Genomic DNA, 69902 nt, shown 5'->3' on the forward strand with positions numbered 1-69902 from the left:
AGGAAACGGCCACGTGACAGGGAAACACTGACTTATGTTTACGGTTTCCTTGACGTTCACCCAATTGACACATTGGTGAACTGAGACCAAGAATAGTTGAATCGCTGCCCCGGATTAGTTAGCAAAGGGCGGAAGTGGGAGACCAACTCCGAACTCTCTATGCCCAGGCCCTTCGCTCCACACCAGGGGGTGGAAGCGCTGGCAGCAGGTAGCGGACCTGGGCAGGCTCCGGATCCTGTGATCCGCATTCCAGGCCTCCCGATAGCCCCTTCCCAGGAGTGGTTCAAAACGCGGAGCGGTGGAACCCGCGGAACGGGATGCTAAGCGCGGCCTCTGGCGCGAGCATGCGCAGTAGCCCGAGCCGGCCTCGCCGCGCTCGGCGCTGGGGGCGGGTCCTCCGAGGCTGACGTCCGCCACGCCGGCGTCAGCCACCCGGGAGGAGGAGGGCGAAGACTCCAGCCGCCATGTTGGATGCCGCAGATTCGCCATAACCTCGCCGGCTCTTTCCTTAAAAAAATAAAAATAAAAAGCGAAGCATCAGCGGGGCGCCCCGCTTGGTCGGTGGGCACGGGAGGGGGCCCGGAAGAGCCCCAGGCTTTTTTTTCCTCCGCGGTGGGGGCGTTGCCATGGAGACGCGAGCGGCAGGTGAGCGGGGCTGGGGTGGGGGTGGGGGTGGAGGGGAGGTGGGGGTGGGGCGCGGCGCGAGGCCGCCGGCAGCTGGGGGCCCGGAAGAAGCGCGGCGGCTGCGGGGCGGCGGAGGGATCCGCGTCCCGGGGCGGGGAGCGCACGCAGCGGCGTCCTTCGACGGCACGCTCCGCCGCTGGCAGTATCCCGCCGCCTCGGGATTTTTTACTTAAAAAAAAAAAAATGCAGCAAGGGTGCTGGCGGAAGCGGGGAGGCAGTGTTTGCGCGTGCGCGAGCCGTTTCCAGGGCAACGGGCGGGGCTGGGGCACGCGCCAGCGACGGATCGGGCGGTCTCCGGGGGCGGGAGGTTCGAATCCAGGCGCTGCCAACTCTTCGGCCTTGTGGTTGAGCCTCCGTCTTGCCTGGCTCAGTTTCCTCCTCTGTGAAATGAGCAGCACCTTTAGACCCGCGGACTCGGCCGGGATGCTTGGAAGGGACAGTTCAGATGAGCTGCTGGAGGAAAGGGCCTTTGGGTCCTACCGGTCACTAGAGGAGGCAGTAAACGCGAGGGACTGGCCTTGCAACCGGTGACCTTGTGACACGCACTGATAAATTGGAATTTACTCTCCACCTGCTGCCCAGGTCCGCTGGGGGCCCTTGCTCCGCTTCGTTAAGCCCACATGCCACCTCCTCCAGGCAGCCCTCTCTGGTTTCTGGCTTCCCAGCAGAAGCAGGTTCTCAGCCTTCTCGAGACATGAGGGGCACGGCAGGAATAGAGCTTGACCAGGAGGGATGGGAAGACATCCCTAGGCAGGGACGAGGTTGGGATGTGGTGCTTCCTGGCTCTTGTTTAGCGTCAGGGTCCAGGTGTTGCCGGTGGAAACAGGGCTCCTCCAAGGGGTCAGAAGACCCAGGCATGGGAGGATGGGGTGTAGTGGTAAGATTTATTGGGGGAGAGCCCTAGCCGGTTTGGCTCAGTGGATAGAAAGTTGGCCTGCGGAATGAGGGTCCTGGGTTCAGTTCTGGTCAAGGGCACATGCCCTGGTTGGACCAGAACTGCTGGACCCTGGCACGGATGAGATACAGCCTCCGGGCACCTGGGGGCAGTCTTTCATTTCTGCCCCAATAAATCTTTATACATATATATTTTATTGATTTCAGACAGGAAGAGAGAGGGTGAGAGAGAAACACCAATGATGAGAGAATCATTGATCGGCTGCCTCCTGCACCCCCCTACTGGGGAAGGACCAGCTCTTTGGAACTGACCAGTCTCTTTCCTAATCCTTTGTGGCTTGTGCTGGGCCCGCCCCCTAACCAGGCAGGTCTTTCCCCAGATTGGACACCTCCCCTTTGTGGCTGCCCTCTTGGCTCCTACTGCAGCTGTGCCTGGCAGAGCGATTTCCCCTTTATTGTTTTCTCTCTCCCTAGGTAATCCCAGCTGCCTCCTACACGCTCCCAACCTGGGCATGTGCCCTGACCAGGAATCGAACCCGTGACCTCTTGGTTCATGAGTCATCACTCAACCACTGAGCCACACCGGCCGGGCTAGAGCTTAATAGTTAATTATAACAGCTCCCTGCTTAGCCACAGTTTCCATTGTCATGGTTTCACTTACCTACCCATGGTCACCCGTGATCCAAAAATATTAAAGGGAAAATTCCAGAAATAAACAACTGGCGGATTTTAAATTGTGCACCGTTCTGAGTAGCATGATGAAATGCCCCGCTCGGTCCCGATCGGGATGTGAGTGACCCCGTGGTCCACCCACGCCTGCCCGCTGTAGACCCTCCCGCCTGCTACTCAATCAGCAGCACCTCGGTCACCAGATCGACTGTCGGGGTGTCCCAGTGGGTGTGTTCAGGTCACCCTGATGTTACTTTATAAGAACGGCCCCAAAGGGCAAGAGTAGTGATGCTGGCAACTCGGATGCACACAGAGAAGCTGCAAAGTGCTTCCTTTAGCAGTGGTCGGCAAACTCGTGAGTCAACAGAGCCAAATATCAACAGTACAACGATGGAAATTTCTTTTGAGAGCCAAATTTTTAAAACTTAAACTATCTAGGTAGGTACATTGTTATTAACTTAATTAGGGTACTCCTAAGGCTTAGGAAGAGCCACACTCAAGGGGCCAAAGAGCCGCATGTGGCTCGCGAGCCGCAGTTTGCCGACCACGGCTTTAAGGGAAAAGGTGGAAGTTCTCAGCTTCGAAGTAAGCACAGGGTGTTAATATAGTCAGTAATGTGGTATTAACTGCACGGTGCCAGGTGGGCACCACACTTACCGGGGAGAACGCTTCGTAAGTTAGATAAATGCCTAGCCATCTGCTGCGTGCCTGAAACTAAAATGGAATAATATTGATTGTCAACTGTAATTGAAAGATAAAAAAAATAAAAAAATTAAAGTCCTGTAGAAAACATATTTATTGGTGATACAATGAAAGCTTTCTCTTTGAAATTAAGAATAAGATAGGAATAATTTTTATTGTCACTTTTATTTCACCTTTAAAAAATTAACTTATTAAAAAATAAGTTTTTATTGATTTCAGAGAGAGGAAGGGAGAGGGATAGAAACATTAGTGATAAGAGAATCATCGATCAGCTGCCTCCTGCACGCCCCCTACTGGGGATTGAACCCACACCTCCAGGGGTCCTCAAACTTTTTAAACGGGGGCCAGTTCACTGTCCCTCAGACCGTTGAAGGGCCGCTCTATAGTTTAAAAAAAAACCATGAGCAAATTCCTATGCACACTGAACATAATCTTATTTTGAAGTAAAAAAACAAAACGGGAACAAATACAATATTTGTATTTGCATGTGGCCCACGGGCCGTAGTTTGAGGACCCCTGCCTCAGGCACATGCCCTGACCAGGAATCGAAGGTGACCTCCTAGGCCTGTGGTCGGCAAACTGCGGCTCTCGAGCCACATGCGGCTCTTTGGCCCCTTGAGTGTGGCTCTACCTAAGCCTTAGGAGCACCCTAATGAAGTTAATAACAATGTACCTACCTGTATAGTTTAAGTTTAAAAAATTTGGCTCTTAAAAGAAATTTCCATCGTTGTACTGTTGATATTTGGCTCTGTTGACTAATGAGTTTGCCGACCACTGGCCTAGTTCATGGGTTGACGCCCAGCCATTGAGCCACACTGGCCAGGCTCTATTTCATCTTTTATTGAAGATGTCAGCCAATAAGAAAAAGCAGATACAGTTTTAGTACTCACAGGGAATATGATTGTGTATGGGGAAAAGATCTGTAAGTAAAATAGTAGAACTCATAAAAAAGATCTCAACTCAATTAGGAAAAAACAGTTGTAAGTGGGGGTCGTGGGGAGGCCGCGGGGTTGAGGGCGCCGGCCCTGGCTGAGCCCCTGCTCACACCTGGGCCCCTTAACCTTAACCTGTGTGCCTGAGGCCGAGGCTGCTGCGAGCGCTCAGGAGGAACCGCCTGTGTGAGGAGGTGAAGGGGGCACACCTGTGCTCCGACTGCGGGCTTAGCTGGGGTGAAAGGGCGCTCCAGCTGTGGGTGGGAGGCGGGAAGGAACGCGTGTCCCGTGGATGGCAGGGCTCCTCTCTGGAGCCCTCCGCAAGGGGCCCCCCGAAAGGAGAGACACCGAGTCCTTGCCGGCTGGGAGGGACGTCTACACAGACCGGGATGGGTTGTCACTGCGTCGTCGCGCGTCATGGCCAGACGAAGGGCGAGGACAAGGCCCTTGCAGAACTCATTCCTGTCATTAGTTATTGTCGCCTCCGGCTGGGCCCGCTGTGTGGGTCACGCCGTGTCTGTGTGCGCGGGGAACAGTGCGTGCAGGGTTTGCATGCGGGGTTTCGGACTGTCCGGGTCTCAGGCCTCCGCGGGGGTCTAGGACCGTGTCCCCCGGCTCTGTGGTCTCTTCTCGCTCAGCCTGAGGCCTGCGGTGCAGACACCAGCTCCCTGGCTGCTGCGGCTCCCCCTCCCGTGGCCGTGCGGGGTGGGTGCTCATTCACACAGGCCTCCCTTCGTCTGTTCCTGTTGTATTTTATTTTAGGGTTTTCCCCAGACGTGTTTGTTTATTTTTTACTTTTTTAAGTATGTGAATTTCTAGAGTGAGTGTATGTCTTACATTGTAGCGAAAGGAATGAACTCTGCTTCTCATTTTGTGGGGAGAGGCATGTTGATAGGCACGGGTGGGAGCTTCCAGGGAGGCGCCGGGTCCTGGGGAGACACGGGAGTCCTGGGGAGGCCTGGGGCGTCCTGGGGAGATCAGGCTTCGATTCCTGGTCTGGGCACATGCTCTGATTGTGGGCTCAATCCCCAGTGTGGGGCGTGTAAGAGGCAGCTGGTCAGTGATTCCCTCTTAGCATTGGCTAATATGCTAAGTGTCTGACCGGTTGCTATGATGTGCATTGACCACCAAGCGACAGACACTCAACGCAGGAGCTGCCGAGCTGCAGTGACTTGGCAGGGCAGTTCTCGGGTGATGCACCCCAAAACCAGAGAGGAGGGAGCCCGATTCCTCCCGGGGCCGTGCGATTCCACCTTTGGCCGTGGGTTATGTTGTTGTGTTCCACACCCTGGATGACAGCAACTTCTTGCACTCTGGGACCCCTCGGGGGATGTTGCAGGCCAGGCCGAGGGACCCCACCTGCTGGAGGGACCCCGCTCACTCCGAAGACGCCCTTCGAGCCCCGGCGCCACTCCAGGTGCGGCTGGTTGGGCAGGGACCCCGGGAGGTTGGCCCCAGGGTGTGTCCAACCCGTCTCGCCCAGTCCCACCAGCCACCTTCTGATTAATTTCCTTTAAATGTGCACAAATGCGTGCAGCGGGGCACCGGTGTAAAAAACCCACAAAAACCCTGCAGTCACTTTAAATTATTCCCACGAACAAAATTATTTATGTTCCTGGAGGCGGGTCTGTGCCGTACTCGTTTCCGAACATGCCCAGCTGGCTCAGTGTGTGATTTATGTTGCACATTCATTAAGTGTGGAATTGTGAGATTAATACACACAAGTTAAAGTTACTTCTTTCCCTAATCAGAACAGAATAGCTCAGGTGTTTGGGAAGTACACCTAATGTCTGAGTCCCCAGGAAGCGGGGAGCGGGCTGGGGGCTGCGAGGGGGCGGAGGCGGCGGGAGAGTCTCCTTTCCCCGCGGCTCTTTCCGCTTGAATGGAAAGGTCTCTTCTGGGGAAGGACCTTCGACAGGTTTGAATATCAAAGGCAGTTCTTTCTCCTAGAATTAATTTTCAAGTTCAGAACACTGCATCACCGAGGCGGGGCTCAGCCTTTCACTAAGGTTTGCAGACGGATCTGCGTGTCTCTGACCTCGGCCTGCAGTTCCGCCCCGGCTGTTACTCCATCTCCCTCCAGGACGGCCCCGGGGGCCCGGAGCGCACAGCCGGCTTCCGGGCCGGACAGCGATGAGTGGAGATGTGTCCCTGGGCGGCCTCTGCCGAGCAGTGCGGGCAGGGACTCGGGTCGGCCAGGGCTAAGTGTCCCGGCCCTTCACCTTCAGCAGTGAGGGAAAGGTGGGTCAGCCGCACCAAGGGACCGAGAGAAACCCAGACAGCGAAACTGGAAACGCGGGGCCGGTGGCGCGGTGGCCGTGGGCACTGCTGTCCCCTCACACCCTGCACAGTGGGAGAGGACTCGGCACATAGAAATTAGTTATTTCTATTCATTTTTAAAAATGTGCTTTTTATTGTTGATAGTATTACAGGTGCCGCCCATTTCTGCCTCTTTACCGCCTTCCTCCCAGCCCCCCCCCCCCCCCCCCAGGTCTTCACAACCCTATGAGCACATTTAAAAATACATATATATATATTTAGTGATTTCCGAGAGGGAGAGTGAGAGAGACAGACACGTCAATGATGAGAGAGAATCACTGATAGGCTGCCTCTTGCACAGCCCCACTGGAGATCCAGCCCACAACCCGGGCACGTGCCCCAGCCGGGAATCGAACCGTGACCTCCTGGTTCATAGGTTAATGCTCAACCACTGAGCCATGCCGGTCGGGCAGTACATTTTGTGTGTAACATGGATGTGATCCCAGAGACGTGGTCACTCTAGAGGCAGCTGTGATGACAGAAGGCTACATGGGGGGTGAGGGGGGCTCCCGACATCCTCAGAGCTAACCACACATCTGCTGGGGTCCTGCTGGCACTTAGGGAATGGGGGCTGCTCCTACTTACATGAAGTGTTTGGGGTGTTTTCCCTTCGGCAGTGACAGTGTTAAATGTGCGCCTGCCCAGGGCTCTCACTGGGAGCGGGCTGAGAAATAACTTCAGGAGAATGACGCCAAGTTGCAGCACAGAAGACATGTGGATGCCTAACATTAAAGTGCCGCCGCGGGCCCAGCCTTAATTCTAGCCGAGCCCCAGCATTTCTCATGTTATTTTGTTAATCCAGTTTCAGCAAAGGAACACTCGCAGGATTTCTCTCTTGCTTTTAATAAAAATGTTAACTCGGTGAGCTGTGGAAGGTGGCGCGCTCGTCGGCATTTTATGAGAGTCATGATGATCATACCACAAATTAGGGCGTGCATTGATTGGGAATGCTGCCCCTGAGCCTCAGAGCTGGGGGGCCCATGGAGATTATTTGTGGGTTGGGGAGGGTGGGGTGTGGGGGGAGGACAGGTTCACAGGGGTCTCTCCAGGCTGTAGGGAGCTGGGTGCTGGGTGGGCTGTCCCACGTCCTTGTGTTGGTCCGGGTGACTCTGTCCATCTGTCTTCCCAGCCTCTGGATGAGGCCTGAAGACCAATTCCGCTTTAAAGCATCCGAAGGCCTCCTCTGTTAGGGCACCCCGTCTCTCAGGGGGAAAACGAAGGCCTGAGGATGTTCAGAGGCTCACACAGCGTCCCCTGCACTGGGGGCGAGCCAGTCGGGGGCTGGGGGCCCCGGGCCCTGCCTCAGGTAGGTGCCTGTCCAACTGCTTCTGGGAGGTCACTGAGCTGGACACGTGGCACTCACGGTGTCCCGCAGCCCCCCACAGCCCTGTGCAGATGTGGACATGGAAGCCCCACGGGCCAAACACCTGTGTCAGGGGCACGGGGCTGCTGGGGCTCAGGTGGTCTCTGGTCTGGGCCTCGGGGCCTTCTCTGACCCACCGTGTCGTTTTAAATAACATTCACCTGCACATCAGAATCTGTTCCCCCCAAATCTTCTACTTTACACTTCCCCCTGTACATTTTTAACAATTGATATGACTGCCCTGGCTGGTGTGGCCAAGTGGATAGAGCGTCGGCTTGGAGACTGGAGGGTCCTGGGTCTGATTCCGGTCAAGGGCACGGACCTCCGTTGCAGGCTCCTCCCCGCCCGGGCCCTGTTCCGGGCACGTGCAGGAGGCAACCAATCGAAATGTTTCTCTCACATCGATGTTTCTGTCTTGCCCTCTCTCTTCCACTCTCTCTAAAAGATCAATGGAAAGACATCCTTGGATGAAGAGTAACAAAAATAAAAATTAAAAAATTGATGAGTTGCATGTAGAGAAGTGTGTGCAGAATAGACGGACAGCTCCGTGCGGCTCCAGTGAGTGCAGGGTGTAGTGCCCCGGCCGGCCACCAGAGGGCGCCGCTAGCACGTGTATGGTGCCCGCCCATGAATGAATGAGGGTCCTGTGTTTGGTGTTGGTGTTTTTGCTCTGGGAGAGTGGATAGCGCCCCCATCCGGCAGGCGCGTTCTCCAGCTCCCTGCTGCCCTGCGATGGATTGCTGTAGTAAATCCTAACAGGCGGACAGCAAAGCCCCCTTTCGCAGTAGCCCTTCTTAGTTGTAATTAACTGTTCGAACTGTCTCTGTAACCATGATGCCAACTTCAGATTGGGGACCAAGGCTTGCGTTCCTCACAGGGACCAGCTCGCCTGTGACAGGAAATAGCGCATTTCCCCTGGCACGGTGCTGGCCGCTGGGTGGGTGGGCGGACGGGCGGGCAGGCAGAGATGCGGTCAGCGTGGAAGGTCAGCTGGGTCAAGTGTGGACTTTTTATCTGGCTGGGCTCCTGGGCAACTCATGAACTTCTCTGTGCCCAGCGTTCTCCCTGAAATGGGGCAGATGGGGGTGGTGCTGGGGGTGGGGGTGATGATGGCCGATCGCCTGCCGGGCACTTCCCAGGACAGCAGGAGTCAGGTGCAGTCACAGCAGCGACGCTCTGGGCCCACAGAGGAGGCAGTCCGAGGCCATCCTGCAGCCGGGGCGGCCGGGGAGGTTGGGTGCCACTCTGAGTCGTGAAACTTAAGCTTTTCCTTCTCACGGCTGACACGTGGGGATCCCAGAGCGTCCGGCTCGGGGAGCTCCTGGCCTTCCCTGCCCGGCCTCCCCGAACCACGGCCCTCTGGTACTGGGCACGGTGCTCCGCGGGCCCGTGCACCACATTCGGGTCTGATCTGGCTCTTCGTGGCGGGGTGGGTGAGCGAGGAGCTTGCCGTGCCCCTGGGCTCTCCCCGGACCAGGAGCTGCCGCCCCCTCCAGAGGCGCCTGGGTTGCCTGCCTAACCTGGAATTTGCCTTCCCCTCTCGACACACAAGGCTGAGGTGTGTGCTGCCCCCCAGGCCAGCCGTGCCCCTGCCGGCAGGCGTTCCCGCTCCTCACTGCCCTTGCCCTGCCTCTGCTGTGCTGCCTGCTCCTGGACTATTTCAACTCCCTTCCTTCCCCCAGAAGCCTTCCCCGGTGCCCCAGCCACAGGGAGGTCTGCGTCCGCCACATGCTCTCCTGCGGCAGGCATGTGGTTGGCATGTTCTCCTGTAGACACATGCACATCCACGCATGCACCCACAGCTGCTTTCCTGCCTGGAGTTCAGTGACCATGTAGCTTTGGTGCCACACAGGCCCGGAGCTGGTCTGTTGGGTCCCCGTTCCCTCCTCTGTCACGTGGGATAATACCTTCACAGCTGCCTTGCTAGCAGGGCCGTGGGACACCCACGGGGGCTCGTTTCATGTATAGATTCGTACGTTTGTCATGAGTTTTCAGCAAATGGTAGTTGAGTGTCCTGTTCCGACAAAATCAGTGTATTATGGCCACTACTGACAGGGGGCGCAAGTGTCTTAAGGAAGGGGTGCCTGTAGGGCCAGCCAGGGCCCTGCTGTCAGGGTCCCTGTGAGGAGGAGTGTGGACGTGCCCAGCACTCAGAAAAGGTTCTCCTCCTCCCCTCCCCGGAAGTCGGGGTGCAGGGTACTGCTGGGGTACTCCCAGAAGTGGGGCTCCCGCCGGACGGCGTGGTTGAGGGTGCCGAGTGGGGCGTGGGGCCTTATGAGGGGAGAGCAGGGGTGGGCGTCGGGCTCTCCCCAGTCCGCGGCCAGCCTCCCCGGCTCCAGGCCATGCGGTGGGTGCTGGGCCTGGAACCTGCAGCGCTGCTGAATTTCCTTGGTCCCGTGACTCACCTTCAGCATCTCTGCCACCGGAGGCGCCTCTCCCTGCTGTGATGATGAGCCTTCGTTTATCGGGTGGTGTTTCTCTCAGCTAGTGGTGTGTGCAGCGGGGCCTCGTGAGGGAGAGGTCTTGGGTTTGAGGAAATACAATAAAACCATCTCACGGGATTGTTGTGAGGGTTACCCAGGCGGGCGGGAGCCTTGCTGGGTGCCAGCGCCGGAGGGTTTACCTGGCGTGAGCTTCCTGCTCGTTACTCTTCCTCTGTGAATCCCGTTACTTGGTTACAGCAAGTCCCCAGTACGTGTGACGATGACGTGACACGGGGTGTATCCGTAGCTGGTTAAGAGTTTGTAGAGTAGCCCGGCCGGTGTGGCTCAGTGACTGAGTGTTGACCTGTGAGCCAGGAGGTCAGGGTTTGATTCTGGTCAAGGGCACATGCCTGGGTTGCAGGCTCCATCCCCAGTGGGGTGTGTGCAGGAGGCAGCCGATCAGTGATTCTCTCTTATTATTGATGTTTCTATCTCTCTCTCTCCCTCTCCCTTCCTCTCTGAAAGCAATAAAAAGATATTTAAAAAGAAGTTCTGTAAAATAAACGAAATGGAAGGAAAATGGTTGGTCCTATTCCCAGCCTTTCTCCCTGAAGATAAAGGAATAAGGTATTTTAAATTGTACTGAGCTGTGCAATGTGTGGCTGTGTTTGTGGACGTGAAGCAGAATGGCTCTACGTTGCTCAATATCCCCACTCCCCCTGGGAAGCTGCCAGCTGTGGAGAGCGGCTACAGCGTTTGGACAGGTTCAAGCCTCGGACTAATGAGAAGGCACGGTCCTCTCGTGGCAAAGCCACGTGCAAATCCCAGCACAATGACAGCCAAAGGCTATGGTTGTGAGCTTGACCTTATGGTCCGAACCTGTGGTCCCACGTGGCTGAGTGATATGGGCTTCGGGAGGTGCAGTAAGTGCTGCCAAAACAGAGCTTGACCAGGTGCATGTAATTGAGTGGATTTGAAACCCCCGAGAACATTGTAAACATCTTGACCTCGCCCTTACTTTGCCTCGTGGCATCTGCTATAAAATAAAGACTCGCCGTGCAGGCGGTGGCGCTGTCTCTCCATCCGAGAGCAGCGTCCCACCCAGCCCCAGCTTCCTTCTCTTGTCTGTCTTCTTTAATCCTTCACCTTCCCCCGGCCGCCCCCCCTCAGGTTCACCCCTGGCCACTGGCCCTGCTCTCTGGATTTAATAACCTCGGGGCAGGTGAGGAACAAGGAGCAGAAACGCAGCTCTGGGAGGACCAGCCTCCCTCCCCCCCGGGGGAGACGATGGAACGGACGGAGCTGTGGTGCCCAGCGCGCCTTCGAGCTAATCAATCCCACGGAGCAGAGAGGGTGATTTATACGGATCAGGGATGAAGGGAGAGACTTTTAAAAAAGCTATCGCTTCTGAGTAACGTCACTTAATAGTCTAATGATGTGGCACTCCATCATCTGTGGCTGCTGATAGATGCTTAGCTCGGCCACGGCCATCGTTGCTCTCACACCGCAGCGCCCTTGTTGCGGGAGGACGGCGGTGGGCGGGTGGGGCTCCCGCTACAGGTGGGGAAGGTGCTCACAGCGGTGTGGGGTGCACAGCCAGTGTCCCCGATCCCATCCCCTCCATCCTGAGAGCTGGGGAGGGGGCCTCAGGGCTGGGCACGCTCCAGAGGAAGCTTGCTGGGCCCAGAGGAAGGGGTGGGACCTGCCGGCTCCCAGTGACCCTGCCCAGAGGCCCCGGGGCCCAGCCCACCGCCTGGGACCTGGGAGCCCATCCCAGCTCATGACCTTCTCCAGGGAGGAGCGGGGTCGGAGGCCCCACGTGTTCCTGGGCCCCCAGACCGAGTGGTGTCAGAGGTCACAGGACCCGGCTGATTGCAAGTCGGAGTTCGGGAGCCAGGCCTTGTGGATGCGGCTGTTTTAAGGCTTTCCTTTTACTAGCACAGAGGAGCTAACACTGGTGGGCAGTTCACGGGCCCGAGTGGTCAAACCCGCACTCCGGGCTTCCCTTTTGCTCAGGAGGACTGCGCGCTACTTGGGCCTAAGAGGCGTCCACATGGTGCCTCCTCCTCACCGTGAGCTGGCAGCACGGTCACGCTTCAGGGGACGAGGCCCGTCTTTCTCACATTCGTCTGCTCTAACGCGGGAAATCGCCCCTTTGTTGGCATTTTGGCAGGTTATCATCCTTCATCCCTGGGAGTGCTCGGGCTTTTACCGTCTGCACGGGACTCTGCGGACGCCTCTGAGCCGTTCCCTCCGCACCAGGCCCAGCGCAGTCCCAGGCTGCGTGTGTGTGTGTGTGTGTGTGTGTGTGTGTGTGTGTGAGGGAGTGCTGTGCACGCTGCCAGCCCCGGGCTCCGGAACCCAGGCTGCCCGGCCGTGCAGGTGTCTGAAACTTGAACAAAGGTCGCATCGCTAGCCAAGCAGAGCCGGCTCCTTCCAGACTGGCACCCGGGGTTCCTTAGGAATGTTTCTCTCTCATCGAGGTTTCTCTCTCTCCCTCCCTTCCTCTCTCTAAAGCCAATAAGAAATACTTAAAACATTCTAGCTTTTCATGGTCATTGGATCCTAAGTTTAATGTTCTTACCTGTGCCTGTAATTTATCAGGCTCGGAAATCAGGGGCTTGTCCCCAGCCCGTCTTGCTGTCTAGCACAGTGGGTGAACATCACGGACTCTCGGTAGATAATTGTGGACGGTGATGACACCTGAAATAGGAAGTGAGTGGCTTAGAAAGGCGACAGATCCCGTCCTCCTTGTTCCTGGTGTCCGAGCCAGCCAGTGGGACGGTGTCTTGGCGCTTGAGAAATGCTCCTTTGATCGGTTCCTCCTCGCACCTCATTTAAGGGAGTGCAGCTGGAATACCTCATCGCCGCCAGGGCAGCGCATTCATTTGAAGTTGGGTATAATTCTTCACGTTCCCTGCTCGTTTTTACGCTGCCGTGTCCTTGCTGAAAGCTAGGCTGCGGAGCAGCTTTGGGTAGCAGGGAGTCCATAACGGACTTGATCCAGAAGGACCGAAGTTCTGAAAACGGAGGGAAGAACTCTCCGGCAGGTGCCACGGGAAGTTGGATGGGAGCTGCCTGGCCCTGCAGGTGTCCACGAGAGAGACGCCAGGTGGGAGGCGGGCGTCTGCTCCAAAGGGTAGCCTTCAGGATTTCTCTTAGGTGGACGGAGGGATCATTGTTTCTGTGAAGGTGAAATAACATGTATTTTTTCTCACAGAAAACCCGGCCATCTTCATGTGTAAATGCTGTAACCTTTTCTCACCAAGTCAGTCGGAGCTCCTCTCCCACGTGTCTGAGAAGCACGCAGAAGAAGGGGTTAATGTTGATGAGATCATCATCCCCCTGAGGCCTCTGAGTACACCCGAACCTGCCCACCCAAACAAAGCTGGAGATGGTAAGGGGGCCGCACCCACGGATGTGTGTCTGTGACGATAGTGCTGAGTTGCTCTCAAATCCTTTGATTCTAGGTTTCCGTCTGGTGTCTGGGTTTTGTCTGATGGGCATAGAAACGTGGAAAATCTAAATATCTAACCCAGAAGGCACAATAACTGTCTAATTGTGGATCTGCTCAAATAAGATTGTGTTTGAATTCCCTGTCCCTTTAGTTGCCTGGTCAGTAGATGGATGAACGATTGAATGAATGAATGAGTGAATGAATGAACAAGTGAATGAACGAATGAATGAGTGAGTGAATGAACGAGTGAATGAATGAGTGAATGAGTGAGCGAATGAATGAATTAGTGAATGGATGGAGGTGGCATCATCCAGCAGATTAAAAAGCACGCGCTGTTGTCAGATAGGCTGTGGCACCCACGAGCGGCAGTCCCTGAAGCTTCCCTCAGCGTCACTTTGCTCACCTGGAAGGTGAGGCAGATTGGCTGGCGCAGGCGGCTGGGAGGGTTACGTCAGAGAACATGGCTGCAGCTCCTGGATGCCGCTTGGCATCGAGAGGAACAGTAAAGGGAAGCTGTTCTTAGAACATACATGATGCCTAGCATGCACGATACATATTAAAAACAGCATTTCTGAACTGATCACACACACTTGGAACAAGGATTCAAATCGCCAGAAGCTTTGATCCGCACAGACTCCTTCGTGGGCAGGGTCAGTGTGCGCGGTGAGGTATACCATGTGCCTGCCCAGGCGTCCCTGCGGCCTGGCCTCCGATGCAGCCGGTGGGTGGGCAGAGAAATCGTGCAGGCCAGGTAACCAGGTTCCCACAGACAGAGCCGAGCGGCACAGGAGGAGCAGCTGCAAACAGGAGTTGGCAGAGGCCCCCACAAAACTGTTTTTATTTGGGGAGACAGTGAGCACCAGTCTCCTCTGCAGAAGCCCGGCGGTGGCCGTGAGCCCCCCCAGGGTTCATGGCCACACTAATGAGCCAGTTGCTCTTTCCTGGGAATTATCAGACGCGTTTCTAATAAGCAGGCTGGCTTATTGATCACCTGTCTGGCTCAGTGGCCGAGGAGAAACTCAGACAGGAAGTGCTGTGGTTATTGAGTCCCCCGGACGTTCCCAGGGCTCAGAGCCCCGCACCCGGTAGAGCGGTAAGTCGCCGAGACAATAGGAGGAGCTGTTCTGGCCGCTGTCAGCGCGTCAGGGGAGCACGAAGACCCAGCACTGAGCAGTCATGGTGCACGAGGAGGACAAGCAGCATTTCTCTCCTGGTCGAGTTCCTCAGCCCAGCCTGGCCTGTGAGACCGCCCTCTCCCCCCAAGAATGCAGCTGGGCAGTCACACATGCTCACGTCTCGCCTGGTGTTCACATGTGATGCTCTCTGCTTTGGGGAGAGGGAAGGTGACAGAGGTCTATGTTGGGCACCAAAACTCTACAAAATAATCCAGTTAGAAATAAAGGCCAAGACCTGAAAGACATTTTCCCAAAGATGATGTCCAGATGGCGACAGGTACATAAAAGGTGCCCATGACCAATCATGAGGGCAGTGAGAACCGGCGCTAGCTACTGTGAGATAGCGCCTGGCACCTGCTAGAAGGGCTGTCAGCAGCAAGGCGAGCGATCATGAGCTGGCGAGGGCGTGGGGAGGGTCCCTGGTGGAGGGAATGTGCTTGGGGCAGCCACTGTGGAGAAAGCGGTATGGCGGTTCCTCGAGAATGAAAAACAGGACTGCCATGGGGTCCGGCAGGCCCTCTGCTGGGCATGTATCCCCAGGAAATGGAATCAGCCTCTCAGAGATAACAGCTCCCCCCCCCCCCCCCCCCGCCAATGTCCACTGCAGTGGGAGGCACAATAGACGAGCTATGGAAACCTCTTCAGTGTCGATGGCGAGACGAGTGGGTTTGGAAAATGTCACACACAAACACGCGAACGTTATTCAGCCATAAAAACATAAGGGAATTCTTCCTTTGGCAACATGGATGAATCTGGAGGACATTATGCCAAGCAGAATAAGCCAGACACAGAGACAGACCCTGTGTGGTCTCACTTGCACATGGAATGTAAACTCGCAGAGTTCATGGAGCCGGAGAGCAGAACACTGGTGGCCAAGGGGGGATGGGAGGTGTTGATCCAAGTGTACAAATTTTCAGCCCGGCTGGTGTGCTCAGTGGTTAAGGCATCTTTACATAGGGAAGTCACGTTAGACCAAATAATACAGTTTTCTTTGTTGTTGTTAATCCTCACCCGAGGATATTTTCTCTGTTGATTTTTAGAGAGAGTGGAAGGGAGAGGCTGAGAGAGAGAAAAACATTGATTCGAGAGAGACACATCGATTGGTTGCTTCCCACACGCACCCCGACTGGGGCCAGGGTTCAAGCCTGCAACCGAGGTACGTGCTCTTGACCGGAATTGAACCCGAGATCCTTCAGTCCATGGGCTGATGCTCTAATCCAGTGGTTCTCAACCCTGGCTGCACATTAGAATCACCTGGGAATCTTTTTAAAATCCTGATTTCTGGGCCTCATCCTCCGGAAACTATGTTTCTTTGTTATGGGATGGGGCCACAAAACAAAGGCCCAGAAATCAGGATTTTAAAAAGATTCCCAGGTGATTCTAATGTGCAGCCAGGGTTGAGAACCACTGCTCTAATCACTGAGCACTGGCCAGGGCTATACCATTTGTGTTTGTCAATGATTTCTTTATAAAACTGAGCTGGGGGGTGGGGGGTGGGGGGGATGTGAATCTCCCCGTGCCAGTGCCTGGACGCTCTGCCAGCCCACCCCGGGCCACCCAGTCTGGGAGTAGGTCTGGCTCATCCCCGTCACCTTGTAGGAGGAGCCTCAGTGCACCTGCAGCCGCCTCCCCTCCCCGCTGAGCGGTCAGGATGCCTGGGCTTCCCAGAGTGTAGCTGCTCAGATAGACGGGATCAGACCTTCAGAACTTCAGGTGTGAGCCCGGCCAGCTTTGCTCAGTGGTTGAGTGTCGACCTATGAACCAGGAGGTCACGAGCACAGGCCTGGGTTGTGGGCTCCATCCCCAGTATGGGGCGTGCAGGAGGCAGCCGATCAATGATTCTTTCTCATCACTGATGCTTCTATCTCTCTCTCCCTCTCCCTTCCTCTCTGAAATAACATATGTAGATAGATATAGATATAGGTAGATATTTATATAAAGGAACTTTAGGTGTGTGTATACCCGCCTCAGGTTGAACATCTGTGAACGCAGGAAAATGCACAGTCTCTTTTAAAATCCATACGGCAGGTAGCCGTCTTCCAGATTCCCACGGAAAGAACTTGGCGAAATTCTGTTACAAAGCAGCTCATTCTCCTTGTATCCGGCTTTGCTTATTAAGATTTTCTTCCTGCTAAAATGCAGTGTGAGTCAGAGATAAAGTAATTTGAATTTTTCATTCCGTTTATAAATCATAAATGAACAAGTGATAATAGGGCAGATGCCTTTCCCATGGGATGGGTGTTCCATAAGGCGCATGTGTCCTGGCTCCCCCCCTTCCCTCCTTACTGCTGGTCAGGGATAGATAGCCCCGTCCCCCGGCCTTGGTCCCAAACCCTCCCTCCTCCTGGGGGCCCACCTCCCCCGTCTCCCCCTCCGTGAGCCCCCAGGCCCAGGGCCTCCCTCTGGCCATCCTGCAGGCCCTGGCCCATCGCTCTGCCTGGGGGCCTGGGGGCCTGGCAGGTCTTTGCCCCGTCCCCTGCCTGTTCCTCAGGCTCAGGCAGCTCGAGGTCGCCTCTGGGAACTCGTCCCTCGGCCTGGGGCGGGGGTAGGAGGTCTTCTCTGGGCTCCTGCAGCCCCACCAACACCCCAGTTCTGTCCTCCGGATGCATCCCGTCCCTCTCCTCTCTCCTGCTCGTCAGGGACGCCGGGGGAAGGCGGTTTCCGCTCTCTGGTCCCAGGTGTAATCAAATTCTTACCACCGAGCTACTTCCATAAATTATTTTCCTTATTAACTAATTTGCTTCTGACTCAATTCTCCTGGAATCATTTTCTGTGTATGCGAAGACTGGGTGCCTGTGTCATTTAATTTGCAAAGGTGTTTCTCGTGGCTTTAATAGCTCAGACGCTTTAATATGAGAAGATTCCTTCCGAAGTCTTTTAGTCAGAACGCCCAGCCCTCCTTTCCTCTGTGCAGGCCCATGGAATTCGAGGCTGGCGGAGGCTTAGTTCCTCTCCAGCGATTTCCATTCAGGTTTAACCTTCACAAAGCATTTTAGCTTGAGAGATACTTAATTAGACCTTTAACTGAGCGGTAATTGATTTATCATTTTGGTCTCCCTTTACAACACAAAGGTCCCGAAGTCCTCTGGCTTATTTTACAGCCTTTTCATCTTCTCAGGCTGCCGGAGGGCCCTCCTTCCTTCTCCTGCTTCCTAATCAAACCTGCTGTGGTCCCAGAAAAAACGGCCTCATGGGCCCAGCTCCTGTGCATAGGTATGTGTGAGTATAAGAGAATGTGTGAGTGTGCATATGGGTGTGTGTGAGTGTGTATATGGGTGAGTGTGTGTGTGAGTGTGCATATGGGTATATGTGAGTGTGTATATGGGTGAGTGTGTGAGTGTGTATATGGGTGTGTGTGTATGTGATTGTGTATATGGGTGAGTGTGTGTGATTGTGTATATGGGGGTGTATGTGAGTGTGTATATGGGTGTGTGTGTGTGATTGTGTATATGGGTGAGTGTGTGTGATTGTGTATATGGGGGTGTGTGTATGTGTATATGGGTGAATGTGTGTGTGTACACATTTGTTTGTCCTGAGGGAGGCTGGGCAGCTGGGCTTGCCGGAGGGGGAATTTCTGTGGGTCTCCGGAGAGCCTGTTTGGCTCCTATCCATCTGTCCCTCTAACCATCTGAGCTTCAGTTCAGGGTCGGCTGGAAATCACTGCCAGGGAGGTGGACTGTCCGGCCTGCCCCTGCTCGTGTTCCAGGTTCTTCTAGATCAGGGGTCCTCAAACTACGGCCCGTGGGCCACATGCAAATACAAATATTGTATTTGTTCCCGTTTTTTTACTTCCAAATAAGATATGTGCAGTGTGCATAGGAATTTGTTCATAGTTTTTTTTTAAACTATAGTCTGGCTCCAACAGTCTGAGGGACAGTGAACTGGCCCCCTGTTTAAAAAGTTTGAGGGCCCCTGTTCTAGATCCTCCAGTTGGTTTGAGCAGAGATCGAGCCGCAGGGGCACTGGCAGCTGGCCGGCCGTGGCCTGAGGCGTCACGGAGCCCTTGGTGTGTGATCTGCTGTAAAACGAGGAAATCAGGGAACAGGGCCCTGAAGGACAGAACCTCGAGGGCCCACATGATCCAACAGCGGCCTGGCCGGGAGGGGCCAGCTCCTTCAGAGAGAGCCCGTCGGATGCTAACGGCCGTGTCCGCCACGTGAACAGCTGCCACTGATGGGCCGCGGGGCCAGCATTTTGGTGGATTTCTCATATTAACTGACTCTATAACGTGGAGTCGGTTGCGTCTGTTTTCACGGTAGAAACGGAGGCTCGGGGGGGTCAGAACCCAGGTCGGCCCCACCGCAGCCGCGTTCTCAGCACCCCGCATGCTGGCCACGGGGCCTGCCCAGGGCCCACCGCGGGGAGTGGGGAAGCCCAGATCCAGGCTGCGGGTGCGGCGGCTGCTTCGGCCCCCGCTCAGCCGTGGGGACGCGTGTTTCCGTTCCCCGTCTGAAAATTACATGGGCTGCGCCATCTCTACAGGCTTCTATGAGGCGAAGATGAGCTAATGGCTGGGAAAGGGCCTTGCGACTTGAGTGATGTACATTCTTGATGATGTGGGGCTCTTGCTTTCATCGCGCTCACCTTGTCTTTGATTAAATAAAACCCTTTGGCGGGCCCTCTCTGCCCCTTGCTAGCATTGGGCCTGGGTCTGCGAGGACTGTCCTCTGGCTGTGGGTGTGGTCTCCACACTGTGGATGTGGGACGGGGTGGAGATGCACTTTGCTCGCCCCTTTCTTCCTGTTAGAAACTCGGGCCATAGAAATGAATTATTGTCCAAATGTTACAAAAACGAGTAGGGAGGGTAATTCATTCAGGTGATACAGGCCACAGATGCCTCCTGCAGGTGGGATGCCAGCCGGGCGGTGCCCACTCCCTGCGGCCAAGTCACGTCACCTGGGACCACGCCTCTCCACGTCAGCGCAGCACGATGCTCAGCCCTCTTTCTTTATAAATGTTTTCATTGATGTTAGAGAGGAAGGAAGAGGAAGAGAGAGAAATATCCATGAGAGAGAAACAAGGATGGGTTGCCTCCTGCACGCCCCCTAGTGGGGACCGAGTTCAAAAACCTGGCCTGTGCCCTGACCTGGAATCCCACCCTGGGAGTCTTGGTGCCTGGGACATCATGCATTCCACTGAGCCACACCAGCCAGGGCTCGCTCACCCTCTCCATCCCCACCTCCACTCTGGAGACGAATGCCTTAACAGCGAATGCTGTTTCAGAAGAAATGGAAGTTGTGATATGACTTGAAACTTGCTCTGAAGCAGCTCTGACCCTGACATTTAAATCTCTGGGTCGCTGGGAACCTCGAGAAATATTAGGTCTCTAGTCCTCCGATTTGCGGTTTCAGATTATAATTATTTTTTCTCTTTTTGGATCAGAACAGTTTGGCTGCGATAATTACGAGGCCTTAAATAATCGGACTAGCTGTGCACTGCGCTCAGAGCATGAAAAGCCTCGCCGCCTCCGAGCACCCTCCACAGAGGCGTCCTCGCTGGTGTCTGAGCCTGGGTCTCAGTGCGGACGGGGACCGGGGCTGGTGGTGCCCCCGCTACAGAAGCAGCCTGTGCAGAGGTTCTGCTCAAGTGACTCCAAGTCACCGCATTCCACACTGATTGTGCGGGCTGGGTTTCCAGTTGTGAGTACGCGAAACAGTTTATTCTTTTCTTTAAAAACTGTTTTCATTGATTTTTAGAGAGAGGAAAGGAGAAGGAGAGAGAGATAGCAACATCAGTGATGAGAGAGAATCATCCATCGGCTGCCTCCTGCACGCCCCACACCGGGGACCAAGCCTGCAACCCAGGCCTGGGCCCTGACGGGGAATGGAACCAGTGATCTCTTGGCTCATAGATTGTCGCTCAACCACTGAGCCACACCAGCTGGGCAACACAGTTTATTCTTGTATTATTATTTATTATTTATTGCATTCTTTTCCACCTGAACAACTGTAACCTACTTTTGCCCCACCCTGTATATAGGCCTACAGAAGCAAAGATATAGCACTGAGGTATTGTTTGCAGCCTCACACTTGTCACTCCTAGAAGACGTGACCCTGAACTGATTCCCACGCTAGGTGGTGCGTGTATGCCCTGCCCAGTGCCCGTGTGACTGCATCGTGCCCTCTGCTTTCCCGTAGAGCTGTCCGTCACGAAGAGGAAGAGGGGCAGGCCCAAGGGGTCCACCAAGAAGCCCAGCGCCGAGGAGGAGCCTGTGGGGAGCGTCGTGGGTCCGAGCGAGGCCCCTCCGCGGGCCCTGGAGGAGGGCAGCAGCCTGGCCCCCAGCTGCCTGGAGTGCCCCAAGTGCTCGCGCAAGTTCTCCAACCTGCGCCAGCTGAGGAAGCACATCTGCATCATCGTGCTGAGCCTGGGCGAGGCCGAGGGCGACGCAGGTAACTGCCCGGCGGGCGTGCGTGGCGGTGTCTCTAAGAGCTCTAACCGCTCCTGTCTGCTTTCCCGGGTCCCGTCCTTACTTGGAAATAGCACATATTTATACAGCTCTCACCTCTGGGAGAGAGCTTATTTTTGTCATGATCATAGGCTATGACTGAGCAAAATCTTTTTTTTTTTTTTAAAAATTTTATTGATTTTTTACAGAGAGGAAGGGAGAGGGATAGAGAGTTAGAAACATCAATGAGAGAGAAACATCGATCAGCTGCCTCCGGCACACCTCCTACTGGGGATGTGCCCACAACCAAGGTACATGCCCTTGACTGGAATCGAACCTGAGACCTTTCAGTCCACAGGCCGACACTCTGTCCACTGAGCCAAACTGGTTAAGGCTCGAGCGAAATCTTTGATTGAACGTGTCCTGGGGAGGTTGGAGCCCAGGGAGCCCAAGTCACGGGGTGACTCGGTAGGTGATCTAGGGGTGCAGAGGGTGAAACGGTCTCCACCCTCGGTGAGGTGAGGGAGATGGCAGTAGATACGGGCAAAGGGATGATCTTCACGCCTGCAATTTGGTCGATAAAATATTTCAAATCGTGGGCTCCGCAGAGAAAAGAAGAGCCGTCTGGTTCAAAGTCTGAGAAACCCTTTCAGAGGAGAACTTTGTGCTTTGAAAATAATTGTGGTCTCACAGGAAGCTGGGAAGCCCGTAAAGAGGTCCCATGTACACTCCCCGCTAACCCCCCCAGTGGCTACATCTCACATCACGAGTCGAAAAATCAGGGTGTGGCCAGGGAGGTGATGCCCGCATAGCCCCGTCACCCTCACACACGCAGCTTCGTGCAGCCGCCCCTGCAGGCAGGAGACAGCAGGGTCCCGTCATCCCAAAATCTCCCGGGGCTCCTGCTTATCGTCACCCCACCCCCACGCCCAGCAGCCATCGGTGTGCTCCAGTTCGGTAATTTTGACATTTCAAGATCAGCTGAATCCCACAGCACGTGACCTTCTAAGATTGGCTTAGAAAACCGCCTTTTCAGACCCAGTTTCAGAATTTTATAATTGAGGAAGTTGGGGTCCCCATGGACGATCGTCCAGAGCCGCACTCATGTGAGGTGGGGTCAGGCACCCTCCCACGTCTCCCCCTCCCGCCCTGTGGCCAGCCGTGCTCTACCCACTAGTGCAGGGTCCTCAAGCTATGGCCCGCGGGCCACATGCAAATGCAAATATTGTATTTGTTCCCGTTTTGTTTTTTTACTTCAAAATAAGATATGTGCAGTGTGCATAGGAATTTGTTCGTAGTTTTTCTTTAAACTATAGTCCGGCCCTCCAACGGTCTGAGGGACAGTGAACTGGCCCCCTGTTTAAAAAGTTTGAGAACCCCTGCACTAGTGTCTTAAAGCCAGGCCCCTTTCCGCTTCGTGGATGCAGGTTGCATTCATTGTCGTGCACCTCTCGTAAGAAGTATGAATTCCGCTCCGGTGGCTCCCACGTTTGTTTTCTGCTCTGCGATCAGTTAGGCAGCGTCTGTGGCCCTGGCAGGCATGGCCCTGCCTAATAAGATGGTCAGCTTCCTCTGGCAACGACCTGTTTACAAACCGGCCTCGAGTTCCATTGATTTGAGTGACTAAATAGACGAGAATAAATACTGATAGGAAACGTAGAAGCTCTGGGTGTTTCTCCCTCGCTGGCCGCTGCCGACGCCTCTCACACGTGCAGAGATGACCTTATGCCCGTGGCTGACGCCCACAGCGACTGCTCCCTCCATTGCCAAGCACAGTATGCCGCCCTTAGGGAAATTCTCGCGTCATTGTTTTCACTCCTGCTCTGTAGAGAGCAGCTTAGCGACATTTCACACAGTTGGCCTTGACTAGTTAGCTTGTTAAAGCAGTTAGAGGAAAACAAAATAAACGTCTCCCCTGCCCTGCGCCATGGCAAGTTAAAATAACACCTTTGATATGCACTCAGCTTTTACTTTATTCTGCCTTTGAATAGTCAGAGGAACCAGGAAAGCATGTTTCTTTTGATGCCATTCTGTGCAGCAGCTGGTGTTTTTGAACAGCATTTTGCAGCCACAGAAGCCAGTACGTGGGGCTTGCACAGGGACTCCTGAACCTTCCAAGCTCGTTAAGTCCTTCTTAAAGGGGAAGGGCACTCAGGTGAAGATTTTACCTGAGAGGCACTTGCAGCCTTTGTGATGATTCTTTTTTTTAAAAACAACAACATGTTTTTATTGATGTCAGAGAGGGAGAGGGAGATAGAAACATCTCTATATAAAAGCCTAATATGCAAAGTGTCCCCTCTGGAGTTCGATCGCTTGCTATGACATGCACTGACCACCGGGGGGGATGTGGAACAAAGGAAGGGAGGCCTCAGCCGGCAGCCGGCAGCTGCTAGGGATCCTACCTGTGCACGAATTTCATGCACTGGGCCTCTAGTCAATAATGAAGAATCATTGACCAGCTGCCTCCTGCACGCTCCTCACTGGGATGGAGTCTACAACCCAGACCTGTGCCCAGACTCAGAATCAAACTGTGACTTCCTGGTTTATAGGTCGACGCTCAACCACTGAGCCACGCTGGCTGGGTAAGGGGAGACCTTCTTGTCCAGCATCTTGGAGACCAGCCTGGGGCTGCATTGCTCAGTGACCACGTGGGGGAAGCTGCCCCATGGGGCTGGGAGGCAGAGGGAGCAACCCCTTGCATTTGGCTGCCCGAGGCTCAGTGGGCTGCCTGCTGCATCCTGCGTGGCGGGACCTGGTGCAGGCGATGGAGCCTGAGACACAGCGTGCTTTTAAGGGACTGTTCTCTCCAAGACACGTGGCTGCTGTGGGTTATAACCTCCGGTTTGAAAAGCAACGCTCTGTCCTGTGACAACCGATTGCTGAGAGTGCTGGGTGATGGCCCTGGCCTGCAGCCTGAAAGCCGGCAGGCGCGCAGCTGCGCCTGGTGCTCTGGGCGCCAGGAGCTGGCTCAGCAGATGCGAGGGAGGTCCCCGCAGCCGCAGGTCCTGGCCGCCTCCTCTCCCTCCTGCTCCTGGACTGGTGCTGAGTGTCTGCCCAGGAGGACAGGGAGGGGAGCAGATGACAGATGTGAGGGCAGGGCGGGGCCCATGTCTGTGGGAAATCCAAGGGGCTCCATGCCTGGCATTGTGGGGGCGGGGAGGCATTTTCCCTCCTGTCAGTTCACCAGAAGCCTGCAGCGTGGGGCCCGGTGCCTGTGGGACATGCTGGGGTTCTCTGCAGTCAGGATGCAGGGAGACAGGGTCACGTGGAAGACAGGCCATGTGCCCGCCTGTGCTGGTTTCCCGGCCTCTTTCTATGGGGACCAGAAGCAGGGGTGCACATGCCTTTCCTCAGAGCGAGGGAGAGGGAGCGGAGGATGGGAGCAGGCCGGGGGAGGGGTGCAGGTCAGGTGGAAAGGCTGTGGGCCGGGACACATCGGTGGGGAGCCCGGGTAGAGTCCGTATCACTGCGCTCTGGCCGCTGTCCTGGGCCTCACAGTAACGAGGCCCGAGATTTAATTAGTTCTCGGCAGGTAGGACAGGCACTTTAGAACGTTTGTCAGCGCAATGTGGGTGAAAAGCGCACGCGTGGGCATCTCCACACGCCCGCCCGCACGGCTAGCGCCTCCTCAGCCCGCGGCCGCGTGGGCCTGCGTGTGCGTGTTCTGACGTCCAGGACTCCGGGGGGCTCACGAGGCATCCAGGGCCTGGGGGTGGGCTGGGCAGGGTGACTCGAATGAGGTGAAGAACCAGAGACGAGGCCCGAGGTGACGCAGGGGCGGCTCGCTCAGGGGACCCGTCGTGTGCCTCCCAGATGCATCCCCGTCGCCCCCATGGAAGGTCACCTGCGCCTCCCTCGCTCGCTGCTGTGACCACTTTATCCCTCTTGGCGTTGGCTCGCTAGGTAACGAATCTGACCTTGAACTGGAAAAGAAGTTTAAGGAAGAAGATCGAGAAAAGGCCCCGAGGCGGCCGCGGACACAGAGGATGGAGAAGGTCCAGAAGGTCTCTTTGGGAAAGGAGGCCGCGCAGGGGCCCGGAGCAAAGAAGCCCATCGTCAGCGTGGTGTTAACCGCACACGAAGCCATCCCAGGTGACCCACCCCAGGTGACCCGCCCCAGGTGACCCGTCCCAGGTGGCCCGCCCCAGGTGACCCGCCCCAGGTGACCCGCCCCAGGTGACCCGTCTCAGGTGACCCGTCCCAGGTGACCCGTCCCAGGTGACCCGCCCCAGGTGACCCGTCCCAGGTGGCCCGCCCCAGGTGGCCCGCCCCAGGTGACCCGTCCCAGGTGACCCACCCCAGGTGACCCGTCCCAGGTGACCACGACAGTTAAGGAGTGACAACACGAGAGTCTCTGGGCGAGGCTGTGCCAGGGCTGCCTGGGATCCTGGGCAGCTCGCTCACTGTCGGGCTCGCCGTTTAATCACCCATGAATCAGGGTGGCAGCAGAGTGTCACTGCCAGGGCTGCTGTGGGGCAGGTAAGAGAGGAAAGGTGCCAGGGCTGCTGCTGTGGCCACTGGCTGCAGTCGCCTCTTCCTCCCTTTCCCTCCCCTCCCGTTCCTCCCCTCCTCTTCCCTCCCTCCCTTCCCTTGCCCATCAGGAGCAGTGCCAACCACAAGCTTCTCTTCTTTGCTCCGACCCCCCACTCCTGGCGCCCTCCCCTCACTCCTGAGTGCGCGGTTCCCTCCGCCGGAGTCCCCGTGTGCGGTTTAGCGGGCTCATCAAGTGCTGACAATACTGGGCATTTCTGTCTGCCTCTCCTTTCACAGAAAGTAGCAAGTGGACATATTTTACTACTTTTTAAGAAAAGGTCTCTTCCAGGAAGGGTTAGACTAAAAGCAGTTTGTGATCGTAGATTCCAAAGTAAAATAATGGTGTATTTTTTCCAATCCATTTGGAGTGATTGGTGTCAAATAAAAATCAAGTTTAAGATTTTAAAAACAGCCTCAGCCTTTTAAGCATCTATTTTCAGTGCTAGCAGTGACTCATTATTTAACGTGAAAGTGCTGAATAAATGCCTCTTAATACCTCAGTGACGGGTACAGGGACAAGTAGAGAATGATCCTGATAAAAGTTGGCGACTGGAACTTTCTGGAAAGCCCCTTTACCTGCCCCCCCCCCCACACACACACACACTCCAAAGCAGTGTGGGTCTGGGGGAAGTGGCTGCAATACCGTCTGGGAAGCTGACTGGTGCTCTGAGATCCTGTCAGTGGGAGTGAAGGGGTGACTCACTGCCTTCGCTGTCACAGAAACGGGGTAGGCTGGGGCCTTTCCTTTTCTGCACTCCATACAGGCATGTGCGTGTATGCACACACATGTACACGCGTATGAAGTGCCCGCTGCTGTGAAAGGCCTCGGGCCATTTCCCATGTAGAATGCAGGGCAGCGACGTTTGTGTGATTCCTGGGCGAAGCAGAGGCCCGAGTGGTGGGGAAGGTCCAATGGGGATGGACCCAGGCCGCCTGCCTGCCTGTTCACCGCTGACCAGCTGATCCCACTGCTTACACGGTCCTGAGGCCAGTTGACTTACGCAGTCCCAGTCCCACACGTGATTCATGTAACGCCCTGCGGGTAAACACGCATGTATCTATTGATATGTTTGTGTTTTTAGTTAATAGATCAAGTGAAAATGGACCTCAGGACGCTTTGATAGGCTATTAGAAAATGTGCCCCCCAAACACATGCACACATGTTACATGTATGAACTGAAGGGAAACTGATGCCATGCAGGGTACCGGGCAGTAAGGAACCCTACTCCCCAGGCTCTGCTCCTGTGCCCGGCTGGGGCAGGGCCGCTCGCGGCTCCTCTCTAACACGCGGTGCCTTGTGCCTCCACCTCAGGTGCCACCAAGATTATTCCAGTGGAGGCAGGGCCCCCAGAAACAGGAGCCACAAGCCCCGAGGCCACCTCCGCGGACCTGGCGCCTCGGAGAGGGTACCAGGAGTACGCCATCCAGCAGACGCCGTATGAGCAGCCCATGAAGTCGAGCAGGTACCGTGCCAGTTCTGTGTGACTCAGCGAGGCTGGCGCCAGTGTCCCCACAGAGGGCGCGAGCACAGCACGCTAGGTTAGCAGGGCCCTGCTTTGTACGGGACATGGTTTCTTTCTCTCTCTCTTTTTTTTTAATGGTTATTGATATTTAGAGAGAGAGGAAAGTCTGAGAGTGAGAGAAACATCTATGTGAGAGTAGAACAAGCATGTCAAACTCGTGGCCAGCAGGATGCATGCCTTAGCCATGCGGCCCGCCAGCCATGAGTTTGACATGCTTGGAGTAGAACATTGAACAGCTGCCTCCTGCATGCCCCCTACCAGGGATCAAGCCCACCACCCGGGCACGTGCCCTAACCAGCAACCTCCTGGGCATGGCATGACACCTAACCAACTGAGCCACACCGGCCAGGGCAAAGACATTGGTTTCTTTTTAAAAAATATATTTTTATTGGTATCAGAGAGGAAGAGGGAGGGAGAAACATCAATGATGAGAGAGAATCATTGATTGGCTGCCTCCTGCACTTCCCCACCGGGGATCAAGCCTGCAACCCAGGCTTGTGCCCTTGACGGGAATCGAACCGGGGACCCTTCAGTTTGCAGGCCGACGCTCCCTCCACGGAGCCAAACCGGCAGGGCAAGGACATTGGCTTCTTGACTTAACTGAAGAATCAAGCCCTCTGTGGCCAGTCTGCAGCCCAGGGAGGGAGCGTGTGGTCGGCACAGGCCGCCGGCCCGTCGGCTGTGTGTGGACCTGCGGCGGCAGCACGCTGAGCCCCGCGGAGGCTTTTCTGGGGTCCCCTCTGTGTGTGGGAGAGGGAAGGGGGCGTCTTGGCAGAGAGGACGAGCGTTAGTGCCACTTGGACCTGGGCGGCTCTAGACGCTTCTGCTCGAGGTCAGCGCAGCAGATTGCACACCTGTGACGTGTCAGGGACTGGGGGTGTGAGGGACCCGACACGGCGGCTGCCGATGCAGCTGTCGCTCTCCCGTGACCTGAGGCAGGGGGTCTCGCCTCCGAGTCCGCGACACCAGCCGTAAGTGTGTCCGGGGGAGTCTGGTTCCGTGCAGTGGGGGGAACGGGTGATGAAATACATGGCGTGTCTGGCGCATGCGGTGCTCTTACTGCACCGGAACATGATGCCGTGGCCGCTGCGTTCATCCCCAGCCTCAGTCCACCCTCTTGCAGGTGTGAACAATGGCGTTTATCGATGAAGTGGCAATACTCCTTCTTTTGGCAAAACTGTAATGGAGTAAATTTGAAGATCATTCTGGTCTCAGCACAGGGTGATTTGTAGACCTGAGCTAATTACCTTCATTGTATTTCAAGGTCTGTTGCGGGGTTCAACTAAACGCTAGTTCAGTTACGTGGAGATATAGTCAATATTTAATTAACAGATCTAGGCTGTGTTGTACTGTCACGCACGATTATAGTTACGAAAGGCTTTTGCATGACTATTTTGCTTTGTAAACTATAGATAGAAACTTTTAGGGTACAGCAATATGTCCATTAGGTTATATCAGTTAGGTTCTCATACAAGTAGGGTACAGATTTATTATATAGAAAATTTTGAAAGTCCAGAAAAGTATTTAAAAGAATCATTTGTAATTTCACTACCCTAAGACAAGCGCTGTTAATATTTTTAATGTATTTCCTTCCAGCCTTTTTTCAAGCCATATATTTTATTTATTAGTTTTTAAGTAAACATTTATTGGTGTCACTTATAGGCCATATATTTTATAAAATTGAGGTTATATTTTATGAGGAATTTTGTGTCTTTCTTTTTAGTTTTTTGTTTATTTTTTGCTTTTTAGAGAGAGAGGAAGGGAGAGGGAGAGAGAGGGAACCATGGATGTGAGAGTGGTTCTCACACTGCCTCCTGCACTCCCCCCATGGGGATTGAGCCCACAACCCGGGCATATGCCCTGATCCGGAATCGATCAGTGACCATTTAGCTCTTGCATTACAGAAGGAAACTCTGTGATGTGTTAGTTAACGCCATGAATCCGGGGTTCCTGCTTTGGGAGCTCTTTGCACCAAATTAAATGTCGCTTCCTGGACGCCTCTGTCATTTGAGAAAGGTCCAAACACGTTCGCTTAAATTAGCCACGGGTTCAGGCGCACCAGCAGTGTTCACATTTGAGTATTTTCATTCCCCCCTGAGCTGTACCCTCCGGTGTCTGCGGACTGCAGTCCATTTATATGCTTAATTTAAGGACAAGGCAACCTGTGTGGGCCACACTCAGCTGCTCAGGGTGCATGCAGTGAGCCGCGTTCCTCTTCCTCCTCTGCCTCCGCCTCCTTGTTCTGGGCCTGGACGCAGACCTCTCTGCTCCAGCACCTTCCCCCCCACCCCCACCCGCGTTAGCTGCGTCTCTCTCTCTCCACCTGCTCGCATCGCCATCAGCACACACACTGAGGCCCAACCGAGTGCTGACCTGCCCCCACCACCACCACAGGGAGCCCCCCTTCCATCCCTGTGCCCTCCCCGCTCCTCCGGTCCTGCCCGCTGATGAGTGCATGAGTGCGTGCGTGTGTCACCCGTCCACGCTCCATCCCGCGTGGTTCCCCTTTGAGCCCTGCTGTCTGGTTCGGGCGAGTCAGTGGTCCCTGCCCTGTGCCGAGTGCCCGGCGGTAACGGTGCCGTGTCTGTCCCCAGGCTCGGGCCCACGCAGCTCAAGATCTTCACCTGCGAGTACTGCAACAAGGTCTTCAAGTTCAAGCACTCGCTGCAGGCCCACCTGCGCATCCACACCAACGAGAAGCCCTACGCCTGCGCGCACTGCAGCTACGCCAGCGCCATCAAGGCCAACCTGAACGTGCACCTGCGCAAGCACACGGGTGAGAAGTTCTCCTGCGACCTCTGCGCCTTCACCTGCCTGAGCAAGGGCCACCTCAAGGTGCACGTGGAGCGGGTGCACAAGAAGGTCAAGCAGCACTGCCGCTTCTGCAAGAAGAAGTACTCGGACGTCAAGAACCTCATCAAGCACGTGCGCGACGCCCACGACCCGCAGGACCCGCAGGTGCGCGAGGCCCTGGACGGGCTCCGCCTGCTGACGCGCGAGGGCAAGCGGCAGCTGCTGTACGACTGCCACGTGTGCGAGCGCAAGTTCAAGAACGAGCTGGACCGCGACCGGCACATGCTGGTGCACGGGGACCAGTGGCCCTTCGCCTGCGAGCTCTGCGGCCACGGCGCCACCAAGTACCAGGCGCTGGAGCTGCACGTGCGGAAGCACCCCTTCGTCTACGTGTGCGCCCTGTGCCTGCGGAAGTTCGTCAGCTCCATCCGCCTGCGCGCCCACATCCGGGAGGCGCACGGGGCCGCCCCCGAGGCCGCGGCCTTCACCAGCTCCATCAACCAGAGCTTCTGCCTGCTGGAGCCCGGCGGGGACATCCAGCCCGACGCGCTGGGCGGCCGGCTGCCGCTGGCCGAGGGGGGGCTTGCGCTTCCGGGGGCCAGTGCCCCCCGGGAGGAGGCGGAGGCCCCGCTGCAGGAGCCTGCGCCGCCCGGGCACTCGGTGCCCGCCCCCCAGGCCGGAGGCACTGCCCTGCCCCCCTGCGAGCCCGCAGCCGCGGGGGTCTCCGCAGGCCTCCCCTCGCCAGGGGCGGCGTCGGGTGAGTTGTTGTTGAAAAGCGGTACCTCCGCTGCTGAGGCCCACCCTGCTCCCGGGGGGACCCCGCACCCCCAGCCCGAGGGCTCCACCCAGTCTCAGGGCGCAGAAGTCACCCCCTTGCTGCCCACGGCCGGAAGCCCTGCCGCCAACCAGGACACCCAGGGCGCCGAGAGCCCCCCGTCCCACGGGCCGGATCCCGACAGGTGTCTCGGGGCGGACCCAGCGGAGGCCGCGGACCTTCCTCCGGTCACTGGTGCCGAGGCCGGGGCCCTGCGCCCGCCTGACTTGGGCGGCCCCGGCCCCGAGCGCCGGGCGAACATGAACGCCTTCCTGCGGATCCTGGACGGCCTGGCCAAGAGGCGGATGGACCCCGGCCTGTGCGAGAGGATCCGGAAAGTGTACGGGGACCTGGAGTGTGAATACTGCGGTAAGAGAGGCGGCGGGGCGCTGGGGGCCGCCCGCCACCCCCCCTCGCTCGGGGCACCTCGTGCTCGCCGTGAGCCCGCGTCTCTCCCGAGAGCCGGCCCTCCTTTCCGGAGCGATGGTGGCCCCGCGGCGAGGGCCTTGCGGAGGCGGCCAGGGTGCGGGACAGCGAAGTGTGGGCTCAGGCGGCACGCGGAGGCCCTGCCCGCCTCTGCCAGGGTGTTGCCCGAGGAGAGCTTCGTGCTGGCACGGGCCGTGGGTCCCGTAGGGCTTGACGTGTGGCCGAGGTCCAGAGGAGCAGAGAGGGCACGGAGGAGGCTGCAGCGCCTTGCAGGGAGCCCCGGTAGAACCTTCCAGACACAGCAGGCTTGGCCTCCACCCGAGAGCTGGCAGGGCAGGAGCAGGAGGCCCAGCTCTGGACCGGGGACCCCAGAGTCCCTGGGGTTCAGAGGCCCTGCGATATATGCGTGTGCATCACAGCGGTTGGCACCTGAAGGGTCCTCCTCTCCTGGCTCTGACCTCAGGCGAGAAACTTGGCGCCTTTAACGTTTGCAGGCTCCCGCCTCTGAAAAGTAAATTCCAGACAGAAATGTGGAGGAAAGTGTGAAGGGGAACCCGGACCAGCAGGAGACGCAGATAAATATAGTAGTTACTAAGCAGTAATAATGTGAAAAAGAATCAAGTTCAGTATAAAAGAAACTTCCTTGTTCTCACGTGAACATGTTTTTTTAGGCAAACTTTTTTGGTACCAAGTGCACTTTGACATGCATGTCCGCACCCACACCCGGGAACATCTGTATTATTGCTCCCAGTGTCATTATTCCTCCATCACCAAAAACTGCCTTAAACGCCATGTCATTCAGAAACACAGTAACATCCTGCTGAAGTGTCCCACTGATGGCTGTGACTACTCGACTCCAGATAAATATAAGCTGCAGGCCCACCTTAAAGTGCACACAGAGCTGGTAAGTAGAAGCCGGGGGCAGCCCGTCTCCCCTGGGTGCTCATGGCTTGCTCACCTTCATGCCAATGGAGGTGTCCCCGCTTCGTGTCCATCCAGTGTGTCAGCGTCCACCCTGAACCAAGAGGCCTTCTCACCACGCAGGCTCTCCGCCTTCCCAGAGCCTTCCCAGGAGAGCCTCCAGTTTGATGATAAAAAAAAAAAAAAAGATTAGAGGGAATAAACTTGCTTTCTCTGCAAAATGTTCAGCGTCGGAGAGAGTCTGCAGAAGGGAGCTCTGCAGAACAGAAGGGAAGCCAGCTCTCTCAGCGATGTGTTAGGAATACTAACAGGGGTAACGTCGTCCCCATAGCTGCCACCAGAGTTGTTGAAGGAGGCAATTAGATGACGCCTGCCAAGAGATAATAAGGCGATTGGTTCATAGTAAGAGCACAGTGAACCGTGACGACCATGGTTGTCTAACGGTTGTGTTATTTGTAGGAAATCAAGAGAATATCAGTGAAGCAATTTTATTTTCATTTCATTTTTTTAATATTTTCTTACTGATTTCAGAGAGGAAGGGAGAGGGAGAGATAGAAACATCAATGATGAGAGAGAATCATTGTTTGGCTGCCCCTACTGGGGATCGAGCCATAACCCAGGCATGTGCCTGACCAGGAATCGAACCGTGACCTCCTGGTTCATAGGTCAATGCTCAATCGCTGAGCAAAACTGGCTGGGCCAGCAACTTTATTTTTAAAAAAGCGATGTGTTTATTCAAGATGCGGTTCATATTCACCATGGTAAATCTGTTCACTTCTTTGGTGGGAGATTGTATAACATCGCATGACTGTTTATTTTTGCGACTCATCTAGTTGGGATGACAGTGGGGAGTGATTTGAGGCGGGTGCCGGGGGCACAGCGGGCCCTGGTGGGGCTGGTTTCCATGGCACCCTTCCTATGCCTCAGGCGGCACAAAGCGAGGCTTCGGAGATGGGATGTCATGCCCCATTTCCTGGCACCACACACTGGCATGTTGTCACTAAGGGTGACGTCAGGGTTGCCCAGGTTTTGTGGGTGGGCAAGAACATGCCCTCTGGGGTTAGGAACCTGGATTCGAATCCTGTCTCCAGCACTGCACAGGCTGTGTAACCTTGGGTGTCACTTGTCCTTCCTGCGTGGCCTTCTGTATGAAATCTGTATTAAAAAGTACATATCTGTCTTACGTACTCACATACACGGGTATATATATGCACATACACACATACATATGTATACGTACACACACGTGTTTTTTATTTATTTTTTTAAAATATATATTATTGATTTTTTACAGAGAGGAAGGGAGAGAGAGATAGTTAGAAACATCGATGAGCGAGAAACATCGATCAGCTGCCTCCTGGGAGATGTGCCCGCAACCCAGGTACATGCCCTTGACTGGAATCGAACCTGGGACCTTTCAGTCCGCAGGCCGATGCTCTATCCACTGAGCCAAACCGGTTTCGGCCCACGTGTTTTTTTTAAATGACTTTTTTCACTTCCAGTTGACATTCGATATACTAGTTTCAAATATACAGCATAGTGGTTAGACATTTATATAATTTATGACGTGATCCCTCGATAAGTCTAATAGACACACGTACACATCCATGAAACACAACTACCAACAGCACAAACATGTACACATGCACACACGTGTTTGTACATGTATATAGATCCCTGGAGTCAATGGGAGGTGAGAATGGAATGCTTGAGCTGAGGAACTCAGTGCTGGGTGGCTGGCTGTGTGTCAGCGGCTGCCTGTCCCCTGGTTCTGCCTGCTACTCGGCCCTGCTTCCTTCCAGAATGGCTGACAGGTTGGTGTGGCTTCCAGGTTCCCCGGGGCCGGGAACCAGGTGACAGGAGGCATTATTGTGACTTTGCTAGAAATGCCTGTGAAGCCAGGAGGGAGGGAGGCCGACACTGAACAGGATTCTCAGGGAGCGTGGGGTGTCGCCGTTCATCCCAGGACCCGGACTGCCGCCCCCTCGGCCTCAGGACGGATCACAGGACGGGCCTCAGTTGACCCGTCCTCAGGGAGGGCGGAGTGAGGAAGGACAGGCAGCTGCCCGCACAGCCCGGCCTGGAGCGCATCACAGGCAGGTGGCTGTCACCCTGTTCCTACTGTTCCATCGTTCATTTCGGAACGCGGTGCTCTGGGACGGGGTTTTCAAACACGGACTTGGGCTTGATGAGAGGAGGAAGCTGGAGGAGAGTCACAGTCTGGGCCTGTTTTTCCATGCCCAGTGCCTGTGTCGGAGGGACTCGGGGTCCCCCGAGCTATGTTCTGGCCCCTGGATGGGGTAATTGCCTCCCGGCCACATCCCAGGGGTCACAGGCAATGAATGGGGTATCAGGGACCTGCTCTCAGCCCTTCAGCCCCAACTCATGGGCTTTCGTTTTTCTTGCTAACTGGCATTTAAGAAGCTTCTCTTGTCCACTGTCTGTGGTTATGGATCTCCGCCCGAGGGGCCCCTCTTGGTTTGGGCACTTGGAGGTGGAGTGACTGTGCTGCCTTCCTCAGAGGTGCATGGGTGAGCTTCGTGATGGAAAACGGGGTGCAGACAATGCCAGGGCAGGGCTGGATGGGTGGGGATGGGGTGCTGCCCTGAGGGGGGTGAGTCCTCATGTCAGCCTGGGGCTTGGTTCTCACTGCGACCCTCGGGGCTGAGGCCAGGGGTGTTGAAAGCCCGCCGGACCCTCCCCTGTGATTCCGCACCCTCCCCTGTGATGCCGCGCAAAGTGAGGACATTGAAGAGGAGCCCTCCCCCCAGTGGACCTGGGCCCGGTCTGTTCCCGTTGTGGCAGGGCTCAGGGTGCTGGGTTTCATTCCCGGGGACTCAGCCGTTTCTCAGCCCAGGGTCCACCGAGGGGTTGGAAGGTGTGCACCCACTTAACACGGTTGCTTCCTGGCACCTCTCCCTCTCATAGCAACTAGACCAGTGATTCTCAACCTTCTGGCCCTTTAAATACAGTTCCTCATGTTGTGACCCAACCATAACATTATTTTCGTTGCTACTTCATAACTGTAATGTTGCTACTGTTATGAATCGTCATGTAAATATCTGATATGCAGGATGGTCTCTGGCGACCCCTGTGAAAGGGTCGTTCGACCGCCAAAGGGGTAGCGACCCACGGGTTGAGAACTGCTGAACTAGACGGTGTGACGTACAGTCAGGGCTGTACTGGAATCGGGAGATGTGGGGCCTGGGCAGGGTCTTGGTCGGGGACATGTCTGGACCCCTGTGCAAACATGGGGAAGGAAGTCTTGAGAGAAGACACTATTGGTACAGCAAGAGGGGCTTGGGGTTCTGGCAGGCTGGAGGCAGACCCCGCGTCCACGTCTGGGATCTAGGGTGACCGCTTAGCTTCCTGGAGCCTCACTTTTCTCACCTGTGCAATGGACATGGCGTCCCTGTCCTATTCTCGGGGTGGTGAGGGCTAAGTTAGAAAGCGTGTAGAATAACGCGGGCGGCGTGTTCTGGCTGAGTCATGGTCCATCCCGATCCCTTACGGGGCCGCCCCTCTACCTTAAAGGAAAGGGGATCGAACAAAACAGAAATGATCCGCATTACCCGCCCACACCCAGGTGAGTGCTATTTCTGAGACCTGTTTCCGTACGTTCACGTGTCAATATGTGTACATGTGTGTGCGGGGTGGCGAAGTGACATGTTTGTCAGTCACTGACCTGTCAGTGCACCGTTTATTTGGCTATAAAGGTGAACTAGTTTAAAAATCAACCAACGATCGGTGCCAACGAAGCAGAGGAAGGAAAGGGAGCTGCCGCCAGTCCCTCTGGGAGTCGCGGTCCGTCTGCGGTGGTTTCCTTCCTTCAAGTGGAAGGAAATGTTCCCGACCTTGAATGATGGGGCACAGCGGTTCCTTTCCCGGGCGACGGGAGGGCGGGCCTTCTTACCTGGTCACAGGCCAGTTCGTTTCTGTGTCGCCCGCGGGCGCGTGTCCCCAGAACCGGGGACCTCGGGCCACCAGAGTGTCCGCTGCACAGAGCCGCTTCCTGGCAGCTGCCCGGCACCCGAACCACAGGGGCACGGCCTGGCAGAGCAGAGCCGCTGCGGGTGAAGGGAGACCCTCGAGCTGAAATCCCGAAGGGAGTCCGAGTCCGGCTCCTTCCTCACTGTTCACAGGGGGAGCGTCAGCTGTCCTGCCCCCTCCGTCCTGCGTGTCCCTCGGTGATGACTGGGCTCGGGTGTTGCTGCTCCTTGCGGGTGGCTCAGTGGCTCACGCCTTTGTCCTGGGGCGCAGCCCGGCGGCCGGGAGGGCTGGGAGCGAAGGGCTGATTGCACAGAGGGCGGCGGTACCGTAGCCGCGGCCTTCGATCCCGGAGACAGTGTTGAGTGCAGCCTCCTGCCTTATGTTTCTAAGTTAATTCCAGATGTTTCATAGGTGTACTCAGGCCAGTTAATACATCGGGTGGCGCAGGGGTGTAGACCGAGGCGTGGTTTGCCCAGAGTGAGCCCGGGGGCTGCACCGCGGGCCGTGGCCGTGGCCGTGGCCGTGGCCTCCAGCTGCCGCCTCCCTCCTTTCAGAGTCTGGTGTTGCCCTGAAGGTCACTTCCCTGGGAACACACAGCTCCCAGGGCCGGGTCTGTCACCGCCATCGCGGCGTGCCGCTCGCATCCGCTGCCTCCGCCAGGAAGGCTTTAACCGCCGCGCTTTTTAAGTTGGCTTTGTCGGTCCGGGTTTTCATCTCCGGTACGGAGCGGAGGTCTTGAAAAAGAAATAAATGAGTTCTAAGAGTGCACCCTTTCCCACCGCCCATGTCCTCCCGCCAGCCTTCAAAGGCATCGAGAAATGAGGGGCCCTGATAAGCTCTGAGATAAATTGCTTTCAGACGATCAGAGATTAAAAGGAAAAAAATCAAATGCCAAGGACTCAGGGGAGATCACCGCAAACTCCTTCAAAGCTTCCGAGAGCCTCCGTCAGCTCTGAGGACGTGGGCGTGACGGGCCTCTTCCGGGTGGGTGCGGGGCCCACGCATCCTTCAGATGTCACGGTGACATCGTGTGAGCGCCTGTGTGCCATGCGGGAGGCCGGGGTGACCTGGGAGGGTGGGGGCAGAGGAGGACAGTGACGGGAGCACACAGAAGCCTGGAGCGTGCTGCAGTCGGGGCAGAAGCCCTGGGCGCTGGCTGGGCCTCGCGCCGGCTGCCCGCACCCCGGACACCTGGGCCTGGCGGGCAGGCTTGGGCCCCAGGGGTGTGAAATGCATCCCCACCAGTTGGCTGTTCGGAGGGACTTGGTTATTTGTTTTATTTTTTTATTTTTTATTTTTATTTTTGTGAATCCTCCCCCGAGGACATTTTTCCATTGATTTTTTTAGAGAGAGTGAAGGGAGAGGGAGAAACAGAGAAAGGTCAACCTGACAGAGACACATCAATTGGTTGATTGGTTGCCTCCTGCACGCACCCCAACCAGGGCCGCTGGGGAACCTGCAACCAAGGTATGTGCCCTTGACCAGAATCGAACCCGGGGCCCTTCAGTTCGCGGGCCGATGCTGTAGCCACTGAACCGAACTGGCCAGGGCTGTTTTGTTTTTAAATACAAAGTACCCTTTCCTTAAATGTACTCTGGGGAGCACCAGCCTCCGGGGGCGTCCCGCGAGTCCACCAGGCAGCCTGGGCCCGAGGGTCTGTGCTCTGAGGCTGAGCTGCGGGAACACAGCCACGCCCGCCGCAGCAGCGCGGTCACGCTCATCCAGCACTCGCTGTGCTGAGCACTGTATGTGCCTTTTGGACACACTTTACTTTTTAGAGCAGTTTTAGGTTCAAAACTGAGCAGAAGGTACAGATTCCCCGTGTGCCCCTAACCCCCCACGCCCCGCCTACCCTGGACCAGCCCCACTTGGTCGCGGCGTAGGGTTCCCTCACGCGCCGTTGGGCTTGCGGTGCTCACGTTCTGTGGAGGTTTGCATCTGTGTTCATGGCGATGCTGGCCTGTTGTCTTCTCTGCTGGTGATGTCTGGTTTGTCATTAGCGTTAGCTGGTGAGGCGGCGGCCGGGCCTGGTGAGGGCCTCTCTGCAGCCTGGGCAGGACTCGGCTCTGGGCGGGAGGAGCCCAGGTGGGCACCCGCACACTCGGTTCCGACACAGGCTCTTCCTGGGAGCCCTTGGCCTCAGTTTCTTAATCTGTAACATGAGCACCACAATGCCGTCCATGGAGAGTCTCCTACACTCTGCTCTCTGACCCCCGTGCACGCCGTGCCCTGAGCGCCTGGCCACCTCTGCAGGACTGCCAGCTCTCACTGAGCCCAGCCCTTCCTCTGACCCGGGGTGGCCTGGTTCCCGGCCGCTGTGGAGCTGGCCAGCTGTGCGGGCAGATGTGGGGCAGGTGCAGGCTGCACGTGCGTCCCTGGACAGGGGCACTGCGCATCTAGCTTTCATGGTGGGGGCAGCGGCGGTGGGGCGGCGACCTTTCCACAGAGCCGGGTGGAAGCAGACCGTCAATTGATTGCGCTCTCTTTCTGTTAAGGACAAAAGGAGTTATTCTTGTCCTGTGTGTGAGAAGTCTTTTTCCGAAGATCGGTTGATAAAGTCGCACATCAAGACGAACCACCCGGGTAAGGCTGTGCAGCTTGGAGGGGGAGATCGATACGAAAATGCTCACACTCGTTTCAGAACAGCGATACCCATCGCTGCACCACAGGGAGCAAAGAGGGGGGATGAGAGGCGTGAGCCGGAGGGAGACGTCCTCTCTGTCTAGAGCCGGGAGGTCATATCATCATTTGCCTCATTTATCCTCTTACCTCCCTGTGGTCACACGAGCCCCGACCCCTCTCCAACATGAACTTGGAATGCCTTGACGTGGGTCCCCTCGGGTGTCCCTGAGAAGATGCCACCCGGAGCCAGGCCTGCCCAGCGTGGTGGCCTGTGAGCTGTGGGCTTCCTCCCAGCCCCAGGTGCCTGTGAGCTGGAGTGACCGTCACCTTTGGTCAGTTCCACGCCACTCAGATGCGGGAAGGTGCGGCCTGGGCCTTCATATCTGTCACTCTGTCCTCACCACCTGGGATTCATCTCCATTCTGTCCGATTAACTCCTGTTTACTTTTTATTTTTTAAAAATATGCTTTTATTTATTTTAGAGAGGAAGGTAGAGGGATAGAGAGAGAAACATTGATGAGAGAGAAACATCTATTGGCTGCCTCCTGCACGCCCCCTACTGGGGATTGAGCCCTGATTGGGAACTGAACGGCGACCTCCTGGTTCACAGGTTGATGCTCAGTTGCCACTGACCCGCACCCACCAGACAGTTCCTGTTTCCTTTCTAGGTTCCTCTCAAAGCCCCTCTGGGGGAGGCTTGGTGGCCCAGGTGTGGGGCAGCGCCCCCCCCGCTCCCCGCCCTGCGTGTCCCATCACATGCGCACACCCCTTGTGCTCTAGTCATCGGTACTGTCCCCGCGGCCCCGGTCCTCCTCAGGGAGGGCTCCCAGGTACCCACAGCTGAGTCCTCAGGTGTCACACTTGTGTCCTGTGTCAGCCCCCCACGCTTTGTCTTTCCCTGGAATATTCTTTGAAAGTATATCCCAGGCAGCATGTCATTTCCCCACAAACAGAGCTTTCAGAGGCGTCTCTAATGAGGATCCTGTCAACATCACTGCCGGGCCAGCATTGAAACAAGCGGGGTCACACGCATCCCTCTCCCACCGCCTGTCAGGCCCCTCCCCGCCCCCCCCAGTGACACAGGTGGTTGTCCTTTACGGTCGGTGTGTTTGACGCAAGACTCATGCCTTCTGCTTCGGGCGCGTGTCACTGAAGGGTCGTGTCTCACAGGACTCCCCCCCCCCCCCCCCCGCCGCCTGTTCCCCCATGACGTGGTTTCGTTGGGGGAACTGGTCGCGGTCCTGGACAGTGTCACATGGTGCCTTTATCCGATGCCATGCAAGTGCATATTTGGATTTGAGGCCTGATTAGGTCCTGGGGTAACAGTTTAGGCAAAGCTCCTCTCGTGACCCCTGAGGCACACCCCCGTCGGCCTCCTCTGTGCCGTGGGCCTGACCCGTGGGCTCAGGTGCCGCCGCGAGGGTCCGGCTGCTGCGGTGACCGCCCGCCTTTCTTGCAGAGGTCTCCATGAGCACCATCTCCGAGGTGCTGGGCCGGAGGGTTCAGCTGAAGGGGCTGATCGGCAAGAGGGCCATGAAGTGCCCGTACTGCGACTTCTACTTCATGAAGAACGGCTCCGACCTGCAGCGGCACATTTGGGCTCACGAAGGTGAGTGCCCGCCGTGCAGCGCGGTGCCTGCACGCTTCCATTGGGAGGAGCCTGGAGGCAGCCACGTCTTCGGGACTCCTGCCGTTAGAACTCCTTTCACACACCGAGAGGCGTGCCCATCCATCCCTTCGACCAGGGCCCAGTTACGTATTTAGTTGCAGTTGCGGGGGTGAGCGATGTGCAGGTCTTCATAGCTCTCCTTAACGACATCCCAGGATGCCCTGCTCTAGGCAGCAAGGGTGCGCCTCAGCCGCAGCAGTACCTCCGGTGCCCACACGGGTGCGCCTCAGCCGCAGCAGTACCTCCGGTGCCCACACGGGTGCGCCTCAGCCGCAGCAGTACCTCCGGTGCCCACACGGGTGCGCCTCAGCTGCAGCAGTACCTCCGGTGCCCACAAGGGTGCGCCTCAGCCGCAGCAGTACCTCCGGTGCCCACACGGGTGCGCTGTACCCGGTGCTGCTGAGCAGTGCTGGTGGTCTGACCTAGGAGCCCTCTATTTCCACGAGGGGGAGGATTGGATGGTGGAAGAGTTGGGTGCAGATGAAGCCCTAGAAGGAGGGATGGAGGCTGTGTGTTTGGGGTGCTGGCCCGTGGAGGGAAGTATGGGAAGTGGTCTCTGGGACTCTGGGAATTTGGAGGTCGGGGGCTGTTAGAGAGCAGGTGCCAGCTTTGCACTCGCCCCTGAGGAAGGGCGCGGCTCCCTGGGGACGAAGCTGGGTCCCTGCTGTGAGGTAGGGACCGTGAACACTGCAGGGGACAAGGTGGCTCCCCGGGGGATGGAGGACAGTCTTTCCCACAAGTGGGGCGAAAGTGACCTGGTTTTGGTGGAGAGACTAGCAGTGCAGTGAGAGGACGGGAGTGATGGGGTGGGAGCCGGACGAGGCAGGAGGAGCTGAGAGCAGAGCCCGGCGGGGGACGCTTTATCACGTGCGCTTGGCTCTGTCACGGGGCGTGTGGAGAAGGTGAGGTTGCTGCTCACTACAGTGTGTCTGCTGCACCCTGTGCTCAGGTCCCCGCCCCCTGCCCCTCCCCCCCCATGTCACACTGGGTTCTGGTGGCCTGTTTGCTTGTCTGCATTCCCCCTGGACACTGCGGTCTGGGTCTCCCAACTTCAAACCACGCCTCAGTGACAACATGAGGCAGGGTCTGTCCATGTTTGTTGAATGGAGGGCAGCTGGATGCCAAGATGCCCACAGCCCAGTCATCACCCACCTTCAACCAGCTGTGGAGCTCTGCTGGTTTTAGGAATAAAATAGGCTTTCGCTTCCGACCCTGGGTGTCTGACCCCATTGGGCAGTGGTTCTCAACCTTCCTAACGCCGCGACCCTTTAATACAGCTCCTCATGTTGTGGTGACCCCCAATTTCATTGTTACAAATTGAACATAATTAAAGCATAGTGATTAATCACAAAAACAATATGTCATTATATACGTGTTTTCCGATGGTCTTAGGCAACCCCTGTGAAAGGGTCGTTTGACTCCCAAAGGGGTTGCCACCCACAGGTTGACAACCGCTGCCATTGGATTTTCTTGGTGTTGTTTTTTTTAGTATTATTTATTGATTTCAGACAGGAAGGGTGATGGAGAGAGAGAGAAACATCAATGATGAGAGAGAATCATTGATCAGCTGTCTCCTGCACACTCCCCACAGGGGATGGAGCCTGCAACCCGGGCATGTGCCCTGACCGGGAATCCAACCGTGACCTCCAGGTTCACAGGTCGATGCTCAACCCCTGAGCCACACCGGCCAGGCCCCACTGTTTTTTACCAAGGCCCTTGGTTGTTTGATTTTGTTCAGTTTAAGGCATTGGAGGTGGATTTGAAGAGCATCTGGTGGAGGAGCTGCTCAGGGCTGTGGGGAGAGGTGTGTGGACAGCGCCCTCCAGTGGCCTGAGCAGCACAGCGGGCTGAGAGCTGCAGGGCTCGGGCACAGAGGCCGGGATGCGGGGCATGTGCTTGAGGAGGAGGGAGGAGGTGCCAAGGGGAGGCCTGGAGGCTCAGGAGGGGAGCAGTCGGGAAGAGCGGGTGTGGAAATTGTGTGACGTGTTTAGGGCAAGCCCTGCGCTTTGTTCAGGGTGGGGTGGGCACACACACACGGAGACGTACACGTGTGGGCATGTATGTACTGTCTCCCCGGCAGGCGTGAAGCCCTTCAAGTGCTCTCTGTGTGAGTATGCGACGCGCAGCAAGAGCAACCTCAAGGCGCACATGAATCGCCACAGCACGGAGAAGACCCACCTCTGTGACATGTGCGGCAAGAAGTTCAAGTCCAAGGGGACGCTGAGAAGCCACAAGCTCCTCCACACCGCGGACGGTGAGTACGGGCCTCCCCCCCGTGTGGCGTGAGGCGTGAGGCTGTCACCCCGAGTCCAGCAGCAACTGTGGGTGTCGGGGCAGGTGAGGGCCCGTCTTGTGGAATTTATGTCCTGAGAGGCAGCAGCCGCGGCCCCATGTCAGTCAGGGCTTGTGTGTGTGCATGTGTGTGTGCATGTGTGTATGCCACGTGTGTGCGTGCGTGTGGACAGTGTGGGAGAGCATGGAAGGGTTCAGGGAATGGGCATCCCCGGAGGCCTCGGCCTTTGGCTCTGCAGCTGCAACCCTCTCAGCCCTGCATCCCCTGAGCCTGCGACGCTGGGGGCTCCCCTGATCACCCCGCCTGGTGTTCCCGCTGGGGGTGCTTTTCATCCAAGCCCCGCCGGGCTTTCACGTTCAGTCCGCAACGTGGCCTGAAGCACAGACTCTGTAGGGCAGATTGGACCTTAGTAAAGTGTGAAGTGGATTTCTAATTTCATTCGTTCGTTAAGAGCCACGGACTGAGTTCTGACTACGCCGCCGTGGAGGTAGGTTCTGGGCACAGGGTCGATGAGGAGCGGTGCCTGCCTTCTGGGAGGTGATTGCCAGTGGGAGGAGAGCGTGGGCCGTGGACAGGGCAGGGGCAGTGATGGGAGGAGAGCGTGCGCCGTGGACAGGGCGGGCGCAGTGATGGGAGGAGAACATGGGCCGTGGACAGGGCGGGCGCAGTGATGGGAGGAGAGCGTGCCCCGTGGACAGGGCAGGGGCAGTGATGGGAGGAGAGCGTGCGCCGTGGACAGGGCAGGGGCAGTGATGGGAGGAGAGCGTGCGCCGTGGACAGGGCGGGCGCAGTGAGGGGAGGAGAGCATGGGCCGTGGACAGGGTGGGGGCAGTGATGGGAGGAGAGCGTGCGCTGTGGACAGGGCGGGCGCAGTGATGGGAGGAGAGCGTGCGCCGTGGACAGGGCGGGGGCAGTGATGGGAGGAGAGCATGGGCCGTGGACAGGGCGGGGGCAGTGATGGGAGGAGAGCATGGGCCGTGGACAGGGCGGGCGCAGTGATGGGAGGAGAGCATGGGCCGTGGACAGGGCGGGGGCAGTGATGGGAGGAGAGCGTGCCCCGTGGACAGGGCGGGCGCAGTGATGGGAGGAGAGCGTGCGCCGTGGACAGGGCGGGGGCAGTGATGGGAGGAGAGCATGGGCCGTGGACAGGGCGGGCGCAGTGATGGGAGGAGAGCATGGGCCGTGGACAGGGCGGGGGCAGTGATGGGAGGAGAGCATGGGCCGTGGACAGGGCGGGTGCAGTGATGGGAGGAGAGCATGGGCCGTGGACAGGGCGGGGGCAGTGATGGGAGGAGAGCATGGGCCGTGGACAGGGCGGGCGCAGTGATGGGAGGAGAGCGTGCGCCGTGGACAGGGCGGGGGCAGTGATGGGAGGAGAGCATGGGCCGTGGACAGGGCGGGGGCAGTGATGGGAGGAGAGCGTGGGCCGTGGACAGGGCGGGCGCAGTGATGGGAGGAGAGCATGGGCCGTGGACAGGGCGTGCGCAGTGATGGGAGGAGAGCGTGCGCCGCGGACAGGGCGGGCGCAGTGATGGGAGGAGAGCGTGCGCTGTGGACAGGGCGGGAGCAGTGATGGGAGGAGAGCATGGGCCGTGGACAGGGCAGGGGCAGTGATGGGAGGAGAGCGTGGGCCGTGGACAGGGCAGGGGCAGTGATGGGAGGAGAGCGTGGGCCGGGGACAGGGCGGGCGCAGTGATGGGAGGAGAGCGTGCGCCGTGGACAGGGCAGGGGCAGTGATGGGAGGAGAGCATGGGCCGTGGACAGGGCAGGGGCAGTGATGGGAGGAGAGCATGGGCCGTGGACAGGGCGGGCGCAGTGATGGGAGGAGAGCGTGGGCCGTGGACAGGGCGGGGGCAGTGATGGTAGGAGAGCGTGGGCCGTGGACAGGGCGGGCGCAATGATGGGAGGAGAGCATGGGCCGTGGACAGGGCGGGCGCAGTGATGGGAGGAGAGCATGGGCCGTGGACAGGGCGGGCGCAGTGATGGGAGGAGAGCGTGGGCTGTGGACAGGGCGGGCGCAGTGATGGGAGGAGAGCATGGGCCGTGGACAGGGCGGGCGCAGTGATGGGAGGAGAGGGGGTGCTGGGAGGCAGTGTGAGTCCTGGTGGGCGGGAGGGCGGTGGGCTTTGGTCGCAGTGGCCGGGAAGGGCATCCTGAGGGTCTGGGTAGAGCAAGGAAGGCGAATTGTAGGAAGACAGGCAATTGCACCTAAAAGGCCTTGAATATTTTTTGTTTTACTTTACATTCCGTGAGGGCCTTGTGAATACTCTGTCACAAGACTAACAAGCTATGTTTGTAAATATATTGTTACTTAGCATAATCACATGTAAGAGTAGGAGTTTATGATAAACATCCAAGTGATTGCAATAAAGATCTTTTATTCCAGAACTAGAGGTGAGGTAGCCATGGTCCAACCTTTAAGGACGTTCTGGGGACCCCTCCCCACTGTGGGAGCTTTCGTGGGATCCTGGGCAGGAACTGGGTTGGGCTTCAGGGAGTCAGTGGGAAAGCCTGAATGCTTAGCTGGGATTTGTCAGATTAAGGACCAGGGCTTGCCTGAGGCGGAGGAAAGCCGGAGCCAGAGCTGTTCCCACGTGAGCAGAGCCGGGGGGGGGGGGGGGGGGGGAAACCCACAATCAAAACAATAAAAATACAGTGATAGCGAAGCAGCCGTATCCTGAGTAATGAGGCAGTACGTCACAGGACTGCTTATGAGGTCCACATCTGCAGGAACAGTAAGCCTTACTGACCACCTCATTCTCTCTGGTGCGCTGCGGGGGGAGGGGGGGGGGAGGCTGAGCTTGACCTCTCGGCCCCTCTGAGCCTCCTGCTCCGAGTCTGGGGGACGGTGCAGGGACAGAGGCTGCGCTGCGCTCTCCCTGGCCGGGCGCGGAGCTGGTTGCTTTCCCCCCGGGAGTCTGCACCTTCTTCCCGGTGTTACTGGAGACCTTGTTCCCACCTTCAGGCCTCTGCCCCGGGGTCCCTTTCCCGGGACACCTTCCCTAGAGACTGTTACAGAATCACCCCCCCCCCCCAAACCAGCTAGGTTCTTAGCGCCCCTCCTTGGCTTACCTTCCCTCCTGGGCTGCCCTTTCCTTCTCACCACTTTTGTCTCCGCAGCTGGGCCCTCCACCTGTCACTCCTGCTGCTCCCCCTCCGCCTCCTGCTCTTTCTCTTCCTTGCGTTTTTCTGCCTCTCCCGCTGGGCTGGGAGCTCCGCGAGCAGGGGTTTTGGACTTTTACTGTATTTGTTTTGTATCCCCGGCGCCTAGAACTGTGTCTTAGGTGTAGGAAGCTTTTCTTGATTGATTTTTGTTGATGAAACGAGTGGAAAGAAGCAGCAACAACGTAAAGTGTGCCAACGGAGGGGCTGGGACACCGCAGCCTGGAAACCTGGCAGTGATCCCCGTCCCGTCTCCCAGTTCCATGAAATCGATGCTTGTGGATTCGATGTTTTAAAATGCGGGAGAGGAGCTCGCTGTTCAGTGGACCTTCGCGGCATCTGTTAATGCAGCGGAAAGGAATGCAGCAGTCACCCCGCCCTTCAGCTGCGAGGGAGTCTAGTTTTCTGGTTATCGGCGCCTTAACGTGCCCTGTCCCTGCTCGTTCCTGTTTCCCCGAGGCCTCATCACCGGCCTCCTGAGGGCTGGGTCACCTGGGGGAAGGCCTCCCTTGGACAGGTGTGCCTGTCAACAGGCACAGAGAGACATCGGTCTGTGAAGGGCCCGATGAAGCCCTTTGTACGGACGCCGACAGCGGGCAAGAATTCACCGCAGCCCTAAGCAGTTTGGCTCAGTGGATAGAGCGTCAGCCTGCGGACTGAGGGGTCCCGGGTTCGATTCCGATCAAGGGCATGTACCTTGGTTGCTGGCACATCCCCAGTAGGAGGCGTGCAGGAGGCAGCTGATCGATGTTTCTCTCTCATCGATGTTTCTAACTCTCTATCCCTCTCCCTTCCTCTCTGTAAAAAATCAATAAAATATATTTAAAAAAAAAATTGACCGCAAAAAAGCCGGGCTATGCCACGCCCCCTCTGACTTCAGAGAGAGCGTTTTGTACGTGGTTCTGCTCACCTGTGGGGGGGGGTGGGGGGGTGAATGCTGCACACAGTGCCTTTATGGTAAGAGTCTCTAGTGATGAATTAAAAGCCCTTTGAAGCCCAGCCCAGTGCCTTTGGAGCCACCTCCAGTCCAGCCGCCCGCCCACACGGAGTTCAGGGGGATTCTGGTAGGACCGGCAAAGAGGCATTATCCGGCGTCCAGCACCCTGACCTGTGGCGGCCTGGCCGCCTCCTGTCTGCGCCCCTCCCTGCCGGCTCCCCTGAGACCCTGAACTCCCGCTGACAGGCGTCCTGAGTGCCCGGGGCTCGGGCCTGGCGCTGCCTGCACACGCAGGAGGGGAGCCTGGCGCCTCTCACCTGCCCTCCCTTCTTCCCAGGGAAGCAGTTCAAGTGCATGGTGTGTGACTACACGGCGGCCCAGAAGCCCCAGCTGCTGCGGCACATGGAGCAGCACGCCTCCTTCAAGGTAAGGCGCCGGGAGCGCGGCTGGGCCGGCCCAACGCACGGCCTTTCCGCAGGGAGGGGCCCCCTTGGCCTCGGGGCCCCAGGGCTCACGGAGGAAGGAGCTGGGCCTGGGACTCGGTTCAGGAGGGTGGCATCCTCTGTCCTTGGCACACGAAGGCCATGAGGCGTGTGCAGGAGGGGGCACACGGGGAGGAGGGGGCACACGGGGAGGAGGGTGCACACGGGGAGGAGGGGGCACACGGGGAGGAGGGGGCACGCCAGGAGGAGGGGGCACACGGGGAGGAGGGGGCACGCCAGGAGGAGGGGGCGCGCGGGGAGGAGGGGGCACACGGGGAGGAGGGGGCGCACGGGGAGGAGGGGGCGCGCCGGGAGGAGGGGGCACACGGGGAGGAGGCGGGAGGAGGGGGCGCGCCGGGAGGAGGGGGCGCACGGGGAGGAGGGTGCACGCGGGGAGGAGGGGGCGCGCGGGGAGGAGGGGGCGCGCGGGGAGGAGGGGGCGCGCCGGGAGGAGGGGGCGCGCGGGGAGGAGGGGGCGCGCCGGGAGGAGGGGGCGCGCCGGGAGGAGGGGGCGCGCGGGGAGGAGGGGGCGCGCGGGGAGGAGGGGGCGCGCGGGGAGGAGGGGGCGCGCCGGGAGGAGGGGGCGCGCGGGGAGGGGGGTGCGCGCGGGGAGGGGGGTGCGCGCGGGGAGGAGGGGACGCGCGGGGAGGAGGGGGCACGCCGGGAGGAGGGGGCACACGGGGAGGAGGGGGCACACGGGGAGGACGCATGCTTTTGCCCTCAGACACGAGGGACTTGGAGGAGGGAATGGGCGTTGGGGACAAGCACGTGCACCTCAGATCCTGGATTCCTTAGTGAACCCCTGACCCGACAGGTGTGAGGATGCCCGTCCGCCTGCTGCAGAGCTGGGGATGGTGCCCGGGAGTGCCCACCCCAGTGCCCAGCACACGCAGGGGCCGGGAGAGGGCGGCCGCCCTGTCCTTTCGTCCCTGACCTTCCGTCCCTCTAGTGGGCGCTCCTTTAATGCAGATGCTAGTATTCACGTGGCCCTTGCTTCTGGTTCGCTTGTTGACAGCCACTCCACTCCAGCCAATTTGCCTCATAAAGAACTGGGCCCGGCGCCTGGCAGCTTGACCCTTAGCATGGCTGCTGCTGCTGGTGCTGGTGGTGTATGGACGTGGGCATGGGAAGTGACTTCTGAGGTGTTTGCTGGGACTCTGCCCGCTGGGCGTGAGAGGGGCCTGTCGGAGAACCCCAGAGCCCCCCGGGCCCCTCCTCCTCCTGGGCGGGGCCGCTAGTTCCGCTGGCCCAGGTCATGGCTCAGATGGCGGGACTGACAAACTGACAGCGCGGGATGAGTGAGTTCCCGCCCTCCGCCCTCCCCCTAGCTGGTAGCACTCTCTCCCACTCCTCAGCCGCCCCTGTCTCAGTTCCCGTCACCGCTGTAAACAATCACCCAACTCACCCCCCGCCCGTGGGATCGCTGACCATGCCTACCACGCGCCTGCACAGAGCTGGTGCCCAGGAAATGCTCGCGTGCCCCCCTCCCGCCCGCACCGAGGCGCAGGCTGCTACTGTTGCCAGGAGGCTATGCGGATCCCGTCACCAGGAGCTCGGCCTGCCTGCTGGGAGGTCTTCTCCACGAAGCCTGGCTCACGGGCAGGGCCGGGAGGCGGGTGATGCGGGCCCTCGGGCTGTGTCACTGCGAGAAGGAACCGCGGGCAGCTTTGCGTGAGCCCTTCCTTTTCTGACTGCATACGTCCTGGCCCTGTGGTCGCTCTGTCTTGCCTGCAGCCCTGCCCCTGCTACCTGTGCGGCCTCTAACCTCCCTGCAGTGCAGGGACACGGCAGTGCCTCCTGCCACTCTACAGAGGTGCACAGTCAGTGCTCACAAAAGGGCAGGCACATGCATCGCAGATGCCAGCTCTGTCCACACTCCACCCTGTGTCTTCCTTTCTCCGCTCACTGGAAGGTGGTCCTGCCTGGGCAGTGCCGTCCTCTTTAGGGAACTTAGTGAGACGCGGTGCCTGTGACGTGCCTGTGTGCTGGAAGGTGGGACCAGCCCCCCTCCCCTGTCTGGTACATGCCTGGGAGACGTGCCTGGCACAATGTGTCGCTCACCAGAGCCTCTGCCAGGCCCGTTCCCGCAGGGAGCTCTTCATGAACTTGCCTTTGCTCCCAGAGTGAGTGTCTCCTGCCCGGTGCCGCCCAGTGTTGCGGGCCTGCCCTGCTCTCAGAGCCCGCTCCCCGGACAAGGGCCTGGCCTGACCCGTCTTTCCCTCCGCGTCCTGCTTCCCGCCGTTTTCTGCCTCGAGCTGAGATGCGTTCCAGGGCCAGCGCTGGGCAGCGTGCACTTGCTCTGTGGTCTGTGGGGCTCCAAGTGCACCGGGAGGTTGTGAGTTCTGGAAAGCAAGTCAGAAATGTGGTGTGTGGCTGTGCACGTCTGTAACAAAAACAACGAAAGAATCAGTCTGAAATCGGCAGTTTTCTGAATCCGTCCATTTTGGAAACTGCTCAGGGAGACGTACTGCTGACCTTGCTTCTTACTGGGGACTTCGCTCCGAGACAGGCCTGGCCCGTTCGACAAATGTTCTGCCCCTCCCTCTGCCCGCGGGCCCGGCCCGGCCTGGACCCTCTCCTGGGGCCGGAACCTCGTGGGGGAGGCGAGCTCGTTCTCTCGAAAGAGAAACCAGCCAGACCGTCGTCCGGAAGACACTGTGACATGCTGTCTGTTCGGTGTGTTTGACACCAGCCGGTCCGCAGTGAGCCATGCATTGCATTGTCAGATGAGAATGTGCTCAACTAAGCATTTTCACCAACGACTGAGCAGGGACACGCTCAGGAGCAGGTGGTGTTGCTGGGTCCTGTCCTGGTCTCCGTTAGACGGAGCTGGTCTCCCCCCAGCAGGGCCTCTCCCAGCCGCGCAGAGGGGCACGTGGGCCCGTCTCCGCTCCCCTCGCTGCTGTGAGCACACGAGCCCGCAGCCGCGTGTCTAGTTATCAAACTCAAGCGAAACCCCTGAGCCAAATGCCCACGGAGGTCGAGCTCAGCAGCTGGAGCGTGTCCCCGGATCAGGGTGTCACTGAGCCCCGGGCCGGGAGCGTGGGCAGGGGAGGGCTGGCGTCGGTCTGCTTTTCGGTTCCCAGCGGAGTAGGAGGCGAGGGGTCTGAGGTCACAGTTCCCCTTCCTCCCTGCAGCTCCTGTAGTTGGAGGAGAAAGGGGCATGCAGGGCGGGCGGTTTATTAAATTGTCAGAACTGAGCTGCCGCTGCTGCTGCTGAAAACCTCATACCGCCTTCTGCTTCCTTGGGGGTGAGATTTTTCAAAGCACTTCTGGAAAAAAAAAAAAGGCAATTGGATCGACTTACGTTAAATTAAAACCCTGTCTGTCTAATAACTCGTGCTATTGTCTCTGGAAATATTGCATTTTTGCCAGCACAAGTGATGACAGAAAATCAATGATCGGAGGATGCGGAAGAGTCCTCTCAGCTCCGGCGCGAGGAGCAATTAGCGCGATCTGGTTACTGCTGTTTGTGGTGATGAGGGGATGGCCTCCGTGCAGCCACTTTCGAACCCGTGGTCCCCATGGTTTCACAGCATTCACTCCCCTCAATTTCATTAGTCTCTCGTCTTATTTTACAGCAGAGGCGGCTCTGTGCTTGGTGAAGGCCGTGAAGACCTGGCCTGGGCCCGGCTGGGGTGGCTCAGCGGTCAAGCTCCCCATCCTTCGGGCTCCATCTGGGCTGGGCTCACCTTCCCCTAACCATCCTCCTTGTCCCCACAGCCTTTCCGCTGCGCCCACTGCCATTACTCCTGCAACATCTCGGGCTCCCTGAAGAGGCACTACAACAGGAAGCACCCCAACGAGGAGTACGCCAACGTGGGCGCCGGGGAGCTGGCCGCCGACGCGCTCGTCCGGCAAGGTAGGCGCGTGCTGGCCCGGGGCCCCGCGCAGTCCCCGCCCGGCGCGTTTCTGCGGAGCCGCGACCCCTGGCCACTTAATCCTGGTCCCTGAACGTGCTGTTAATGCTTCATCGTCGCCATGTCACCCTCCTCCTCCTCGTTACTATTCACAGTGTTCCTTCTTGGCCGTGTTAGAGCAGCCTCAGTGGAAATGGGAAATGAAACCGTCATAATGTACCCACAGATCCCCTCTGCCCCCAGCTCGTTCGTCCGCACTGCCTTCTGCTCTGGGTCCAAGCACGCACTTTGCATACGCAGGAGGTCACGGCTTCCGCTCGCCATTTTGCACTGACTGGCACGGACGTGCCGCTGCCTTCCTCGTTGTCATTTCTAAGGTTCTCCGTGACACAGCCCCGGGCACCGGCCTCTCCTGTGTATCCACGCTCCTGCTCTGCAGCTCAACATTGTGGGGGTTCCAGGCTTTTCTTGTATTGCAATGACAGAGACTGCTGTGGCAAGCATGTGATAGGGGGGCTTCTTTAGGTTACCCCAGAATATTTACCGAGTCCTCAGATGGCTTATCCTGAAAAGGAAAAACCATCCAGAACATTCGCACTAAAGAGGATGGATGGATGGAGCCTCTCCCGTCATTGAGAAGTTTGGAGTTTCTTTGGCTGCTTTTTTCAATAATTAGTCACGTATTCCCACTTGGGAGGGTTTCGCGCACACGCTGTTGCCATACAGAGAAATGCCGTTGTGCTTATGTCTGCGCTTTGTGAATTCAGCTGAAAGTGGGTACAGCCTGCGGTATTCCAGCAGCTGCCCTTCCCCGGAAGTCAGAAGCCCAGGACGGGTCTCCTGGGGAAAGTCAGCTTTGCCAGCGAGTCTGTACGCAGCGGCTCTGGTGGGAATCCATTTCCTGGCCTCTGCCAGCTTCTAGGGGCTCCCACACTCCTTGGCTCAGCCCCTCCCTTCACCTTCAGAGCCCACGATGGCCAGCAGCCTCAGGTCCCAGTGCTGGGGCCTCCCCTCCTCCTCCCTTCTTGGAGGGGCCCTGGGGGTTACACTGGCGTCCTCACCCCTCTCCAGATCCTTAACCGCATCCCCTCTCTGAAGCCCTTGCCACAGAGGGTGGCATTCCCGCTGCAGTGATAAGGATGCCAGTTCCTGTTTGTGGGATTTGAGCCTCAGCATTTTCACCTGAGAGAAAACTCCCCTCCCCAGAGGTTCAGGCAGTGGCTCTGGGTCGAGTGAGCCAGCGCATTCCGGCCTCCACTCCCCAGCCTGGCGTCCAGGCCGTCCCGGGAGATAGATTATTGAAAATGAAATTGAATTTCCAATCATATCAACCACCACAAAGGAGCACGCGGACTTCAATGCCTGAAACTCCTCCAGAATATATTACGCTCCCAAAAGAGCGAAGGATGAAGGATGCCACGCTCGATTTTAAAATTGCTCCTGAAATTCTGTTCTTCTGCCTGGTCATCGGGCCTGATGGGGAGGTGGCGGTATGGGGTGTGCCGTTCTCAGGGTGGGCGCTGCACATCAGCCCTGCAGGGAGGGTCACCCAGTTGCCCCCTCACCTTACTGTGCCTGGCCTGTAATGTCGTGAAGTGAGGGAGGAATTAATTTCTCAGCTCTGATGTCAGCTCCTGGCAGAGTTACACCCTTGGTCTAGATTACAGACTTCCACTGGTTCTTTAATTAACATCGCTGTGGCCAAGGTGGAAGTTTTAATTAATGTGGGGACATTATTATATTAATTTTAATTTAAACGTGATGTAAGGATGTTTTCCCCCCTCAGTTAGTTTTCTGTAAGGAATATTTCTTGTTGCTGTCAGTCCTCACCTGAGGATATTTTTCCCATTGGTTTTTAAAGAGAGTGGAGGCGGGGGAGAGAGAGAGATGTGGGAGAGACACATTGATTGGTTGCCTCCCACATGTGCCCAACCAAGGGCCAGGGATTGAACTTGCAGCCCTGGTACGCACGTGCCCTTGATCAGGAGTGGAACTGTGACCCCTCAGTCCAGGGCCGAGCTTCTGACCGGCCAGAGCAGGAATCTTTCATTTCACGTGAACGCCTAAGTGTAGCCTTGTGTGGTTTGCTTTTGTTCGTTGCCTCATTCTTGTCTTTATAGAACCAGCATCAGTTTCATCAAGAAGAGGAAAAGGTGACGAGTCTCACACCTCGGGGAGTTTTAAAAAGCGATCATAGGAAAATAGGATTTTAATAGATGGTTAATAGACGATAACAAAGCTTTCTTATCCTCTGGCCATGAAAAAGCAGCTCGTTAGGTTTCGCCTAAAAAGAGGAGAGCGCGGACCGTCAGGAAATAGCGTCTCTCGGAGCTGCCTCTCCTGGGGTGGGCTCGGGTGGAGGAGTTGGCGTCTGTGGCTCTCGCTCTGCCGACCCCACCCTCGCTCTTCTGACCCCGCCCTCGGTATAAAGTCACCTCAATCACTTACAGTGTCTCAGGCAATGAACACGTGGTGTTGTTTGGGGAATAGCGACGAGAAAAAGAATCTGTGCAGACACAACCCTCATAGGTCTGGCTGTCTAGCACATCAACAACAACGTATCTTTAAAAACAAATATATTTTCAACCCGTGGCTGGTTGAATCTCGGCTGTGGAACCCGTGACTATGGGGGCGGACAGACCAGTGCGCTCTGCAAGTGTCACTCAGTGAATGGAGAAAACATCACGTTTAGAAGCCTCTGCCCCCAAAAGCATGCCCGTGGCTCTCCCGTTCGGTGCCCGGGGAGCTGGGATCGCACATGAGCACCCTCCTCCTCCTACGTGGGGGCAGGAGGGGCTCCCCGCTGACCGCCTGCCTCTCCCTCCGCGCAGGCGGCCTGAAGTGCCCCGTGTGCAGCTTTGTCTACGGCACCCGCTGGGAGTTCAACAGGCACCTGAAGAGCAAGCACGGCCTGAAGCTGGTGGAGACGGAAGGGGAGCCCAAGTGGGAGGTGAGCTGCCGAGCGAGGCCGGCCCGACCTTGCTCAGTGCGGATGTGAGCCAGGCCCGGGTTCCTGGCTGGGGGGACTGGGTACCTCCGCACATCCTGTCTCCTGGCCGTGGGGCGTGCCTGGGAGGCCGTGCCTGGGAGGCCGTGCCTGTGAGCTCCTCCTCCTCCTCCTCTCCTTCCTCCTCCTCCTCCTCCTCCTCCTCCTCCTCCTCCTCCTCCTCCTCTCCTTCCTCCTTCTCCTCCTCCTCCTCCTCCTCCTCCTCCTCCTCCTCCTCCGGGCCAGGAACGCCTGAGTGAACGTGGCCGGAATAGAGTGATCCGCGCTCTCCCGAGCCTGCCCGTCACTGACCGTGCTCACAGGTGAGCACGCCTGGCTCCTGTCCGTCTTGTGCGAAGCCCTGCCTTTCGTTCTTCGTTATTGTTGACAGTGATGCTCCCCTCAGAGTTTCCCTGGGCCTCCGCCTCCCTTCCAGGAAGAGGTCTTCATTCCCGTCTAGTGCGTGAAAATTCTGCTCACCCAGTCACAGTAGCTCCTTCTTCCCTCATGCGTCCTCACTTTGCACAGATGTTTTCCGTGTGCACTTTTGTTTATCATGCCCATCGTATAAAAATAAAACGGCACGAACAGCTAAGACGTACTGAGCCCTGACCCGGTGCCAGGACCGGTGCTGCAGGCTTTGTATAATTACCTGATCGCCATCCCCTCTCCTGCCCTCCGCCACCCCCACCGCGGTGCCCTTCCTCTGCCAGCCACGGGGCAGGAGGCGCTGGTGTGGGGGCGCTGAGAGGCGGTGCTGGCGCCGTGGGCAGAGACAGGAGCCATCAGAGGAGCGTGCACAGGAGTCCCCGGCACCTCCAGTCTGATCTGCATGGCTGTTCCCGGGCAAGGGCGTCAGCAGGGGGGCCCACCAGAGCGGGGCTAGAGCCCCCGTGTCCTCAAAGGGAAGTTTTCTCCCTGGGAAGTGGGGTTATTGGAGCAGCCGGCTCCTCGGGGAGCAGTGAGAGGTTGCGGAGTGCCCTGGCTTTGTCTTCTTGCCTCCTCCCGGGACTCGGGGGGCAGGGGCCATCCAGAAGGTCACTCGGGTGTCATGTGTTTGCTCAGCCAGCGACAGAGCCTCCCGAGGAGCCCGCCGCCCAGTACCTGCACATCGCGGAGGCTGAAGAGGACGTCCAGGGCACGCAGGCCGCCGTGGCCGCGCTGCAGGACCTGAGATACACCTCCGAGAGCGGTAGTGTGGGTGTTACCTGTGGGGGGGCTCCTGGGGGTGTGTGTGAAGGGGGTCAGGTCACTAATGTCGTTGTTGCCGCGGTCATGTGCCCATCCTGCCCTTTACACAGTACCCACCTCCCCCGCCTCTCACTGACTGACCCCCGTGGGGCAGACACCCGCCCTGAGCGTGCGGATGTGGGCAAGGCATCACGATGTGCTGTCAGCATAGAGCAGCCCTGACCTCACTCCTCGTGAAAGATGGCCGGGCTCAGGGCTCCGTGTCCCGGAGAGCCACAGGGGTCAGGCCGATGGTGAGGGCAGGCGGGTATCTCAGGAGCCACCCGATAACATGGATTCTAATCTTAATTTTTTTAAAATATATTTTTTAATTGATTTCAGAGGGAGAGGGAGAGGGAGATAGAAACATCAAGGATGAGAGAGAATCATTGACCGGCTGCCTCCTGCACGCCCCCTGCTGGGAACCAAGCCTGCACCCGGGCATGTGCCCCAACAGGGAATCGAACTGTGACCTCCTGGTTCATAGGTTGACGCTCAACCACTGAGCCCCACCAGCCAGGCTGGATTCCAGTTTTTTGAGATGATTCCAGTAGAACCCAAGCTTAATAGGTTTGGGACTAGACGCCTGTCGCTTGGACAGTGAGACATCCCCGGGTGTTTTGCCCGGAGCCTGTTGCCGACCGCCTGCCCGTGTGCCCGGGGCCCCCACCTCTGCCTTGACGCCGTGGCTGGCGCTGCCCAGGCCTCCGTCTTGAGAGGTGGTCTCGTGTCACCACACTTGGGTTCAGAGCCTCTGGGCTGGAGCTCTGGCTGTTTGCATTCGGGGACCTTCAGGACTAGTGGCCTAAGGGGTCCCATCTGTTTCTTCCCCGTAAGGTGACCGGCTGGACCCCACAGCGGTAAACATCCTCCAGCAGATCATTGAGCTGGGCAGCGAGGCCCACGACGCCACGGCCGTGGCCTCCGTGGTTGCCATGGCCCCAGGGACGGTGACTGTGGTGAAACAGGTAAGGGCTCTCGCCTCGCCTCCAACTCACTTCCCTAATAGAACCGCATGCGTGGGTCTAGTCTCACGCGCGTCCGTTTCTACCTGTGACTGTCATGGAATCGTGTCTCCAGTCGCTCCGTGGATGGAAGTGTGTTTTGGGGGAAAGGTGTAATAGATCTGAAAATTCTCGGAACTTGTCATGCATTTCCTCTGAAGAATCCCGGCGTGGCAGTGAGCAGGATGCGGACACATTTGGGCACATGGTCATGAGATGCCCCCTTGGGGCCTGAGGCACAGTGAGCCCACGCGTGGGGGCAGCCAGAGAGCCAGGAGGGGCCGTGTGGGCTGGCCTCCTAAATCCCAGCACCCCCCCAACCAGACCCACACCGCGTGCCTGTGCCGGTAGGAAGAAGTGCTCCGTTTCTGAGTGAAGGTCACACTGATGGGCTCACTTCCTCCTCTTCCAGCCTCAGGGGCTGCCGCTGTCACAGTGCAGAGCGTCCGATCAGCAGACCATCCTTTTGTCTGTCCACGCTCCTCTCTCTACTGTCTCCTGCTTCGCTGTACAGAAGCCGAGTCTCGGTTACACAAATACTTAAAAACCAAGAACACAGGGAGCCCCTCAGAGCCAGGATGGACAGCGCATCTGACTTACAATCCAGTTCAGGCTCCTGGAGGAGGGATGTGCCGGTCGCAGCCTCTTCCCTAGTTATCCGTTCTTTCAGGCACTCGGTCGGAGGTATTCAGTAGGTGCCGACTGCAGCAGCAGGGTCCCCGGGGTCCAGGAGACCAGGGCCTGCGCTCGAGGCGGTGACTCTAGTGAGAAAAAGACAGCACACGGATCAGACAGAAAGGATGTCACGTGGTGACCAGGAGCCTGGAGAAACGGGGGAAGGGGAGGGAGTCGCTGGGGCTGTCTGATGAAGGTTGTCGGGCAGATCTGTGACGTGGGAGCAGAAACCTGGGAGAGGTGTGTGTTATCAGAGCTACCCAAGCCCCTCTGCATTTAGCACTGAATTTTATAACGGAAGCCAAGAAGGAAAAGTGAAACAGTTAATTTAGGGAAGGTGGGGCCTGGGGGCCCCGAGGGAAGCCGCCCCTCCTGAGAGTGGAGCCAGCAGAGCGCTGGCCGCACAGTGGTGTGGTCCAGGCTCCATGGACTGGAGGCGGCAGCAGTGCAGGCCTCGGCCGGTTTATGGATAATCCCATGGGTTAAGCTTTCTGTGCTGCTCATAATTCATCCGCAGGATGTGTTAGATCGGCATTTGGGGAGAACGGAGCGCCCGTCCTGGGGATAATGACACCGTGAAGCCGTATGATGTCTGCCGTGGAGAACAGTTTCCAGCCTGTGCGGATGGGTTAGGCCCTGGAGTGATGGACTTGAACAGCGAATGGTGACAGCCAGACAGGCAGCCGTAAAGGGATGGGGACAGGGCAGAGCACCGATTCAGCCCTCTCACTGTGGCCTGTGCTCCCTTCAGCTGCCGCCACCCTGCACCGTCCGCGAGGTCTCAGGACATGGGGTCACCCAGGCTCAGGTCCAGCTCTTGCTGCTTCCCAGCTATTTGCCCTTTGATGAGTCCCTGGACCCTAGAAGCTTCTGTGTCCCCACTTGTAAGCCAGGACAGAAATGCTCACGCCACGAGATGTTGTGTGGAAGCTGCAAGGGCCGGGTGGACGTGGGGTTCCGTGGGGACAGGGAGGGAGTCGGGGATGGAGACCCGGGAGTGCCCAGGCTTCGTGGGCCGGCAGACGGGCAGTGGGAGGGCTGGGGATAGAGTCCCAGAGGCCGTGGGAGCAGCTAGCCGGGCGGCACATTGTGCCAGGCGGCAGAGTCTTCTGGAAAGGTGAATAGGGAACTCTGTCCAGGGAGTTGGCCATTGAGTGGCGGCTAGCGGCCTAGGGCTATGGGCCCATGCTTGCTCCCGGCCCACCTGTCTCTCATCTGTTCACTGAACAGCAGGAGGCGTGTTGGGCACCTGTGGGGTCAGGGCCCATCCTAAATCACCAGTGTCCCCATGTATCTCCTCCCCCCCCACCCCCCCTGTGGAAATGATGGGCCATTCAGAGGAGAAAAGCATTCGCCGTGTGTTCCCTCCCCCGCCCCCCACCCTGTCAGGTGCCCCCCCCCCCCAGAGCGAAATGAATCAATATTTACTTCTAAAGTCTTAGTTCCCAGTACATTTTCCCATTTAAATAAAATTGAAACAACAGTAAAAGAAGGAATAAGAAAAAGGTCTCAATTCACTCCAGAAAAACACATCAGACGAGATGCATTAATAATTCCACTCGGAGCAGCTCTCTGGCTCCTGGTGAATTCTGTCAGCGACTCGGCGTTCCTCCCAGGCCTCCCCTCTGTGGAGCCCACCCCAGGCGCCTTTCCAACTCCTCTCTGAGGGACCGTGGCCCCTGCCAGCCCCTCCTGCCCACAGGGCATGGTATAGTCCGAGCCAGTTGGGGTCTCCAGAGATAGCGTGGAGTCATGGCGTGTCACCCAGGTGGGCAGGGAGGGGAGGCCCCCCCTGCTGGCTGGGAAGGAGGCGCCAAGAACAGGAGCTCGTGGGAGCAAGCCCACCTCTCCCCTCTCCCCTGGAGTCACTGCCACCTTCACACCTGCCCTCTCTGCCTTGGCCGGGCTCCGCCCACCCTGCACTGCGCCCCCGGGAGGGAGCGGCCCAGCCCTGCATCCCGGGCTCTTTCTGCGGCTGTGTCTTCCCCAGCAGACGGGTGTCCCACTGGGCACCGTGGCCTCTGGCAGCTAGTGGGCTGTTACTCACGCCGCACCTGTACCCGGGAGCGAGCGCAGCCGTGGAGAGGCCTGCGTGCGGTGGGCACGCGCTCTGGGGCGTCCCAGTGCTCCGTAAGCCGTGGGTGCTGTTGTCATGGCCGGACCCAGGAGCGGGCCCTGCGTGACGTGACCTCTCTTGCCTCCCACAGGTCACCGACGAGGAGCCCAGCTCCAACCACACGGTCATGATCCAGGAGACGCTGCAGCAGGCGTCCGTGGAGCTGGCCGAGCAGCACCACCTGGTCGTGTCCTCGGACGACGTGGAGGGCATCGAGACGGTGACCGTGTACACGCAGGGCGGGGAGCCCTCCGAGTTCATCGTCTACGTGCAGGAGGCCATGCAGCCCGCAGAGGAGCCGGCCGGGGGGCAGCTGGCCCAGGAGCTCTGAGGACGCACGGCGCCAGGGCCGGGCTGCCAGGCTCCACAGGGCACCAGGGGACCGGGAGGGCGGCTGCTGACCGGGGCTGTCCTTGCTGCTCTTCTCTGTGCTCCTTCCATCCGCTGGCCGCCATGGGGGCTCCTTGTCCTGCTTTGGGTGGGCAAGGTGATTGGCAAACGCAGCAATAGGGGACTCCCCCCCAGCACACCCCCTCCCCCTTACCCTGAATGATCTGCTTCTGAAAAGACTTCTGCATCAGTTCTTCAGACAGGGCTCACACCGCATCGCCTCCTTCCTTTCAGAGACCCCCCCCCCCCACCAGTCCCCATCAGCATCTTCCCGAATCCCAGCCCCGACGCCTGACCCCACTGAGGTGCTGAATCTGCATTTGGGGCTGCGTGCAGCCTGGTGAGAGGCGGCACCACAGAGCCGGGGCCTGCGGGGAAGAGGAGGGGCAGGCTTATCACAGAGCCCCCCCCCCCCCAGGATCAAAGTCCGCCCCCCCGCCCCACAGGATCCAGGCGCTTATCATGGGAGTAACCACAATCCGTGACTTCCTCCGCTGTCCCAGGTGGGGCCTCAGCTTACAGTCTTGGCATTCTTTTGCTTTTTAAAAAAATGCACTTTTTACTCTTCACCTCCTAAGGAGGCAGGTGGATGGAATAAAATCAGTCTCTGCCTGAGTATTTGTTGGATAGTTTGCGTTCCCCTCCTGAATCAAGATCCCCCCCCCCTCGACCCCCTCCATCTGCAGCCCAGGGCCCTTAGAATGCAGCCCTGATGCGCTTTCTCCTCTGAAGCATTTCGATTTGCTTTGGGGCCCAGTGTTGGGGGTCGGTGACCTTACCTGTCATCTGTGCCAGCTTTCGATTTGCCGCCAGACCAGACGTGGCAGCACCTGTCCGTTCACTTTGCATACTTTGTGCCCATGATCAGGCCTTCCTGACACTGTCGTGTGACTCAGGTTCCAGTCCAGGTGCTCGAGGGTAAGGCCTACACCTTTTGGAGCCCCTGCTCTGTGCACAGCACTGCTGACATCTAGGCGAGGCCTACTGCACCCTGCCCAGCCTTGGGTCACCTGACATCACCCACCGTCCCACTCACCAAGGTCAAGATTCGCTCCCTCTAAGGACCCTTTCTTAAAAGGCAACCTCGTGCAGGTGCGTCAGCAGGTGGGCAGACAGATGCAGTGGTGGTTGGTATGGTTGAAGAAGGCGGAGTCCTGAAGGCTGCTCTAATACAGGGAGGAAAGTGACAGCTTGCCCTAAGCCAGGAAGGGAAGTGCGTCAGGCCTTCAGGGGAGGAGGGACACTTCCCAAGTGGGATGAGTGGAGAGCTTCCTGGAGGAGGTGGCCTGTGATCAGGGTTTGTAGACGAGATAGGGTTTGCACTTGCAAGGATTGGGGTTAGGGGAGGGGAAGGGAATTCCTAAGTAAGAGTGGAGCTGACCCCTGGGGGCGGCATAGTATGGGCACAGTGAGCCGTAAGCGTTCCGTTGGCTGGTGGACAGCCCTCAGGGGAAAGGCACAAAGATCAACCAGAAGCCAGAACCTAGAACAAGATGAGAGATGATGGGTATGGATTTACTCAGTAAGCCAGGAGGAGTTGGCCATCTGGTAGACCAGGGTGTGAAGGGCAGAGCAATATTCCAGAACAGTGATCTTGTCCATGCATCAGGTGGGCTGTGCACATAGTAGGAACACAATATTTTCCCTCCCGTTGTCCACGGTGAGTTCCTAGGAGAGTCCCATGACAAATGGCAGCCCAGACAGGGATGTATCATTTGCTCACGTGTGAGCAGAGCAAGGTTCACACCCAGTGCTGCCTAACTGTGCAACTGCATTGTGCTCAGCTGTCCTCCCTCTCCTGGTCCTGTCACAGCGCCTGCTGTGTGTTCATTCACTCAGCGATGCAGCAAAGACTGGCTGACTACCTCCAGCAGCCAAGCAGGCACTGGGCTGCGGACTAGGAACACACCTTACCAAGGACACAGGTCTGGGCCTCAAAAAGTCCACCACAGCGAGTGGGCGGAGGAGGGAACAGGTGATGGGAAGGTGAAAGTGTCTGCAGGAGCCGAGCAGGCTCACTAGCATGTCTCGGGTGGGTACCACACCCTCGGGTCCAGGCAGAGCAGGGCCAGCATCAGAGAGGCTTGGACTAACATGACCTGCCCAGGAAAGGGCAAGTGTTGACCACGAGAAGGAATACACCTGCCCCAAAGGTCTCTTTAGGGCAGCGGTTCTCAACCTGTGGGTCGCGACCCCTTTGGCCGTCGAACGACCTTTTCACAGGGGTCGCCTAAGACCATCCTGCATATCAGATATTTACGTAACGATTCATCACAGTAGCAACATTACAGTGATGAAGTAGCAACGAAAATAATTGTATAGTTGGGTCACAACATGAGGAACTGCATTTAAAGGGCCAGAAGGTTGAGAACCACTGCTTTAGGGTAACAGAGCCCTCCTTTACAGAGGCCCGTTGTCAGCCCCATCCCTGCCCACTGAGCCTGAACCTTATCAAGGGGGCCCTGGAATCATATCTGACCAATAGGCTGAGACTTGTCCCCCTGCCCCCGCCAATCAGAGGGGCACAGCTACATCTCATTTACCGACCAATCAGAGCGGCTCCATCGTGACCAATAGGGATGCATACTTCTGACCAATCAGGACAGTGCTAGTTGCACCAAAACCAAGCAGGCAATTCTGGTTCTCAGAGGAGGGCACCCTAAGTTTCCCTCTGAGGCCGCGCTTCCTGTCTGCAAAGTGTTTACCTGAGTCAAGTTCCTTCTTCCACCGCCACCCCACAGAGGGGCCTCCTGGTGGCATCAGGTGGGCGGCTGGCCTTTTAGGTGACCGAGCAGTGAAGGCCGGGAGGAATGTGGGCCCGCCCAGCCCAGGGCCAAACTCCCCGTGTCCGGCCCATCACTGACTCCACCGGAGCCCGCAGGTAAGTGCCAGTTCATCCTCGCAAACCGAGCGGGACACGGGCGAGGTGGGTGGTTAGGACATATAGAGCTGCAGCTAGAAAGAGGCAAAGCCAGTTGAGAGCGGGCTGTCTGGCCTGGGACCCGCGCCCCTACCCCTGACCCTGGGTTGCAGCTGGAAACCCAGGGGCCTGGGCGTCTGGTCCCGGGAGGAGGCGCAGCCAGGGGGAGTCAGGGCTCCTGGGTGAGGCCCCAGACGTGCTGGGCATGGGAGGGAGGGAGGGAGGGAAGGAGGGAGGGAGGGAGGGAGGGAGGGATGGAAAGGATTTTGCCACTTAATGCCATTGCCATGTTCTGAGGCGCTGCTGCCTCCCTGAGAGCCACTGAATCGCCTGCGGCTTCGTCCCAGCCCTTACCCGGCAGGGCTGTCCGGGGGTTTGCTCACAGCAGTGCTGGCCAGCAGGCTGTTTATTCTTCTATTCCACCCCCAGCCCACCTGGGCCACTGGGATCCTAGCAAGTTCACTGGTCTGCGATACAGGACTCCTGTGTTGGGGGAAAGGTCGGGGGTCTGGTTCTCCAAGGTTCTTTGCTGGGGAAGGGGCTGGCTCTTCTGATTCACGTGGTACAAGTAAAGCAATTATTAGCTCCCCCTGGGCCTTTGACTCGGTACTTTTTCATCCACCTGTTTGCTCAGGATTTTGTGCCAGGGGAGTGAAGGGCGGTGCTGAAAGGCCGGATGGGCACCTCCGTCCTGTTTCATAACGTGTCCTGTGTGCCTGCTGAGTGCCAAGGCCCGTACCAGGGTCTTTAATCTTCCCATCCACCGGCGTCTACGACTGAACCGTGGGCACCAAGACAGCGCTGATTCAGTGCAGGGTGGGTGCTCTCATTTCATCCTCACGGCAACCCTGCAAGTTAGATGCTGGCGTCAGAGTTTTATCGATGGGGACTGTCGGCACAGAGAGGTTAAGAAACTTGCTTAAGGTCACCCAGGAAGTAGCAGAGCTAGAATTGGAGCCCGGGCAAGATCTGCACTCAGAATCCAAGTGCTGTCCGCCAACTCTTCTCCCCCTTTCACACCCGAGAAAATGGAGGCTCCCTAAGTAACCTGCAGCGGGTGACACGAGGCCAGAGAGTGCTGTGTCTGGGACACGGATCCAGTGCGAGGTTCCCTGTGCCACGCCGCCTCCCCCGTTACCTTCCAGCCCTGACACCAGCAAGGCAAAGCCTAGGAATCGTGTGGCCCGGAGGCAAGAGCAGTGTGAGCAGGAAGCCACAGGCCAGGGGGCCCAGGGCCAGCCCACAGACCGTCCAGGTCCAGGTGGGAGGTGGGCACCAGCCCTGTGAGGCTGGGGAGGAAGCCCAGGGCAGCGCTCACTGGCCTGGTCCTGGAGGGACCCAGGCTCTGTCCTCAGGCGCCGACCCTGCTGTGTGTGGATCCCCTCCCAGGCTCCCACCTGACTCCACCCCTTGGCACCTGTGTGATTTGGAAGCTCAGTCACCTCACCGCTGCACAGCGGGACGCTGGGGGAACATCCCTGCCAGGTATTGGCAGCTCATGGGGAGGGGGTCTCTGCATCCAGTTAGGGCGGCACCGGGCAGGGTGAGGGTGCTGAGGGGGGTCATGAAACAGCCCCAGGGGCACTGAGGCTCCCAGATGAGGCCGGTGCTGTGCTCAGCCCATGGTGGGGGTGGAGGGCGGGCTCTGGGCCTGGAGACCGTGCCCAGGGAGGAGGTGGTGGCCCTCCACGTGGCATGCAGAGCGAGTCCCTGCTGCCCCCCGTGCTCCTGAGTTTGACTCATTTTTATAATCTAACTACAGGGCCAATTTAGCAAATTAATGTTTCTTGTAATAAGTATTCAAAATTTATTAGCTGTTGGCACTGATGATTTTTCCCCTTGTTCCTTGGTTCCACCTTTCAAGGCTGGAGAAAAAAAGACTGTTTGATTCCAAGTCCATCTCCCCACCCCACCCTTTCTACAATTTCTGCCAAGGGCCATGTGGATATTTCCTGACTTTGGATGAAAACCAGGTCCATCGGTCCCCTCCCAGGCTTAATGGCTTTCAGGTTGTAGCAGGAAGAATTTGGGGAAGAAAAAATAAACTGTGTTACTTTCAAGGCGGGGACACATTTGGATATGATTTTAAAAATTCTAATCGCTCCCCGTTACCTTCCCAGCTGCAATTTAAGGCTTCGGTGGTTTGTGGGAGATACAGTTGTTACACTCTCTGTGGGTCGAGAAGCCGCTGATGGTTTGTTGTATTAACTATCACAAAACAGACAAAAGGAAAAGGCAGGTCCGTGTAGACAGAGGGAGGCTGCGTCAGGCCCAGGTGCCCCGGGCGCCCACCGCCTCCCCCAGCGCTCAGCGTTGGTTGGTCCTTTCATTCTCTGCGTTTTTCTGATGTTCCCAGAACCAGACAGATGGGGAGAGGGGGAGCGATGTCCCAGGCAGCAGCCCACCCCGCAGGGCTGGTGATGACCAGGGGAAGCTGGTGAGGGGAGGCTCCCTGTGATGGAGGTGACTTCAGGTGACCTGGAGGGAATGAGCCTTGGAAAATCCCGAGGCCCTGGGGGAGGGGTGCCCGGCTGGTCTGTCCCCGTGGGGCCCGCGTGCTGAGTGAGACGCAGTGGAATCTGCGCAGTCTGGGTTGGAGTCCTGGGCCACCACTTGCTGGCTGGTCCATCCCGTGGTCTCTCTGAGCCTCAGTTTCTCCATCTCTAAAATGGACTCATAGTAGCACCATCCTCACTGAGGCCAGGTTGACGTGTGTCCGTTTCCTGGCAGAGTTCAACTAGGGTTATTATCCTCACCGTCGTCATTTCTACTCTGAGGTCCCTGCGTTGAACACGTGAAGGGCAGAGGCGCCTCAGAGGCTGGGGGGAGCTGGGGTGACTCCCCAGGGCAGCGATCAGGAGGGACTGAGGTGGCTGCTGCGGTCCTCAGGGCATTTCCTTCTCAGGACAGGGGGCCCCTCCAAGCCAGTCTCCTTCCTCCTCCGGTAACAGTGCTTTCAGCATCTCTACAGTAGGACGCACTGCTGGGCTGTTCTCATACGGTCACGGTTGACTGGCACGGGTCCTCTGCTAGGCCCCTGCACCCCTCCTGCCTGTGTCCCCCCTTTCCTGGGTGTGGGATCGCGGTCTCCAGAGGTCGGGCGGCTCCGAGAGGGGCACATTCACTTGCTGGAGGTCAGAGCCCGCAGGTGGCGGGCAGGGGCTAGAACTCGTGCCCGCCCAGCCCCAGAGCCGTCTCTTTCCGGCTTTCCTCCCCACCGTGTGCTCGCTGCCTCTCAGTTATGCTGATGCCTGTGGAGCCTCACGCAAGGCCAAGGTGGGAATGACCCGGTGAGAACTGGCGCTGTGGCGACCATACACCAGCAGGGGGAGCTGGTGACCCAAGCCGCTGACCTGGGCTTGGTGCAGGCTGGCAGTGGCGTGGAGCAGAGGGGTGGCCCTTCGCTGCTTCTCTGACAGGCGCAGTGCACCAGGAAGTTGGGGACGGTGGCAAAAGCAGGCTTCGAACTTGGGAGAACCCGTGTCCCTGCCTCGGCTCCACTGGCCGCATGCCCTGGGATACGCCCCTTTCTGTTTCTGTGCCTCAGTTTCCTCTGTCTGATAAGTGGGGTGATGAGACGCAAATCCATGGCTATTGTGTAGGTCAGGGGTGGGGAGCGCTTTTTCTGCCAACGGCCATTTGGGTGTTTATAACATCGTCCACGGGCCGCACAGAATTATCCACTTAAAATTCGCCTGCTGTATTTGGTGCAACATTTAATTAGCTCACCCGTCATGCCGCGGCAGGGCCAGACCAAAGGATTTCATGGGCTTCATACGGCCTGTGGGCTGGCCGTTCCCCCCCCCCCCCCCGCCCTGGAGTGGACAGAGATGTCTGTTACCTGCCCAGTGCCTCACCTGACAGGCAGGTGCCCCCTGCTAGGATGCAGGAGCATTGCTGGGGGCCAGGAGCCTGGGGCCCTTCCCCATCTGTCATGACTGTCTGGGTGACCTCAGTTTCCTTGTGCGACGGTGAGAAGGTCGGGCCTGGGGGACCTCCAGGGCCCACACCGGGGGAAGGAAGGGATCGGCGTGGTGTGGAGGGGCTGGCACCCCCTGGCATCGGGGGTGGGGTGGGGTGGAGAGAGGCCTGTGCACAGCTCATGGGTCTGTGGTCTCGGCAGTCGCTCACCCTCTGAGCCTCACTCAGCTCCTCTGTAAGCGGGGTGTCCTTGGCACACAGTGTGTCCTCAGGCCTCTCGGCTGCAGTGTAGCGTTTTGGCTCTCGGGCTCCTGGAGGGTTCCTGATGGAGCCGCGGGCCCCTGCCGTGCTGTGGGGGTTGGCGAGTGTTTCTTGGAGAGAGCAGATCGGTCTCGTGGGCTCTCCCCAGCTCTTCAGCTGTGCCATTGCCGCCCGAGAGCAGCCCTAGATTGTCCACGAGGAGCGAGCGCGCCTGTGCCCTGACTCCCTCACTCACAGAGCCAGGTGGCGGCCCCGGGGGCTCCCGCACCGCGTTCCGAGCCTGTGGTCGGGGCTGGTCCGCACGCAGGGCCAGGGGCGCGCATCTGCTCAGGGATTTGTGTTTTAGTTTGACTTCCAGAAACCAAGCGCTTTTACACCCTAAGCAAGTTAAACTTTTACAGAGACCATGCCGTGTTAGAGAAGGGTCAGCGGGGGTCTCTGGTTGGAGGTCACAGCCCCGATGGAGGGGACCCCGCCACTGGTTCCCCCTGTGCCTGCATCTCCTGCCCTGTGTCGGGGTCGGGGTGGGGAGAATCTGTGTCACCCGTTGACCCCTTTCTGTCCTGATAGGGAAACACCCAGTCAGACCGGCTCCGTGGCTCCAATGCCTGTGCTGCTCTGAGGAAAATGAGACCTTGCTGAGGGGGGAGAGAGCCTTTAATTAAATCACTGGGAGACCAGAAGGATTGAGCGATCGGAGGCAGAGTGATCGGGGGCCGGCGCTCTCTGTGGATTAATTAAGATGCTGCTGGGCTCCCTGCTCCCCGCGACGGGACCTGGGGCACCAGAGGCCTGACCCCCGGGAACATTTAGCTGACCCACGGGGCCTTGCTGCGCAGTGGCCACTCCCCCAGGCTCCCCTCCCGGCCTCTCCCCGCCCCTCCAGCCTTTCCTGTTAAGGCCCTGCCAGCAGCTGCCGGTGCTCTCAGGGAGGGCTGTCTTAATTAAGTGGATGATCTTTCTGGAGCTGCAAAAGCAATTCATGTTTTCTGCCTGGGATAGGAGTGGGGGAAGGGCTGACTGGGGTGTGCCCAACACCCCCCACCAGGAACTGGGGGAGGGGGAACGCAGGAAAGCCGCCCCCTGAGTCCTGCCCAGGGTCACTGACAAGCCTGGGACATCTCCAAAGACCAGTCACGGGGCCGGACACCTGATCGGCTGCTGCAGGGGCAGGGGCCTGCGGGGACTGAGCTCCTGTTCCGGAGGACAGGGCAGGGGTGAGGCTGGAGGCGGTGAGAGGAGGGGAAGTCACCACACTGTAGCCGTCTGATTCGGGGCGGGTGGGAGGAGAGGCCCGAGGGAGAACGTCAGCATCTGTCACGGGCTGGTCAGGCGCTGCTGGTCCCAGGCGGGCGAGGGACGGGCGGTCCTCCAAAGGCCCCTGACAGGGAGCAGGTGCCGGGGCTGGGGCTGCGGAGCGGGCTCCGGCTCTGCCATTTGGCTGCAGCTGAATTACTAATGGTGGTGCGCGTACACTCCACACACAGGCACACGCACACTCACACACACCCACACACAGAAATACACACACCCACACACAGGCACACACACCCACACACAGGCACACACACCCACACACAGGCACACACACTCCACACACAGGCACACGCACACTCACACACACCCACACACAGAAATATGCACACTCACATACACAGGCACACGCACACCCACACACAGGCACACACACATACACCCACACACAAGCACGCTCACACACAGGCACACGCACACTCACACACACCCACACACAGGCACACACACATACACCCACACAGAAGCACACTCACACACACCCACACACAGGCATACGCACACCCACACACAGGCACACACACACACACAGGCACACACACTCATATACACCCACACACAGGCACACACACACTCATATACACCCACACACACCCACACACACACCCACACACAGGCACACACACACTCATATACACCCACACACAGGCATACGCACACCCACACACAGGCACACACACTCATATATACCCACACACAGGCACACACACACTCATATACACCCACACACACCCACACACACACCCACACACAGGCACACACACACTCATATACACCCACACACAGGCATACGCACACCCACACACAGGCACACACCCACACACAGGCACACACACACTCATATACACCCACACACAGGCACACACACACCCACACACAGGCACACACACTCCACACACAGGCACACGCACACGCACACGCACACTCACACCCACCCACACACAGAAATATGCACACTCACATACACAGGCACACGCACACCCACACACAGGCACACACACAAGCACGCTCACACACACAGGCACACGCACACTCACACACACCCACACACAGGCACACACACATACACCCACACACAAGCATGCTCACACACACAGGCACACACACATGCACACTCACACACAGGCACATGTGCGCACACACACAGGCACACTCACACACACAGGCACACACACAGGCGCACTCACACACACAGGCACACACGCCCACACACAGGTACACACACTCCACACACAGGCACATGCACACTCACACACACCCCCACACAGAAATATGCACACTTACATACACAGGCACACGCACACCCACACACAGGCACACACACATACACCCACACACAAGCACGCTCACACACAGGCACATGCACACACACAGGCACACACAGGCACATGCGCACACACAGGCACACACACGCACACACACATACACACACACACATACACAAGCGTGCATGGCTGAGCAGTGTTGGCATCCTCAGTGCCTGCCCCTGTAGTGGACGCCAGTGCCATTGACCAGGGAGAGGGTGCCCCTGCGGTGGCCGTCGCTCTGCCTGCATATCTGTGGAGATGACCCGGAGCAGTCCTGGTTCTCAGCCCTCCTCGGAGCTCTGCTGTCCCTGGTTGGCCGTCTCCCCGCCCCTCCCCTTGTCCCCATTTTCCTCCCTTCCCAGCCACTCTTCTACCGGGGGAAAGGGCCTGCCCCTCACTGTGTGCCTGCCCCCGGGTCCCCGGCTGCTCGTGGCCGGGGCTTTCCAAGCCCGGGACCAGCACCAGGACTGACCGCTCTGTGCCAGGAACTGATTGACAGCATGCGTCTCTCTGGGTGCGTCGTCAGGGAATAGAAAGGGGCAGACAGGAGAGCCTTTTCAGGCACAGCCACAGAATGAGCAAGTGAATAAAAAGGGCACACGTTCCAGAAAGTTCTCAAGCACTTACAGCTGTCTCCTTCCTGTGTCTGGAATATTCTACTCTCCCATGCCGCTGGAATTCCCTCGGCCTGCAGTGCCTCCCTCCTCCTCTTTGCAAGACGACTTCATCCTCATCCTCGGGGTGTCTGCT

General features: G+C 57.9%; 1 protein-coding gene across 1 annotated transcript; it reads left to right on the plus strand.

Moving 5' to 3' along the window:
* The first annotated feature begins 13208 nt into the window (after positions 1–13208).
* ZFAT (zinc finger and AT-hook domain containing) lies at positions 13209–59672 on the plus strand. Its single transcript, XM_081111372.1, has 15 exons — positions 13209–13383; positions 20756–21007; positions 24907–25095; positions 26849–26999; positions 29654–31035; positions 31764–31996; positions 38499–38586; positions 40085–40234; positions 42375–42548; positions 47024–47112; positions 50892–51030; positions 53860–53978; positions 55080–55206; positions 56082–56212; positions 59131–59672. Exons 1-15 carry the CDS (start codon positions 13224–13226, stop codon positions 59368–59370), a joined length of 3624 nt encoding a protein of 1207 aa, XP_080967498.1. The 5' UTR covers positions 13209–13223; the 3' UTR covers positions 59371–59672.
* Positions 59673–69902: the final 10230 nt, after the last annotated feature.

The sequence above is a fragment of the Myotis nattereri genome (assembly GCF_964212035.1).
Source record: "Myotis nattereri genome assembly, chromosome: 17".
NCBI classification, from domain to species: domain Eukaryota; kingdom Metazoa; phylum Chordata; class Mammalia; order Chiroptera; family Vespertilionidae; genus Myotis; species Myotis nattereri.

Coding starts and splice junctions, on each gene's coding strand:
- ZFAT (XM_081111372.1), top strand. CDS start 13,224: ATGTGTAAATGCTGTAACCTTTTCTCACCAAGTCAGTCGGAGCTCCTC. Junction 13,384..20,755: donor CCCAAACAAAGCTGGAGATG/GTAAGGGGGCCG, acceptor GCTTTCCCGTAG/AGCTGTCCGTCACGAAGAGG. Junction 51,031..53,859: donor CGACGCGCTCGTCCGGCAAG/GTAGGCGCGTGC, acceptor CCCTCCGCGCAG/GCGGCCTGAAGTGCCCCGTG.